This window comes from Pseudophryne corroboree, chromosome 1 (genome assembly GCF_028390025.1).
Source record: "Pseudophryne corroboree isolate aPseCor3 chromosome 1, aPseCor3.hap2, whole genome shotgun sequence".
Classification (NCBI taxonomy): Eukaryota; Metazoa; Chordata; class Amphibia; order Anura; family Myobatrachidae; genus Pseudophryne; species Pseudophryne corroboree.
The window spans coordinates 499,325,401-499,397,489 of NC_086444.1; the positions used below are offsets into that span (position 1 = coordinate 499,325,401).

A 72,089-nucleotide genomic window follows, 5' to 3' on the forward strand; every position below is an offset into this window, starting at 1 on the left:
TGGGAGAGTGAAGAAACAAAACTGTATCTCAAAGTTGGTAGCCAAACTTTAAGCAGATATCCAAAAGTTTTAATTAGAGAGCCAAAAGTGTTAATCAGAGAGTCAAAAGTGTATTAAAATATAGAGTGGGGCAAAAAAGTATTTGGACAGCCACTGATTGTGCAAGTTGACCCACTTAAAAAGATGAGAGAGGTCTGTAATTTCCATCATAGGTACACTTCAACTGTGAGAGACAGAATCTGGAAAAAAAAACTAGGAAATCACATTGTATGATTTTTAGACAATTTATTTGTATGTTCTTGCGGAAAATAAATATTTGGACAATGAAAAAGTTTAACTCAATACTTTGTAATATAACCTCGGTTGGCAATTACAGAGGTCAAACGTTTTCTGTATTTCTTGACCAGGTTTGCACACACTGTAGCAGGTATTTTGGCCCACTCTTCCAATCAGATCTTCTCTAAATCTGTCATGTTTGGGGCTGTCGCCGGGCAACACGGACTTTCAACTCCCTCCACAGATTTTCTATTGGGTTAAGGTCTGGAGACTGGCTAGACCACTCCAGAATATTGAAAAGCTTCTTACGGAGCCACTCCTTAGTTGCCCGGACAGTGTGTTTGGGGTCATTGTCATGCTGGAAGACCCAGCCACGTTCCATCTTCAATGCTCTTACTGAGGGAAGGAGGTTTTTGCCCAAAATCTCATGATACATGGCCCCATTCATCCTCTCCTTAATACGGATCAGTCATCCTGTCCCCTTTGCAGAAAAGCAGCCCCAAAGCATGATGTTTCCACCCCCATGCTTCACAGTGGGTATGGTGTTCTTGGGATGCCATTCATCATTCTTCTCTCTCCAAACAAGGCGAGTAGAGTTTATACCAAACAGTTAGATTTTGCTCTCATCTGACCACATTACATTCTCCCAATCCTCCTCTGGATCATCCAGATGGTCACTGGCAAACTTTAAATGGGCCTGGACATGTGCTGGCTTAAGCAGGGGACCTTTCGGGCGCTGCAGGATTCAATCCATGATGACGTAGTGTGTTACTAATGGTAACCTTTGTGACTGTGGTCCCAGCTTTTTTGAGGTCATTGACCAGGTCCCCCCATGTAGGTCTGGGCTGATTCCTCACCGTTCTCAAGATCATTGATACCCCACGAGGTGAGATCTTGCATGGAGTCCCAGGTCGAGGGAGATTGTCAGTGATCTTGTATTTCTTCCATTTTTTAATAATTGTGCCAACAGCTGATCTCTTCTCACCAAGCTGCTTGCCTATTGTCAAGTAGATCATCCCAGCCTTGTGCAGCTCTACAATTTTGTCTCTGGTGTCCTTAGACAGCTCTCTGGTCTTGGCCATGGTGGAGAGGTAGCAGTCTGACTGTTTGAGGGTGTCTATACTGTCTCTGTTAAGAGCTTCTGTTTATGTACCTGATACTGTGCACAATCTATCGTACTCCAGGCTGTATTTGCTCAACTGGAGCTTCTGTTTGTATCCTGTGTTATTACCTGTGTCCTCTCAGTTTGGTCCCACAGTATGTCTGTGTCACTAGGAGCGTCTATTCCACTGTTACATATGTATTGTCTGTGTCGCTACTAGCGGCTACTCCGCTACCGGAGACTGTCTGTCCACCTGCTTGATTACCAGTGATGTGTCGCTATTGGCGATCGCTTCCATATACCAGCCCTACCTGCCTGTACCTCTGCTCACCAGTGCCGGTTCTGCTCCGCAGTCTGGTCCAGTAGTTCATTCGTTAGTATCGGCATTGCTAGTAATCCAGTCCTGTCCCTTGTCTGCCCGTATTGTATTGTATTTACATGCTACCAGGGACTGCACCACTGACATCTCGGCCATTGCAGTTCAGTACCCAGTGCTAGGTAACTTCATCTCCAGTGCTGTGGCGCTAGTGTGTACCATCTGTCGCAGTGGTTCTGTGCTAGTTGCACATGGTATTGTGCTTTAGTGTCTCATTTGTCCTGTGTGTCTGGTTCTTCCTGCTGTGTCCCAGTCTTACTCCAGTTCTGTACTTGCCTTGCCCAGCCTCCCATGGCAGCCTTGTCTATCATAAAAACCTGGGGGCATCTGAGTACTGGGCGGACCTAATCCTCCCGGGAAAAGAGGCTGCTATAGGCGAAGTCTTTGGCTGCAGGAGGCTAAAAGACTGCTGGGCAAGAGCAACAACGCCACCTAGTTCAACCCTGGTGACGCCCCTAACACAGGGTGGCAACTAGGGCTAAACCTAGCCAGGTGGCGACTAGGGCTAAATTTTGGGGGTTACCCCCCTAATGCCTAACCCTAACCCTTCCCGCCCCTGGGTCCTAACCCTAACGCATCCCGTTCATGAATGTATTTATTTGTTTATTTATTAGCAGTAAATTTGGTTGCACTTTACTAACAACAGTTATAAACCAAAACTGAGTAATTACAGACAGTCATAGAGGCAGGAAGGCCCTGCTCACAAGTTTAAAATCTTTATAGGTTTCTGCAGATTTTTTATACTTATAAAAAGTTTGTAAAACTACCTTTCTAGTCCAGAACTGTGTACTGTCTTTCTAAACAATCAGAACCATTATCTCAATGACCATTCAATATGTCAAACTAGAAATAATAATCTTCTTTATCTTTCAATTTACAATACTGATACATTTTGTCCTTTAGTGAGAAACTTACTGTAAGTCCTCTGCTTAGAATACCACAGGGAAACCGTTTCAGACAAACTCATTGTCATTTTACTGTGCTGCAATAAAAAGTCACCTCTCTAGAAGCCTGAACTTTCAAGTGTTCAGCATGCTACACCACACTATCCAGATCTCAATATTTATATATCTGCCACCTAGGGCAACCTGCTGAAACATAAACCCCAGGGAAATAGTAACTTGGTTGAGGTTTTTTTTTTAAACATCTCTTTATTGTAGATTTTCCATTTCCACAGAAAATATATACAGACACACGATAATGACAGAATGCCATAAAGGAAGACTTATAATAAAAGAAAGGAAATGGCATCTTCAGTCTCGTATACATATACATATATAAGATTACATTTATCAAGGCAAGTGGCCAAGAAAATAACAATGTTATTAAAGCAGAGGCCCTCATTCCGAGTTGATCGCTCGGTAATTTTCATCGCATCGCAGTGAAATTCCGCTTAGTACACATGCGCAATATTCGCACTGCGACTGCGCCAAGTAATTTAACAATGAAGATAGTATTTTTACTCACGGCTTTTTCTTCGCTCCGGCGATCGTAGTGTGATTGACAGGAAATGGGTGTTACTGGGCGGAAACACGGCGTTTTATGGGCGTGTGGATCAAAACGCTACCGTTTCCGGAAAAAACGCAGGAGTGGCCGGAGAAACGGAGGAGTGTCTGGGCGAACGCTGGGTGTGTTTGTGACGTCAAACCAGGAACGACAAGCACTGAACTGATCGCAGATGCCGAGTAAGTCTGAAGCTACTCAGAAACTGCTACGAGGTGTTTAATCGCAATATTGCGAATACATCGTTCGCAATTTTAAGAAGCCAAGATTCACTCCCAGTAGGCGGCGGCTTAGCGTGTGTAACTCTGCTAAAATCGCCTTGCGAGCGATCAACTCGGAATGAGGGCCAGAGTGCAGTAAGTTGAGAAAGGGTCTTCAGTAACATCAAAATACCATATATATATTAGTGATGAGCGGGTTCGGATCCTCGGGATCCGAACCCGCCCGAACTTCACCTTTTTTTTCACGGGTCCGAGCAACTCGGATCCTCCCGCCTTGCTCTGTTAACCTGAGCGTGCCCGAACGTCATCATACCGCTGTCGGATTCTCGCGAGATTCGTATTCTATATCAGGAGCCGCGCGTCGCTGGCATTTTTCACTCGTGCATTGGAGATGATCGTGAGAGGACGTGGCTGGCGTTCTCTCAGTTTCTATGTTCAGTGGGCTGCAAATTGTGCTGCAAATATCTGTGCTCAGTGTGCTGCAAATATCTGTGCTCAGTGTGCTGCAAGTGCAAATATCTACGTTCTCTGCCTGAAAAACGCTCCATATGTGACTGTGCTCAGTGTGATGCAAATATCTGTGCTCAGTGTGCTAATTGCTTTATTGTGGGGACTGGGGACCAGCAGTATTATATAGTAGGAGGACAGTGCAGAGTTTTGCTGACCAGTGACCAGTGACCACCAGTATTATACGTTCTCTGCCTGAAAAACGCTCCATATCTGTGCTTCATTGTAGTATATAGTAGGAGGACAGTGCAGAATTTTTCTGACCACCAGTATAACTATATATATAGCAGTACGGTACAGTAGTCCACTGCTCTACCTACCTCTGTGTCGTCAAGTATACTAACCATCCATACCTGTGGTGCATTTCAGTTTTGCACAGTTTGCTGACCACCAGTATATACTATATAGCAGTACGGTACAGAAGGCCACTGCTCTACCTACCTCTGTGTCGTCAAGTATACTATCCATCCATACCTGTGGTGCATTTCAGTTTTGCACAGTTTGCTGACCACCAGTATATGTTATATAGCAGTACGGTACAGAAGGCCACTGCTCTACCTACCTCTGTGTCGTCGAGTATACTATCCATCCATACCTGTGGTGCATTTCAGTTTTGCACAGTTTGCTGACCACCAGTCTATACTATATAGCAGTATGGTACAGTAGGCCACTGCTCTACCTACCTCTGTGTCGTCAAGTATACTATCCATCCATACCTGTGGTGCATTTCAGTTTTGCACAGTTTGCTGACCACCAGTATATACTATATAGCAGTACGGTACAGTAGGCCACTGCTCTACCTACCTCTGTGTCGTCAAGTATACTATCCATCCATACCTGTGGTGCATTTCAGTTTTGCACAGTTTGCTGACCACCAGTATATACTATATAGCAGTACGGTACAGTAGGCCACTGCTCTACCTACCTCTGTGTCATCAAGTATACTCTCCATCCATACCTGTGGTGCATTTCAGTTTTGCACAGTTTGCTGACCACCAGTATATACTATATAGCAGTACGGTACAGTAGGCCACTGCTCTACCTACCTCTGTGTCGTCAAGTATACTATCCATCCATACCTGTGGTGCATTTCAGTTTTGCACAGTTTGCTGACCACCAGTATATACTATATAGCAGTACGGTACAGTAGGCCACTGCTCTACCTACCTCTGTGTCGTCAAGTATACTATCCATTAATACCTGTGGTGCATTTCAGTTTTGCACAGTTTGCTGACCACCAGTATATACTATATAGCAGTAAGATACAGTAGGCCACTGCTCTACCTACCTCTGTGTCGTCAAGTATACTATCCACCCATACCTATGGTGCATTTCAGTTTTGCACAGTTTGCTGACCACCAGTATATACTATATAGCAGTACGGTACAGTAGGCCACTGCTCTACCTACCTCTGTGTCGTCAAGTATACTATCCATCCATACCTGTGGTGCATTTCAGTTTTGCACAGTTTGCTGACCACCAGTATATACTATATAGCAGTACGGTACAGAAGGCCACTGCTCTACCTACCTCTGTGTCGTCAAGTATACTATCCATACATACCTGTGTTGCATTTCAGTTTTGCACAGTTTGCTATCCACCAGTATATAATATATAGCAGTACGGTACAGTAGGCCATTGCTCTACCTACCTCTGTGTCATCAAGTATACTATCCATCCATACCTGTGGTGCATTTCAGTTGTGCACAGTTTGCTGACCACCAGTATATACTATATAGCAGTACGGTACAGTAGGCCACTGCTCTACCTACTTCTGTGTCGTCAAGTATACTATCCATCCATACCTGTGGTGCATTTCAGTTTTGCACAGTTTGCTGACCACCAGTATATACTATATAGCAGTACGGTACAGTAGGCCACTGCTCTACCTACCTCTGTGTCGTCAAGTATACTATCCATCCATACCTGTGGTGCATTTCAGTTTTGCACAGTTTGCTGACCACCAGTATATACTATAGAGCAGTACGGTACAGTAGGCCACTGCTCTACCTACCTCTGTGTCGTCAAGTATACTATCCATCCATACCTGTGGTGCATTTTAGTTGTGCGCAGTATATATAGTAGTAGGCCATTGCTATTGATATATTACTGGCATATAATTCCACACATTAAAAAATGGAGAACAAAAATGTGGAGGGTAAAATAGCGAAAGAACAAGATCCACTTCCACCTCGTGCTGAAGCTGCTGCCACTAGTCATGGCCGAGACGATGATATGCCATCAACGTCGTCTGCCAAGGCCGATGCCCAATGTCATAGTAGAGAGCATGTAAAATAAAAAGTTCAGTAAAATGACCCAAAAATCTAAATCAAAATCGTCTGAGGAGAAGCGTAAACTTGCCAATGTGCCATTTACGACACGGAGTGGCAAGGAACGGCTGAGGCCCTGGCCTATGTTCAAGGCTAGTGGTTCAGCTTCACCTGAGGATGGAAGCACTCATCCTCCTGCTAGAAAACTTAAAAGAGTTAAGATGGCAAAAGCACAGAAAAGAACTGTGCGTTCTTCTAAATCACAAATCCCCAAGGAGAGTCCAATTGTGACGGTTGCGTTGCCTGACCTTCCCAACACTGGACGGGAAGAGGTTGCGCCTTCCACCATTTGCACGCCCCCTGCAAGTGCTGGAAGGAGCACCCGCAGTCCAGTTCCTGATAGTCAAATTGAAGATGTCACTGTTGAAGTACACCAGGATGAGGATATGGGTGTTGCTGGCGCTGGGGAGGAAATTGACAAGGAGGATTCTGATGGTGAGGTGGTTTGTTTAAGTCAGGCACCCGGGAAGACACCTGTTGTCCGTGGGACGAATATGGCCATTGACATGCCTGGTAAAAATACAAAAAAAATCACCTCTTCGGTGTGGAATTATTTCAACAGAAATGCGGACAACTGGTGTCAAGCCGTGTGTTGCCTTTGTCAAGCTGTAATAAGTAGGGGTAAGGACGTTAACCACCTAGGAACATCCTCCCTTATACGTCACCTGGACCGCATTCATCAGAAGTCAGTGACAAGTTCAAAAACTTTGGATGACAGCGGAAGCAGTCCACTGACCACTAAATCCCTTCCTCTTGTAACCAAGCTCCTGCAAACCACACCACCAACTCCCTCAGTGTCAATTTCCTCCTTAGACAGGAAAGCCAATAGTCCTGCAGGCTATGTCACTGTCAAGTCTGACGAGTCCTCTCCTGCCTGGAATTCCTCTGATGCATCCTTGAGTGTAACGCCTACTGCTGCTGGTGCTGCTGTTGTTGCTGCTGGGAGTCGATCATCATCCCAGAGGGGAAGTCGGAAGACCACTTGTACTACTTCCAGTAAGCAATTGACTGTCCAACAGTCCTTTGCGAGGAAGATGAAATATCACAGCAGTCATCCTGCTGCAAAGCAGATAACTCAGGCCTTGGCAGCCTGGGCGGTGAGAAACGTGGTTCCGGTATCCACCGTTAATTCAGAGGCAACTAGAGACTTGATTGAGGTACTGTGTCCCCGGTACCAAATACCATCTAGGTTCCATTTCTCTAGGCAGGCGATACCGAAAATGTACACAGACCTCAGAAAAGAGTCACCAGTGTCCTAAAAAATGCAGTTGTACCCACTGTCCACTTAACCACGGACATGTGGACAAGTGGAGCAGGGCAGACTCAGGACTATATGACTGTGACAGCCCACTGGGTAGATGTATTGCCTCCCGCAGCAAGAACAGCAGCGGCGGCACCAGTAGCAGCATCTCGCAAACGCCAACTCGTTCCTAGGCAGGCTACGCTTTGTATCACCGCTTTCCAGAAGAGGCACACAGCTGACAACCTCTTACGGAAACTGAGAAACATCATCGCAGAATGGCTTACCCCAATTGGACTCTCCTGGGGATTTGTGACATCGGACAACGCCAGCAATATTGTGCGTGCATTACATCTGGGCAAATTCCAGCACGTCCCATGTTTTGCACATACATTGAATTTGGTGGTGCAGAATTATTTAAAAAACGACAAGGGCGTGCAAGAGACGCTGTCGGTGGCCCGAAGAATTGCGAGCCACTTTCGGCATTCAGCCACCGCGTGCCGAATACTGGAGCACCAGCAAACACTCCTGAACCTGCCCTGCCATCATCTGAAGCAAGAGGTGGTAACGAGGTGGAATTCAACCCTCTATTTGCTTCAGAGGATGGAGGAGCAGCAAAAGGCCATTCAAGCCTATACATCTGCCTACGATATAGGCAAAGGAGGGGGAATGCACCTGACTCAAGCGCAGTGGAGAATGATTTCAACGTTGTGCAAGGTTCTGCAACCCTTTGAACTTGCCACACGTGAAGTCAGTTCAGACACTGCCAGCCTGAGTCAGGTCATTCCCCTCATCAGGCTTTTGCAGAAGAAGCTGGAGACATTGAAGGAGGAGCTAAAACAGAGTGATTCCGCTAGGCATGTGGGACTTGTGGATGGAGCCCTTAATTCGCTTAACCAGGATTCACAGGTGGTCAATCTGTTGAAATCAGAGCACTACATTTTGGCCACCGTGCTCGATCCTAGATTTAAAGCTTACATTGTATCTCTCTTTCCGGCAGACACAAGTCTGCAGAGGTTCAAAGACCTGCTGGTGAGAAAATTGTCAAGTCAAGCGGAACGTGACCCGTCAACAGCTCCTCCTTCAGATTCTCCTGCAACTGGGGCTGCGAGGAAAAGGCTAAGAATTCCGAGCCCACCCGCTGGCGGTGATGCAGGGCAGTCTGGAGCGAGTGCTGACATCTGGTCCGGACTGAAGGACCTGCCAACGATTACTGACATGTCGTCTACTGTCACTGCATATGATTCTCTCACCATTGAAAGAATGGTGGAGGATTATATGAGTGCCCGCATCCAAGTAGGCACGTCAGACAGTCCGTACGTAGACTGGCAGGAAAAAGAGGCAATTTGGAGGCCCTTGCACAAACTGGCTTTATTTTACCTAAGTTGCCCCCCCCTCTAGTGTGTACTCCGAAAGAGTGTTTAGTGCAGCCACTCACCTTGTCAGCAATCGGCATACGAGGTTACTTCCAGAAAATGTGGAGAAGATGATGTTCATCAAAATGAATTATAATCAATTCCTCCGTGGAGACATTCACCAGCAATTGCCTCCAGAAAGTACACAGGGACCTGAGATGGTGGATTCCAGTGGGGACGCATTAATAATCTGTGAGGAGGGGGATGTACACAGTGAAAGGGGTGAGGAATCGGACGATGAGGAGGAGGTGGACATCTTGCCTCTGTAGAGCCAGTTTGTGCAAGGAGAGATTGATTGCTTCTTTTTTGGTGGGGGCCCAAACCAACCAGTCATTTCAGTCACAATCGTGTGGCAGACCCTGTCACTGAAATGATGGGTTCGTTAAAGTGTGCATGTCCTGTTTATACAACATAAGGGTGGGTGGGAGGGCCCAAGGACAATTCCATCTTGCACCTCTTTTTTCTTTCATTTTTCTTTGCATCATGTGCTGTTTGGGGACTATTTTTTTGAAGTGCCATCCTGCCTGACACTGCAGTGCCACTCCTAGATGGGCCAGGTGTTTCTGTCGGCCACTTGTGTCGCTTAGCTTAGCCATCCAGCGACCTTGGTGCACCTCTTTTTTTCTTTGCATCATGTGCTGTTTGGGGACTATTTTTTAAATCTGACATCCTGTCTGACACTGCAGTGCCACTCCTAGATGGGCCAGGTGTTTGTGTCGGCCACTTGGGTCGCTTAGCTTAGTCACACAGCTACCTCATTGCGCCTCTTTTTTTCTTTGCATCATGTGCTGTTTGGGGACTATTTTTTTGAAGTTCCATCCTGTCTGACACTGCAGTGCCACTCCTAGATGGGCCAGGTGTTTGTGTCGGCCACTAGTGTCGCTTAGCTTAGCCATCCATCGACCTTGGTGCACCTCTTTTTTTCTTTGCATCATGTGCTGTTTGGGGACTATTTTTTAAATCTGACATCCTGTCTGACACTGCAGTGCCACTCCTAGATGGGAAAGGTGTTTGTGTCGGCCACTTGGGTCGCTCAGCTTAGTCACACAGCTACCTCATTGCGCCTCTTTTTTCCTTTGCATCATGTGCTGTTTGGGGACTATTTTTTTGAAGTGCCATCCTGCCTGACACTGCAGTGCCACTCCTAGATGGGCCAGGTGTTTGTGTCGGCCACTTGTGTCGCTTAGCTTAGCCATCCAGCGACCTTGGTGCACCTCTTTTTTTCTTTGCATCATGTGCTGTTTGGGGACTATTTTTTAAATCTGACATCCTGTCTGACACTGCAGTGCCACTCCTAGATGGGCCAGGTGTTTGTGTCGGCCACTTGGGTTGCTTAGCTTAGTCACACAGCTACCTCATTGCGCCTCTTTTTTTCTTTGCATCATGTGCTGTTTGGGGACTATTTTTTAAATCTGACATCCTGTCTGACACTGCAGTGCCACTCCTAGATGGGCCAGGTGTTTGTGTCGGCCACTTGGGTCGCTTAGCTTAGTCACACAGCTACCTCATTGCGCCTTTTTTTTTCTTTGCATCATGTGCTGTTTGGGGACTATTTTTTAAATCTGCCATCCTGTTTGACACTGCAGTGCCACTCCTAGATGGGCCAGGTGTTTGTGTCGGCCACTTGTGTTGCTTAGCTTAGCCATCCAGCGTCCTTAATGCACCTCTTTTTTTCTTTGCATCATGTGCTGTTTGGGGACTATTTTTTTAAATCTGACATCCTGTCTGACACTGCAGTGCCACTCCTAGATGGGCCAGGTGTTTGTGTCGGCCACTTGGGTCGCTTAGCTTAGTCACACAGCTACCTCATTGCGCCTTTTTTATCTTTGCATCATGTGCTGTTTGGGGACTATTTTTTTGAAGTGCCATCCTGTCTGACACTGCAGAGCAACTCCTAGATGGGCCAGGTGTTTGTGTCGGCCACTTGTGTCGCTTAGCTTAGCCATCCAGTGACCTTGGTGCACCTCTTTTTTTCTTTGCACCATGTGCTGTTTGGGGAATATTTTTTAAATCTGACAACCTGTCTGACACTGCAGTGCCACTCCTAGATGGGCCAGGTGTTTGTGTCGGCCACTTGGGTCGCTAAGCTTAGTCACACAGCTACCGCATTGCGCCTCTTTTTTTCTTTGCATCATGTGCTGTTTGGGGACTATTTTTTTGTAGTGCCATCCTGCCTGACACTGCAGTGCCACTCCTAGATGGGCCAGGTGTTTGTGTCGGCTACTTGTGTCGCTTAGCTTAGCCATCCAGCGACCTTGGTGCACCTCTTTTTTTCTTTGCATCATGTGCTGTTTGGGGACTATTTTTTAAATCTGACATCCTGTCTGTCACTGCAGTGCCACTCCTAGATGGGCCAGGTGTTTGTGTCGGCCACTTGGGTCGCTTAGCTTAGTCACACAGCTACCTCATTGCGCCTCTTTTTTCCTTTGCATCATGTGCTGTTTGGGGACTATTTTTTTGAAGTGCCATCCTGTCTGACACTGCAGTGCCACTCCTAGATGGGCCAGGTGTTTGTGTCGGCCACTTGGGTCGCTTAGCTTAGCCATCCAGCGACCTTGGTGCACCTCTTTTTTTCTTTGCATCATGTGCTGTTTGGGGACTATTTTTTAAATCTGACATCCTGTCTGACACTGCAGTGCCACTCCTAGATGGGCCAGGTGTTTGTGTCGGCCACTTGGGTCGCTAAGCTTAGTCACGCAGCTACCGCATTGCGCCTCTTTTTTTCTTTGCTTCATGTGCTGTTTGGGGACTATTTTTTTGAAGTGCCATCCTGCCTGACACTGCAGTGCCACTCCTAGATGGGCCAGGTGTTTGTGTCGGCCACTTGTGTCGCTTAGCTTAGCCATCCAGCGACCTTGGTGCACCTCTTTTTTTCTTTGCATCATGTGCTGTTTGGGGACTATTTTTTAAATCTGACATCCTGTCTGACACTGCAGTGCCACTCCTAGATGGGCCAGGTGTTTGTGTCGGCCACTTGGGTCGCTTAGCTTAGTCACACAGCTACCTCATTGCGCCTCTTTTTTCCTTTGCATCATGTGCTGTTTGGGGACTATTTTTTTGAAGTGCCATCCTGTCTGACACTGCAGTGCCACTCCTAGATGGGCCAGGTGTTTGTGTCGGCCACTTGTGTCGCTTAGCTTAGCCATCCAGCGACCTTGGTGCACCTCTTTTTTTCTTTGCATCATGTGCTGTTTGGGGACTATTTTTTAAATCTGACATCCTGTCTGACACTGCAGTGCCACTCCTAGATGGGCCAGGTGTTTGTGTCGGCCACTTGGGTCGCTTAGCTTAGTCACACAGCTACCTCATTGCGCCTCTTTTTTCCTTTGCATCATGTGCTGTTTGGGGACTGTTTTTTTGAAGTGCCATCCTGTCTGACACTGCAGTGCCACTCCTAGATGGGCCAGGTGTTTGTGTCGGCCACTAGGGTCGCTTAGCTTAGCCATCCAGCGACCTTGGTGCACCTCTTTTTTTCTTTGCATCATGTGCTGTTTGGGGACTATTTTTTAAATCTGACATCCTGTCTGACACTGCAGTGCCACTCCTAGATGGGCCAGGTGTTTGTGTCGGCCACTTGGGTCGCTAAGCTTAGTCACGCAGCTACCGCATTGCGCCTCTTTTTTTCTTTGCTTCATGTGCTGTTTGGGGGTTATTTTTTTGAAGTGCCATCCTGCCTGACACTGCAGTGCCACTCCTAGATGGGCCAGGTGTTTGTGTCGGCCACTTGTGTCGCTTAGCTTAGCCATCCAGCGACCTTGGTGCACCTCTTTTTTTCTTTGCATCATGTGCTGTTTAGGGACTATTTTTTAAATCTGACATCCTGTCTGACACTGCAGTGCCACTCCTAGATGGGCCAGGTGTTTGTGTCGGCCACTTGGGTCGCTTAGCTTAGTCACACAGCTACCTCATTGCGCCTCTTTTTTCCTTTGCATCATGTGCTGTTTGGGGACTATTTTTTTGAAGTGCCATCCTGTCTGACACTGCAGTGCCACTCCTAGATGGGCCAGGTGTTTGTGTCGGCCACTTGGGTCGCTTAGCTTAGCCATCCAGCGACCTTGGTGCACTTCTTTTTTTCTTTGCATCATGTGCTGTTTGGGGACTATTTTTTAAATCTGACATCCTGTGTGACACTGCAGTGCCACTCCTAGATGGGCCACGTGTTTGTGTCGGCCACTTGGGTCGCTTAGCTTAGTCACACAGCTACCTCATTGCGCCTCTTTTTTCCTTTGCATCATGTGCTGTTTGGGGACTGTTTTTTTGAAGTGCCATCCTGTCTGACACTGCAGTGCCACTCCTAGATGGGCCAGGTGTTTGTGTCGGCCACTTGGGTCACTTAGCTTAGTCATCCAGCGACCTCGGTGCAAATTTTAGGACTAAAAATAATATTGTGAGGTGTGAGGTGTTCAGAATAGTGATGTGCACCGGACATTTTTCGGGTTTTGTGTTTTGGCTTTGGATTCGGTTCCGTGGCCGTGTTTTGGATTCGGACGCGTTTTGGCAAAACCTCACCGAAAATTTTTTGTCGGATTCGGGTGTGTTTTGGATTCGGGTGTTTTTTTCAAAAATCCCTAAAAAACAGCTTAAATCATAGAATTTGGGGGTCATTTTGATCCCATAGTATTATTAACCTTAATAACCATAATTTCCACTCATTTCCAGTCTATTCTGAACACCTCACACCTCACAATATTATTTTTAGTCCTAAAATTTGCACCGAGTTCGCTGGATGGCTAAGCTAAGCGACACAAGTGGCCAACACAAACACCTGGCCCATCTAGGAGTGGCACTGCAGTGTCAGGCCAGGATGGCACTTCAAAAAAATAGTCCCCAAACAGCACATGATGCAAAGAAAAAAAGAGGCGCACCAAGGTCGCTGTGTGACTAAGATAAGCGACACAAGTGGCCGACACAAACACCTGGCCAATCTAGAAGTGGAATATTTTATTAATTCTCTTTAAAATTAATTATTGAGGAGTTCAATGGGTGCCGATGTTTATTAAATGGTGACATTGCGAAAATATAAAAAGAAATATATAAATTGTAAGGTACAAATACCTAATTCAGGCCGAAGTGGGTATGTCTATAATGTTGTTAATAATCACACTCCAACTGTAGGACAACCTGTGATAATAAATTGCTCACTTATTGAAAATATGACCATCATTTATAAGCTGCTATGTATCCCAAAATGGGAATTTTAATCCTAGCAGATAGTTGAATCATAGGTCATAACCGAGGTGTAATACAATGCTCTGTATTGGTGACAGATGGGTGGCAAATATTTGCAGTACCAGGGTGTTCCTTGGTAGTCTCCTATCCAAGTACTTAACCCGGCCCTCCACTGCTTGGCTTCCAAGATCAGATGAGATTGGGCATCTCCAGCGGGGTATGACCGCAGACCTTATGCTCACCCTTGTCACACTGTGTCCACAAATGGGCACAGACAGGAGCCAATTTACGTTGTTATATGAGCCACAGGTATCGATACAGCTGAAAAGAAATCAAAATTTTTTATCATAAATGATAAAGTATAACAAAAGATTAAGTACCCATCTGGATTTTCACGGCTTAGTTAGTCGCAGTATCAGTAGGAATAAAACCTCTCAAATGCACAGTTTATCATATACATGAAAATAAAACATTAGATCAAAATGATGGTATTTTTAACTGTGCAGGAAAGGGAAACCTCCAAATTTGGTCTCCAGAACAGTAATGAAAGTATATTACACTTTGAATTTATCAAAGAAGCAGGGAAACACAAACAATGAAATCTTCAGCTCTCAGAAATTATTCTCAAGTAATAGAAAAATAATGAAAAAATGACACAGAGTGTTTTCTATATGATATGTGTCTTCAGGTAACTACTGAGATAATTATGGTTTTCTGCAGTGTAAAAGAGAGAGAGAGAAGGCGTTTATGTGCTAAATAAGGTCAAAAAAATGGCAGACGTATCCACATCCGCTTTTTTTATATATAAATATAGACCTCAAAAGGGTTGCATTGATTCCCTTGCTGGCAATAGCTGACTGTCAATAGTATAGTCTATGCACCATGTGGGTAGGGTATTTGTAAATACTGGTCCGTGCAATGAAAATGCACTGGTGCACAGAGACACATGTATTGAAAATGCACTGGTGCACAGAGACGCATGTATAAACCAAACCTGGTGTATGTTAGTAAAATTCTAGTCCTACTTGTATAATGGGGGAGATCCTGGTATGAGGAAGGTGCCGGCCGCGTCTGCCCGCGTCCTGTCTGCTGCCGAGCTCCGGCCGCACTGTACTTCCTGTTTGGCTGGTTCCCTTGGCGACGGACTTTGCCGAGAACGGCTCGTTGCGGTCACGTGTGCGCACCACGTGACCGTGAGGATACTGTCTCCTTTAGGAAGGAGACAGTATCCTCACGGTCACGTGGTGCGCACACGTGACCGCAACGAGCCGTTCTCGGCAAAGTCCGTCGCCAAGGGAACCAGCCAAACAGGAAGTACAGTGCGGCCGGAGCTCGGCAGCAGACAGGATGCGGGCAGACGCGGCCGGCACCTTCCTCATACCAGGATCTCCCCCATTATACAAGTAGGACTAGAATTTTACTAACATACACCAGGTTTGGTTTATACATGCGTCTCTGTGCACCAGTGCATTTTCAATACATGTGTCTCTGTGCACCAGTGCATTTTCATTGCACGGACCAGTATTTACAAATACCCTACCCACATGGTGCATAGACTATACTATTGACAGTCAGCTATTGCCAGCAAGGGAATCAATGCAACCCTTTTGAGGTCTATATTTATATATAAAAAAAGCGGATGTGGATACGTCTGCCATTTTTTTGACCTTATTTAGCACATAAACGCCTTCTCTCTCTCTCTTTTACACTGCAGAAAACCATAATTATCTCAGTAGTTACCTGAAGACACATATCATATAGAAAACACTCTGTGTCATTTTTTCATTATTTTTCTATTACTTGAGAATAATTTCTGAGAGCTGAAGATTTCATTGTTTGTGTTTCCCTGCTTCTTTGATAAATTCAAAGTGTAATATACTTTCATTACTGTTCTGGAGACCAAATTTGGAGGTTTCCCTTTCCTGCACAGTTAAAAATACCATCATTTTGATCTAATGTTTTATTTTCATGTATATGATAAACTGTGCATTTGAGAGGTTTTATTCCTACTGATACTGCGACTAACTAAGCCGTGAAAATCCAGATGGGTACTTAATCTTTTGTTATACTTTATCATTTATGATAAAAAATTTTGATTTCTTTTCAGCTGTATCGATACCTGTGGCTCATATAACAACGTAAATTGGCTCCTGTCTGTGCCCATTTGTGGACACAGTGTGACAAGGGTGAGCATAAGGTCTGCGGTCATACCCCGCTGGAGATGCCCAATCTCATCTGATCTTGGAAGCCAAGCAGTGGAGGGCCGGGTTAAGTACTTGGATAGGAGACTACCAAGGAACACCCTGGTACTGCAAATATTTGCCACCCATCTGTCACCAATACAGAGCATTGTATTACACCTCGGTTATGACCTATGATTCAACTATCTGCTAGGATTAAAATTCCCATTTTGGGATACATAGCAGCTTATAAATGATGGTCATATTTTCAATAAGTGAGCAATTTATTATCACAGGTTGTCCTACAGTTGGAGTGTGATTATTAACAACATTATAGACATACCCACTTCGGCCTGAATTAGGTATTTGTACCTTACAATTTATATATTTCTTTTTATATTTTCGCAATGTCACCATTTAATAAACATCGGCACCCATTGAACTCCTCAATAATTAATTTTAAAGAGAATTAATAAAATATTGCATTTTAGTTAGTTTTTGTGACATTTAGTCGTACTACGTTATCTGCATTTTGAGTGCTTCCCAACAAGAGTCTTCTTTCTTCTTTTTTTCATGTTCTCACTATGAATAACTGACTCGGGGGAGCACCACTGATGGGTAGCTTTTTTGATACATAAAAATAAGGAATGTGTTACCTTAAGTATCTGCTCCCTAAAGTAAGGATTTGAACCTTAAATTTATTTATCAGTTTATACAGATAACCATCATTATACATATACATCAATTATACCAGTGCGGTTTCCAATTTTTCTGTTTCTCAATCCAATCTAGAAGTGGCACTGCAGTGTCAGACAGGATGGCACTTCAAAAAAATAGTCCCCAAACAGCACATGATGCAAAGAAAAAAAGAGGCGCACCAAGGTTGCTGTGTGACTAAGATAAGCGTCACAAGTGGCCGACACAAACACCTGGCCCATCTAGGAGTGGCACTGCAGTGTCAGACAGGATGGCACTTCAAAATAATTGTCCCCAAACAGCACATGATGCAAAGAAAAAAAGAGGCGCACCAAGGTCGCTGTGTGACTAAGCTAAGCGACACAAGTGGCCGACACAAACACCTGGCCCATCTAGGAGTGACACTGCAGTGTCAGACAGGATGGCACTTCAAAAAAATTGTCCCCAAACAGCACATGATGCAAAGAAAAAAAGAGGCGCACCAAGGTCGCTGTGTGACTTAGCTAAGCGACACAAGTGGCCGACACAAACACCTGGCCCATCTAGGAGTGGCACTGCAGTGTCAGACAGGATGGCACTTCAAAAAAATAGTCCCCAAACAGCACACGATGCAAAGAAAAATGACAGAAAAAAGAGGTGCAAGATGGAATTGTCCTTGAGCCCTCCCACCCACCCTTATGTTGTATAAACAGGACATGCACACTTTAACGAACCCATCATTTCAGCGACAGGGTCTGCCACACTGTGACTGAAATGACTGGTTGGTTTGGGCCCCCACCAAAAAAGAAGCAATCAATCTTTCCTTGCACAAACTGGCTCTACAGAGGCAAGATGTCCTCCTCATCATCATCCTCCGATTCCTCACCCCTTTCACTGTGTACATCCCCCTCCTCACAGATTACTAATTCGTCCTCACTGGAATCCACCATCTCAGATCCCTGTGTACTTTCTGGAGGCAATTGCTGGTGAATGTCTCCACGGAGGAATTGATTATAATTCATTTTGATGAACATCATCTTCTCCACATTTTCTGGAAGTAACCTCGTACGCCGATTGCTGACAAGGGGAGCGGCTGCACTAAACACTCTTTCGGAGTACACACTGGAGGGAGGGCAACTTAGGTAGAATAAAGCCAGTTTGTGCAAGGGCCTCCAAATCGCCTCTTTTTCCTGCCAGTATACGTACGGACTGTCTGACGTGCTTACTTGGATGCGGTCACTCATATAATCCTCCACCATTCTTTCAATGGTGAGAGAATCATATGCAGTGACAGTAGACGACATGTCAGTAATCGTTGGCAGGTCCTTCAGTCCGGACAAGATGTCAGCACTCGCTCCAGACTGCCCTGCATCACCGCCAGCGGGTGGGCTCGGAATTCTTAGCCTTTTCCTCGCACCCCCAGTTGCGGGAGAATGTGAAGAAGGAGATGTTGACGGGTCACGTTCCGCTTGACTTGACAATTTTCTCACCAGCAGGTCTTTGAACCTCTGCAGACTTGTGTCTGCCGGAAAGAGAGATCCAACGTAGGTTTTAAAACTAGGATCGAGCACGGTGGCCAAAATGTAGTGCTCTGATTTCAACAGATTGACCACCCGTGAATCCTGGTTAAGCGAATTAAGGGCTCCATCCACAAGTCCCACATGCCTAGCGGAATCGCTCTGTTTTAGCTCCTCCTTCAATGTCTCCAGCTTCTTCTGCAAAAGCCTGATGAGGGGAATGACCTGACTCAGGCTGGCAGTGTCTGAACTGACTTCACGTGTGGCAAGTTCAAAGGTTTGCAGAACCTTGCACAACGTTGAAATCATTCTCCACTACGCTTGAGTCAGGTGCATTCCCCCTCCTTTGCCTATATCGTGGGCAGATGTATAGGCTTGAATGGCCTTTTGCTGCTCCTCCATCCTCTGAAGCATATAGAGGGTTGAATTCCACCTCGTTACCACCTCTTGCTTCAGATGATGGCAGGGCAGGTTCAGGACTGTTTGGTGGTGCTCCAGTCTTCTGTACGCGGTGGCTCAATGCCGAAAGTGGCCCGCAATTCTTCGGGCCACCGACAGCATCTCTTGCACGCCCCTGTCGTTTTTTAAATAATTCTGCACCACCAAATTCAATGTATGTGCAAGACATGGGATGTGCTGGAATTTGCCCAGATGTAATGCACGCACAATATTGCTGGTGTTGTCCGATGTCACAAATCCCCAGGAGAGTCCAATTGGGGTAAGCCATTCTGCGATGATGTTCCTCAGTTTCCGTAAGAGGTTGTCAGCTGTGTGCCTCTTCTGGAAAGCGGTGATACAAAGCGTAGCCTGCCTAGGAACGAGTTGGCGTTTGCGAGATGCTGCTACTGGTGCCGCCGCTGCTGTTCTTGCTGCGGGAGGCAATACATCTACCCAGTGGGCTGTCACAGTCATATAGTCCTGAGTCTGCCCTGCTCCACTTGTCCACATGTCCGTGGTTAAGTGGACATTGGGTACAACTGCATTTTTTAGGACACTGGTGACTCTTTTTCTGAGGTCTGTGTACATTTTCGGTATCGCCTGCCTAGAGAAATGGAACCTAGATGGTATTTGGTACTGGGGACACAGTACCTCAATCAAGTCTCTAGTTGCCTCTGAATTAACGGTGGATACCGGAACCACGTTTCTCACCGCCCAGGCTGCCAAGGCCTGAGTTATCTGCTTTGCAGCAGGATGACTGCTGTGATATTTCATCTTCCTCGCAAAGGACTGTTGGACAGTCAATTGCTTACTGGAAGTAGTACAAGTGGTCTTCCGACTTCCCCTCTGGGATGACGATCGACTCCCAGCAGCTACAACAGCAGCACCAGCAGCAGTAGGCGTTACACTCAAGGATGCATCGGAGGACTCCCAGGCAGGAGAGGACTCATCAGACTTGCCAGTGACATGGCCTGCAGGACTATTGGCTTTCCTGGGTAAGGAGGAAATTGACACTGAGGGAGTTGGTGGTGTGGTTTGCAGGAGCTTGATTACAAGAGGAAGGGATTTAGTGGTCAGTGGACTGCTTCCGCTGTCACCCAAAGTTCTTGAACTTGTCACTGACTTATGATGAATGCGCTGCAGGTGACGTATAAGGGAGGATGTTCTGAGGTGGTTAACGTCCTTACCCCTACTTATTACAGTTTGACAAAGGCAACACACGGCTTGACACCTGTTGTCCGCATATGTGTTGAAATAATTCCACACCGAAGAGCTGATTTTTTTTGTATTTTGACCAGGCATGTCAATGGCCATATTCGTCCCACGGACAACAGTTGTCTCCCCGGGTGCCTGACTTAAACAAACCACCTCACCATCAGAATCCTCCTTGTCAATTTCCTCCCCAGCGCCAGCAACATCCATATCCTCATCCTGGTGTACTTCAACAGTGACATCTTCAATTTGACTATCAGGAACTGGACTGCGAGTGCTCCTTCCAGCACATGCAGGGGGCGTGCAAATGGTGGAAGGCGCAAGCTCTTCTCGTCCAGTGTTGGGAAGGTCAGGCATCGCAACCGACACAATTGGACTCTCCTTGGGGATTTGTGATTTAGAAGAACGCACAGTTCTTTGCTGTGCTTTTGCCAGCTTAAGTCTTTTCATGTTTCTAGCGAGAGGATGAGTGCTTCCATCCTCATGTGAATCTGAACCACTAGCCATGAACATAGGCCAGGGCCTCAGCCGTTCCTTGCCACTCCGTGTCATAAATGGCATATTGGCAAGTTTACGCTTCTCATCAGATGCTTTCAATTTTGATTTTTGGGTCATTTTACTGAACTTTTTTTGGGGGATTTTACATGCTCTCTACTATGACATTGGGCATCGGCCTTGGCAGACGACGTTGATGGCATTTAATCGTCTCGGCCATGACTAGTGGCAGCACCTTCAGCACGAGGTGGAAGTGGATCTTGATCTTTCCCTATTTTAACCTCCACATTTTTGTTCTCCATTTTTTAATGTGTGGAATTATATGCCAGTATCAATAGCAATGGCCTACTACTATATATACTGCGCACAACTGAAATGCACCACAGGTATGGATGGATAGTATACTTGACGACACAGAGGTAGGTAGAGCAGTGGCCTTCCGTACCGTACTGCTATATATACTGGTGGTCACTGTCAGCAAACTGCAAAACTAAAATGCACCACAGGTATAGAATCTAGATGGATAGTATACTTGACGACACAGAGGTAGGTAGAGCAGTGGCCTTCCGTACCGTACTGCTATATATAGTATACTGGTGGTCACTGTGTCAGCAAACTGCAAAACTAAAATGCACCACAGGTATAGAATGTAGATGGATAGTATACTTAATGACGACACAGAGATAGGTACAGCAGTGGCCTTCCGTACCGTACTGCTATATATAGTTTACTGGTGGTCACTCTGTCAGCAAACTGCAAAACTAAAATGCACCACAGGTATAGAATGTAGATGGATAGTATACTTAATGACGACACAGAGGTAGGTACAGCAGTGGCCTTCCGTACCGTACTGCTATATATAGTATACTGGTGGTCACTGTGACAGCAAACTGCAAAACTAAAATGCACCACAGGTATAGAATGTAGATGGATAGTACACTTAATGACGACACAGAGGTAGGTACAGCAGTGGCCTTCCGTACCGTACTGCTATATATAGTATACTGGTGGTCACTGTGTCAGCAAACTGCAAAACTAAAATGCACCACAGGTATAGAATGTAGATGGATAGTATACTTAATGACGACACAGAAATAGGTACAGCAGTGGCCTTCCGTACCGTACTGCTATATATAGTTTACTGGTGGTCACTGTGTCAGCAAACTGCAAAACTAAAATTCACCACAGGTATAGAATGTAGATGGATAGTATACTTAATGACGACACACAGGTAGGTACAGCAGTGGCCTTCCGTACCGTACTGCTATATATAGTATACTGGTGGTCACTGTGTCAGCAAACTGCAAAACTAAAATGCACCACAGGTATAGAATGTAGATGGATAGTATACTTAATGACAACACAGAGGTAGGTATAGCAGTGGCCTTCCGTACCGTACTGCTATATATAGTATACTGGTGGTCACTGTGTCAGCAAACTGCAAAACTAAAATGCACCACAGGTATAGAATGTAGATGGATAGTATACTTAATGACGACACAGAGGTAGGTACAGCAGTGGCCTTCCGTACCGTACTGCTATATATAGTATACTGATGGTCACTCTGTCAGCAAACTGCAAAACTAAAATGCACCACAGGTATAGAATGTAGATGGATAGTATACTTAATGACGACACAGAGGTAGGTACAGCAGTGGCCTTCCGTACCGTACTGCTATATATACTGGTGGTCACTGTGTCAGCAAACTGCACAACTGAAATGCACCACAGGTATAGAATGTAGATGGATAGTACACTTAATGACGACACAGAGGTAGGTACAGCAGTGGCCTACTGTACCGTAATGCTATATATTATATACTGGTGGTCACTGGTCAGCAAAACTCTGCACTGTACTCCTCCTATATAATATTATACTGGTGGTCCCCAGTCCCCACAATAAAGCAGCACACTGAGCACAGATATGGAGTGTTTTTCAGGCAGACAACGTATACTGGTGGTCACTGTCAGCAAAACTCTGCACTGTACTCCTGCTATATAATAAAGCTGCTCTCCAGTCCCCACAATTAAGCAGTGTGAGCACAGATATATGCAGCACACTGAGCACAGATATGGAGTGTTTTTCAGGCAGACAACGTATTACTGGTGGTCACTGTCAGCAAAACTCTGCACTGTACTCCTCCTATATACAGCTGCTCCCCAGTCCCCACAATTAAGTAATAAGCAAGCACAAAATATTTGCAATTCATCAACATAAACGGAGAGGACGCCAGCCACGTCCTCTCCCTAACATTTCCAATGCACGAGTGAAAATGGCGGCGACGCGCGGCTGCTTATATAGAATCCGAATCTCGCGAGAATCCGACAGCTGGATGATGAGTGACGTTCGGGCGCGCTCGGGTTAACCGAGCCATCCGCTCGGACCCGTGTAAAAAGGGTGAAGTTCGAGGGGGTTCGGTTTCCGAGAAACCGAACCCGCTCATCACTAGTTCAGAATAGACTGAAAATGAGTGGAAACTATGGTTATTGAGGTTAATAATACTATGGGATCAAAATGACCCCCCAAATTCTATGATTTAAGCTGTTTTTGAGGGTTTTTTGTAAAAAAACACCCGAATCCAAAACACACCCGAATCCGACAAAAAATTTTCAGGGAGGTTTTGCCAAACCGCGTCCGAATCCAAAACACGGCCTCGGAACCGAATCCAAAACCAAAACACAAAACCCGAAAAATTTCCGGTGCACATCACTAATATATATATATATATATATATATATGGGTGGTCTTCTGTATGCCGACTGACGGGATCCCGGCGCACAGTATACCGGCGCCGGGATCCCGACAGCCGGCATACCGACACTTATTCTCCCTCGTGGGGGTCCACGACCCCCCTGGAGGGAGAATAAAATAGTGTGGCACGCGCAGGGCGCCACCATGCCCGTAGCGTGGCGAGTGCAGCGAGCCCGCAAGGGGCTCATTTGCGCTCGCTACACTGTCGGTAAGCCAGCGGTCGGGCTCCCGGCGCCGGTATGCTGGTCGCCGGGAGCCCGACCGCCGGCATATCGTAGTGAACCCATATATATATATAAATATATATATATATATATATATACAGTAAGTCTACATAAGCAAATCAACAACATGACAGATACAGTATAAGAATACAAAGACAAAAGGCAGAGGAAAACACATAAGGGTAAGTGGGGAGGAATGAGGGGGGAGTAATAGATATCCATATTATGGAGATCTGCCAATACCAGAAAACAAGAAGAAACATTGGGCGTCATTCCGAGTTGTTCGCTCGTTATTTTTTTTCCGCAACGGAGCGTTTAGTCGCTAATGCGCATGCGCAAAGTCCGCAGTGCGACTGCGCCAAGTAAATTTGCTATGCAGTTAGGAATTTTACTCACGGCATTACGAGGTTTTTTCTTCGTTCTGGTGATCGTAATGTGATTGACAGGAAGTGGGTGTTTCTGGGCGGAAACTGGCCGTTTTATGGGTGTGTATGAAAAAACGCTACCGTTTCTGGGAAAAACGCGGGAGTGGCTGGAGAAACGGAGGAGTGTCTGGCCGAACGCTGGGTGTGTTTGTGACGTCAAACCAGGAACGACAAGCACTGAACTGATCGCACTGGCAGAGTAAGTTTCGAGCTACTCAGAAACTGCACAGAGATGTCTTTTCGCAATATTGCGAATCTTTCGTTCGCAATTTTGCTAAGCTAGGATTCACTCCCAGTAGGTGGCGGCTTAGCGTGTGCAAAGCTGCTAAAAGCAGCTTGCGAGCGAACAACTCGGAATGACCCCCATTGTGTAAATTTGCACAGAATGGAACAACAAATCAGTAGAAATGGATTACATTAAGCCTTGTCCTTCTAGGTTAGGAGTAAAAGAACTCATTACTATAAAAAATACAACAAAGTATAAGTATGCTGTCAGTTAGAATCCTGCAGTCTCTGCAATAAGTACCATCTATATGCAAAGGAAGGGATTTTCAAGTATTAAGCAATTGAGTGATCATGGTAAGGAGCGATATAACATTATTCAAATAAAGATCTGTCACTTTAGAGGACATAAATCCCCAAGTACTTTATTCAGAATGAGGAGAGTGAGGGTGTTGACTGCAGAGCTGGGTACACATCTGACGACGGTGCAACCCAGCAACTCGATATAATGATATATCGCACCACTGTTCACACTGCAAGATCTGCCGTACAATGGCGCTATGCATTGTTACATGATGCATGTAACAACACCGGCTGTGGACGTTCAGCATCCAATGGGACAATGTAACCACACTGTTCATCAAACCATGAATTGAGTGGATTTGAGGGTACACACTATACGATGGTTGTTGCGATCCGTTGCAGATCGCAACATTGTCTGATATATTGTATAATGTGTACCCAGGTTTAGAAGTGTATAGGATCTGAGGTAGGTGGCATCTCTGATTTATCTATATTAAAAAGGTAGCCCCCCAAAATAACTAAACTAATCTATAATGTGCAGAAATACCAAGACTGAGCAGGCTGAATCAAAAAGAAATAATAGTATATCATCACCAAAAGGTGCAATTTCAAAATAAAGCCAACCCATTCAAAGCCTCCAGAATATAGGAGATCAATGTAAATGTATTGCCAGCGGCCCCTACGCAGTTTCAAATAACAGTGTGCAGCCCTGTCTGGTTCCTCTTTGTATGGCAAACAGAAAGGAGGGATACATTGCAACTTTGCAAGAAACTTGAGAGTTAGGGTTAGAATGCAAAGTTTGAAGTACAGTTGTGAAATTTTGTGGAACACCCAATCAAGTAAGTGTTTTAAAAAGATGAACTCAGGAGACCATATCAAATGTACTTGAACCTTGATCCCCTGAAGATCGAAACCACTAAATCGCTGAGTAGACTCTTCTAATGTCCACAATAGAATGATGACCCCAGATAAATCCAGTTTGGTAACACTAGTTTCGATCACTCAGTCAGGATCTCCGTCAAGAGTTTGTAATACCAGGCCATTTTACTGTCTCTACCCACCTTTGGTAAAGTTTTAATAACAATTTATTCTGGATAATATGAATAATTGAATACATTGGAAAGAGTATCAGAGACCCTAGCTTACAAAAACTTATATTAATCATTGATTAGACCACCTGGGCCAGGTGTCTTACCTGGTTTGAAGGATTTCAAATATCTAATGGACTTCCAAAATTCCTGGACAGTTAGGGGGAACAGCAGGGTGTCAGCAGATGAGGCAGATAAATGAAGGATAGGAAACCCATTCCAAAAAGGGAATTTATTAAATCAACCAGTGGGCTTCTGCAAATACAAGGTTTCATAGAAAGTTTTAGATCTGCATACCATTAGTCGTAAATGATCAGTCAGGTTTACCGAAGGTGTTTAATGAGAGTGGGAGTACAAGCTCCCTTAATTAAACTGGAAAATAGACAGTCTATTTGTTCCCAGATTTGCAAAACTGATAATGTCATTGGAATGAAAAATGATTTGACCCTCTGTGTTAAAATCTCTGTGACTTTTATAGTGATATAATCTGATAAGACTATGTTGTGGAGGTCTTAAAAACTTGATTCTGTAAAACCAAAGAAAAGGGGGAAAAAGAGGGCAACCTAAAAACTGGTAATCTGATAAATTATAGTATGCATATAGGATATTTGTACATAACCAGAATATGAAGCCAAATGGTGAGTATAACAATCAAATAGTAGAGGTGCAATTGAGAGAGCCACTTCCAGCGAAATTGTGCACGTCTTGGCAAACACAGGGGTCTTTCCAGTGCACGGGACTGACCCATCCACTAGAGCTACAGTATGAACTACACATTTAGTACAACACAGGCAGCTTCTGCTTCTGGGATACCCACACATTTATACACTCTTGCTCATTAATCCTCTAGTCTGTTATTGCATAGCAGGAGACACATTAGCATAGGGGATTACCGACTACCATCTTTTTAAAGGGAATATCAAAAAGAAGATTGCTCACCTGTTGTTCTATGTGATTATAAACACACAGCAGGCAGCAGCAATGACTTTGTAATTGCTACAGTACCTTCACTTATTTTTCTAACCACCTTTTTCTGACACTCATTCATATTTCTGAGTGCTGTGCAAATCTGCGCTACTCGTAACAGGACCAACACACTTAGGGGGTCATTCTGAGTTGATCGCTCGCTAGCAACTTTTTGCAGCGCTGCGATCAGTTAGTCGCTGCCATTGGGGAAGTGTATTTTCACTTTGCAAGTGTGCAAACGCCTTTGCAGCTGAGTGGTACAAAAACAGTTTGTGCAGTTTCTGAGTTGCTCTGGACTTACTCATCCGCTGCGATCACTCCAGTCTTTTTGGTCCCGGAATTGACGTCAGACACCTGCCCTGCAAACGCTTGGACACGCCTGCGTATTCCCAAACACTCCCAGAAAACAGTCAGTTGACACCCATAAACACCCTCTTTCTGTCAATCGCCTTGCGATCGACGGTGCGAATGGATTCTTCGTTAAATCCATCGCCCAGCACCGATCCTCTTTGCACCTGTACGATGCACCTGCGCATTGTGGTGCATATGCATGCGCAGTTTTGTCGAGTTTTAACCTGACTGCAGCGCTGCAAAAAGTTGCTAGTGAGCAATCAACTTGGAATGACTGTTTTAAACAGTTTCTTATATAGCACAGCATATTCCATTGCACTTTACAATTGGAACAACAGTAATAGAACAAAACTGGATATGAACAGACAGACATAGAGGTAGGAAGCTTACAATATATAGGGAAATTGGCATTAATACACAAGGATAGTTGCTACCTATTGTATAATGAGCTGGCCAGATTGCAAAGGTTCTTATTGGGATGTATAATATGGTCACCCAGCAATGTTGGCCGAGGAACAGGAGGATGCGAAAATGAAGAAAGACAAAATATGTGAGGTTATGTGTAGACTGTAATTAGAGGATGTAACTAGTTAAGGAGGCATTTAAGGTTATGTGGGTAAGTTCGGAATTTGCTAAGTTTGTCTGAACAGTTGAGTTTTCAGGGAACGCTTGAAGGTTTGTAGACAAAATGTGAGTCTTATTGTGCGTGGGAGGCCATTCCGCAGAGTAGGTGCAGCACGGAAAAAGTCCTGTAATTTTGAGAGGGAGTAATGCATGTGGATGAGAGACGTAGATCTTGTGCAGAGCGGAGAGGTTGGATAGGGAGATATTTTGAGATGAGCGAAGAGATGTATGTTGTGCAGTTTGGTTAGTAGCCTTGTATGCAGGGGTATCGGATTGGGGGGTTAAGGGGGCAGCTCACTCCCCCCCAAACATGAGAGAGGCACCAACACTGGGGCAGAGGAGCAGCGGGCAGCCAGGTGAAATACCGCTGATGCAAATGTATACTAACACCTCTGCTACTGCTCACGCCGACACTGGGAGCGCTGCGGTTGGATACCGCCATGCAACAGCGGAACTACTGCAGGTGCAAGTAGTACAATGCACTGGGCCCAAAGCAACAAAGGGGCCCACAGCAGTAGTAGGAGCAGTACTAATAATGAGTCAAACTGACTCATTACAGTACTCTGAGTATGCAGCCAGCTGCAGAACAGGACTAAAGAGGAAGGAGGCGATCCAGGGGCTTCCGTTTCCTTCCATCCCCTCTCTGACCTCCTCCGCTGACACACTGCTGCTTCTGGCTGGGATCTGACGTCTGATCTCATGACATCCCCAGTGCAAAAATTGAGGAAAGGATGGAGCAAGGGCTGCCTCTTCCATTGGCCATAATCCCCCCCCCCCCCCCCACTGGAGAGTGGAGGCTGCAGCTCGGAAGATAAACCACCCCCTCCCACCCGCTAAACAGAACTGCTGCCGCCTCTACCGACGATAGCAAGCAACCCTCCCCGACCACTAGTGGGGAACGTATAGTGAAGCATGCTGTTCCCGAATCAAGCAGGCGCCATCGGAAACATAGAAATGGAGCCATCTTTATTTTGGCCTTTAATAGGATTAACTGAGCCAGGGCAATCGGACTTAATCCCCTGCAGTAATGACTTAATACCCTGCTGTATTGTTCTTTCTGTATTGTATTGCAGCTGAGAACAATAGATTAAAGGCTTATGCTAATAAACCATGGTGTGCCTAGGTGCAGCAGAGAAGCCAAGATGATCGTGGCTCAATCTGTAGCAGGGTTCAAACACACACGGACCCCACAAACCAATCCACCCACCGCAAGGTACCTGCTTCTGCAAGTTTGGCAATATACCAAAAACCAGCCAGTGCTTACCTAAGCACCATGAGATATTAACTTGTGTATGTGGGGCTGAACTGTCAAGCTGACACAGAGATCAGCCAGGGTACAGCATATATAGGGTCTGCACACTGTCAATTCTGTGAGAAATGAGGAACAAGCTGCTTTTTACAAAAATGTATTATTATTTTACTCATAGTAGCATATGTTTTATATAGGATGGTACAGGGATGCCGGTGGTAAGAACACCTAAAGCTGCATCCTCATGCGCAGAATCCCATCACCTGGGTTACAGGTAGGGACAGATAGATAGGATCCTAACCTCTACACACCACCTATATACGGTCCTGACCGCCGGCAACACACGGAACCCTTAACAGAGACGGAGCATTTATGGACTCAAACACCTGCACCTAAAAGGGCTGTCAAACATTGTTTTATTAACCCCTTTTTTTACTTCACAGGTATTAGCGCTTTTATTTCCATTTAGTGCTTCCTTTAATATTTAATTATTGCTTTTAATTTATCGGAGCTGCTTATACATTTAAAAGCGTGGGTATCATCTATTAATGCAATAATATAGTAATGTGACAGGACGGTCCCGTACGAAAGCACTCGCCGCTTTCGCGTCCCGTCTCCTGTGCACAGAATGGAGGGTTAGGTCACACGAGGCCTGACCACATAGGGGATTCCCGCTTACCGTCAGTAACCGCCTGTTACTGACTCCACCCACTGCATTGTGGGCGGGTTTATACTGCCACCACCAAACTCCTAACCTGCCGTGGCGTTTGGAACCACGGTTCTGCTCTGTATGTGCCGACGCACTGCCTTACCACACCTGTGTGGTGTTGACGAATCCCCACTAGCCACTTGCTAGGCCTCTGCCGGTAGCTGGTGGAAGGCGGAACTTGGAGACGTTAGGTGCTTCCCTGGACAGCCGGAGGACGGGGCTATGTTTGGCATAACCCTGTAGGTCACAAGATGACGCGGTCTTCTTGAGGCAAATGGTATTTATTTGCAATAGTTCTAAAGAGAACTCTTTCCTATTGCTAGGGGCAACAGCATACAGCAAGATGTTCCAGCAGAATAAAGATGGTACAAATACAATACTTGGAGGCTCACAGGGATCCTCTTTTTATCTCAGTTCTACACACAGTACCACAGGGGGGTAAGCCCTCCCTGTCTTCTCCAACCAATCAGGTTATCGCAGAAAATATAAATAAATACAAGTTACATTTCAAAAGTTAAGAATTAGATAAAGCACATTCCTGCTCCTCTTCATATATAACCAAATCAGTGTGCTTTCCCAAACACAATCTGATTATCATGTTCCTGTCTCTTTCACAAATGTAAATGTAACTTGCATTTCAATTGCATTCACCCTCTCACACATAGACAACGTTCTTATACTGTAAATTAAACATAATCTGCATCACACATAATGCAGCCTAAGAAATCTTACATCAAACTGTTGTTGAATGAAACCCACTAGTTTGCATTTGTAAAACACAATCTGATTAACATGTTCCTGTCTTCTCTAACATCTCCATGCAAACCCAGTTCACACAATATTCAGAGAAGACAGCAAACAAATCCTTTCACCTGCATGTGTCTATAAAGTTACACAGAGACACATCTCAATCTCAAAGAAATGGCTTGTCTATACACCCCTTTCCAGGTGCCAGGGTCATCAGCATCTCAATTCCTAGGTGAGAAGCTTCCAAGGCCATTTGTCCACAAACGTAAATGCATTTTAAAACCAACACAGCTTACACATTCCTTCTAAGTGCTGGCATTTGCATGCAATGTAAATGTGCAATCCTACAACTGTGCCTATTGCATTAAATATAACATTGGTGAAAACACAGTAATAAATATATTTTTAAATACCCGGTGCCTAGCACCCACACTATATTTAAAGATGGCGCTTAGCACCAGTGCACAGTTTAAAAGTGGTGCCAAGCGCCCATTGTCCTTGAATATGGCGCCGGTCACTGAGGGTTAACCCCTTCAGTGCCGCGCCGCCATTGTCCACATGGGCTGGGGGTCTCTCCGGCCACAAGTAACATAGTAACATAGTATCTGAGGTTGAAAAAAGACAATTGTCCATCGAGTTCAACCTATTTGTGGTGTCCTATGCATGATGATTTGACTAAAATTTCTGACTGATGCTGCTGTCAGCCGTTGCATTTTATCCCTATTTATAGTAACTATAATGCATGACTATGCACCATACCCCTGGATATCCTTATCCATTAGGAATTTATCTAACCCATTCTTAAAGGTGTTGACAGATTCCGCCATTACAACTCCCTCAGGCAGGGAATTCCAAACACGTATTGTCCTTACCGTGAAAAAGCCTTTACGCCATATTGTGCGGAATCTCCTCTCCTCTAACCTGAGCGAGTGTCCACGAGTCCTCTGTGTTGATCTAACCAAAAACAGGTCCCGAGCAAGCTCTGTGTATTGCCCCCTTATATATTTGTAGATGTTGATCATATCCCCTCTTAGTCTCCGCTTTTCCAATGTAAACATGCCTAGTCTTTCAAGCCTTTCCTTGTATTCCATTGTCTCCATGCCCTTAATTAGTTTGGTCGCCCTCCTCTGAACCTTTTCTAGCTCCAGGATATCCTTTTTGTAGTACGGTGCCCAGAATTGCACACAGTATTCAAGGTGTGGCCTCACTAGTGATTTATATAACGGTAGTATATTACTCTCGTCCCTAGCATCAATACCCCGTTTTATGCATGCTGATATCTTATTAGCCTTCTTTGCTGCAGTCCTACTTTGGGTACTACTGCTTAGTTTGCTATCTATGAGGACACCTAAGTCCTTTTCCAGTACAGAATCCCCTAATTTTACCCCATTTAGTAGGTAGGTGTAATTTTTGTTCTTGTTACCACAGTGCATTACCTTACACTTGTCTGTGTTGAAGCGCATTCTCCATTTGGCTGCCCATGCTTCTAATTTAACTAAGTCGTTCTGAAGAGACTCGGTATCCTCCTCTGTATTTATAGCCTTACACAATTTGGTAACATCTGCAAAAATGTACACCATGCTCTCTAGACCTTCTGTTAGGTTGTTAATGAAAATATTGAACAATAGCGGTCCTAATACTGAGCCTTGCATCACACCACTTAGCACTTCAGTCCAAGTTGAAAAAGATCCATTAACCACAACGCGCTGCTCCCTATTATCTAACCAGTTTTTGACCCAAGTGCATATTGTGCTTCCTAGCCCTGATTCTTGTAGCTTGTAGATAAGTCTCATGTGTGGTACAGTATCGAACGCTTTGGCAAAGTCTAAAAAGATTACATCCACGTCTTTACCCTGATCTAATTTTGCGCTTACTGTTTCATAAAATCCAAGTAAGTTGGTTTGACAGGATCTGTCCTTCATAAACCCATGTTGATTCCTTTTAATGACCTTATTGACTTCAAGGAACTTCTGAATACTATCTCTTAGAATACCTTCCAATACTTTCCCCCCTATAGATGTAAGACTAACTGGTCTAGAATTACCTGGTTCAGCTTTATTTCCCTTTTTGAATATAGGCACTACTTCCGCTATACACCAGTCTTTGGGAACCATACCTGATATAACTGAATCCTTAAAGATCAAAGATAGCGGTTTTGCCAGTTCAGAGTGAAGCTCCATTAGAACCCTTGGGTGAATACTAGTGATGAGCGGGTTCGGTTTCTCGGGAACCGAACCCCCCCGAACTTCACCCTTTTTACACGGGTCCGAGCCATACTCGGATTCTCCCGTATGGCTCGGTTAACCCGAGTGCGCCCGAACGTCATCATCCCGCTGTCGGATTCTCGCGAGATTCGGATTCTATATAAGCAGCCGCGCGTCGCCGCCATTTTCACTCGTGCATTGAAATGTTAGGGAGAGGACGTGGCTGGCGTCCTCTTCGTTATTGTTGAACTTGATTGTGCATTATTGCTTAATTGTGGGGAGGGCTGGGGAGCAGCTGTATAATATAGGAGGAGTACAGTGCAGAGTTTTGCTGATCAGTGACCACCAGTTATCCGTTCTCTGCCTGAAAAAAATGCTCCATATCTGTGCTCAGTGAGCTGCATATATCTGTGCTCACACTACTTAATTGTGGGGACTGGGGAGCAGCTGTATTATATAGCAGGAGTACAGTGCAGAGTTTTGCTGACAGTGACCACCAGTATACGTTGTCTGCCTGAAAAACACTCCATATCTGTGCTCAGTGTGCTGCTTTATTGTGGGGACTGGGGACCACCAGTATAATATTATATAGGAGGAGTACAGTGCAGAGTTTTGCTGACCAGTGACCACCAGCATATAATATATAGCATTACGGTACAGTAGGCCACTGCTGTACCTACCTCTGTGTCATCATTAAGTATACTATCCATCTAGATTCTATACCTGTGGTGCATTTTAGTTTTGCAGTTTGCTGACACAGTGACCACCAGTATACTATATATAGCAGTACGGTACGGAAGGCCACTGCTGTACCTACCTCTGTGTCGTCATTAAGTATACTATCCATCTACATTCTATACCTGTGGTGCATTTTAGATTTGCAGTTTGCTGACACAGTGACCACCAGTATACTATATATAGCAGTACGGTACAGTAGGCCACTGCTGTACCTACCTCTGTGTCGTCATTAAGTATACTATCCATCTAGATTCCATACCTGTGGTGCATTTCAGTTGTGCAGTTTGCTGACACAGTGACCACCAGTATACTATATATAGCAGTACGGTACGGAAGGCCACTGCTGTACCTACCTCTGTGTCGTCATTAAGTATACTATCCATCTACATTCTATACCTGTGGTGCATTTTAGTTTTGCAGTTTGCTGACACAGTGACCACCAGTATACTATATATAGCAGTACGGTACGGAAGGCCACTGCTGTACCTACCTCTGTGTCGTCATTAAGTATACTATCCATCTACATTCTATACCTGTGGTGCATTTTAGTTTTGCAGTTTGCTGACACAGTGACCACCAGTATACTATATATAGCAGTACGGTACGGAAGGCCACTGCTGTACCTACCTCTGTGTCGTCATTAAGTATACTATCCATCTACATTCTATACCTGTGGTGCATTTTAGTTTTGCAGTTTGCTGACACAGTGACCACCAGTATACTATATATAGCAGTACAGTACAGAAGGCCACTGCTGTACCTACCTCTGTGTCGTCATTAAGTATACTATCCATCTACATTCTATACCTGTGGTGCATTTTAGTTTTGCAGTTTGCTGACACAGTGACCACCAGTATACTATATATAGCAGTACGGTACGGAAGGCCACTGCTGTACCTACCTCTGTGTCGTCATTAAGTATACTATCCATCTACATTCTATACCTGTGGTGCATTTTAGATTTGCAGTTTGCTGACACAGTGACCACCAGTATACTATATATAGCAGTACGGTACGGAAGGCCACTGCTGTACCTACCTCTGTGTCGTCATTAAGTATACTATCCATCTACATTCTATACCTGTGGTGCATTTTAGTTTTGCAGTTTGCTGACACAGTGACCACCAGTATACTATATATAGCAGTACGGTACGGAAGGCCACTGCTGTACCTACCTCTGTGTCGTTATTAAGTATACTATCCATCTACATTCTATACCTTTGGTGCGCCTCTTTTTTTCTTTGCATCATGTGCTGTTTGGGGACAATTTTTTTGAAGTGCCATCCTGTCTGACACTGCAGTGCCACTCCTAGATGGGCCAGGTGTTTGTGTCGGCCACTTGTGTTGCTTACCTTAGTCACACAGCGACCTTGGTGCGCCTCTCTTTTTTTCTTTGCATCATGTGCTGTTTGGGGACAATTTTTTTGAAGTGCCATCCTGACTGACACTGCAGTGCCACTCCTAGATGGGCCAGGTGTTTGTGTCGGCCACTTGTGTTGCTTAGCTTAGTCACACAGCGACCTTGGTGCGCCTCTTTTTTTCTTTGCATCATGTGCTGTTTGGGGACTATTTTTTTGAAGTGCCATCCTGCCTGACACTGCAGTGCCACTCCTAGATGGGCCAGGTGTTTGTGTCGGCCACTTGTGTCACTTAGCTTAGCCATCCAGCGACCTCGGTGCAAATTTTAGGACTAAAAATAATATTGTGAGGTGTGAGGTGTTCAGAATAGACTGGAAATGAATGGAAATTATGGTTATTGAGGTTAATAATACTATGGGATCAAAATGACCCCAAATTCTATGATTTAAGCTGTTTTTTAGGGTTTTTTGAAAAAAAACACCCAAATCCAAAACACACCCGTATCCGACAAAAAATTTTCAGGGAGGTTTTGCCAAAACGCGTCCGAATCCAAAACCAAAACACAAAACCCGAAAAATGTCCTGTGCACATCACTAGTGAATACCATCGGGCCCTGGTGATTTATATATCTTTAAATGTTTTAATCAGTCACAGACTACTTCCTCGCTTAAATAAGTACCTATCAGTGGGATATTCTCATTATTGAGATTGTGTGTCAGTCCCTGAATTGGGTCCTCTCTAGTGAATACTGTTGAAAAAAACTCATTTAGTGTGTCCGCTATGTCATTATCATTTTGCTTAAAGGGGGGTACTCACGGAGCGATATTCTAAGCAATCTGACTAGATTGCTTAGAATATCGGCATAATCGCTCCGTGTGTATCCCCCTCAGCGATAGCGATGCGCGGCCCCGCACATCGCTATCGCTGCTGCTAGATTGGCCTGCATGCAGGCCAATCTAGCGGGTCGCTCACTTCACCTGCTGGGTGAAGTGAGCGGCCCCCCGTCTCCCCTTGCACGCTCAGCACAGATCGCGCTGTGCTGAGCGGCAGGAGAGATGTGTGCTGAGCGGTTCGCTCAGCACACATCTCTCCTGCATCGGCCCGTGGGTACTGGGCTTTAGACTCCCAACTTGTCTTTTAAAGGGCCTATACTCTCCTTCTTTAATCTCTTGCTATTAATGTATTTAAAGAATTTTTTGGGATTCGCTTTGCTTTCCTTTGCTACTAGTTTTTCAGTATCTACTTTAGCCGCTCTTATTTCCTTTTTGCAAATTTTTTTACATTCCTTATAGTGCTGAAATGACTCTGCTTCCCCGTCAGATTTGTATTTTTTAAATGCTCGCCTTTTCTTGCCCATAAGTTCCTTAATCTTTTTGTTAAGCCACATCGGTTTATGATTTTTATTCCTTTTTTTGCTGCTCATAGGAATAAATTTGAGTGTATTTTTAGCTAGCAGGAATTTTAGTACCTCCCATTTCTCCGTAGTATTTTTTCCTAAAAACAAACTTTCCCATTCAATATCCCTGAAAAATACCCTCATCTTATCAAAATTTGCTTTGCTAAAGTTGAGTCCTAGTTGAGCCAGTATAGGGCTGTTTATGGAAACTGATATTGAATGTGACCATATTGTGGTCGCTGTTTCCTATGGGTTCCCCTACTATAATACCTGATACCAAATCCCCATTGTTTGTTAATACCAGGTCTAAGATTGCATTGTACCTAGTTGGTTACTCAATTAGTTGGACTAAGTAGTTATCATTAAGTGTGTTTAAAAACATATTGCCCCTAGCAGTATCACATGAATCGTTTTTCCAGCTTATCTCTGGATAGTTAAAATCTCCCATCACTACTATGTCTCCTACTCCTGCTGCTCTTTCAATTTGCTTAAGGAACAATTCCTCATCAGATGCGTTGATAGCAGGCGGCCTATAGCATACACCTAATACTAACTTTTTTATTCCTTTTTCCCCGCATGCAATTTCTACCCATAATGTCTCGACAGTGTCTACAGTCCCCTCCTGAATATCTTCCCGTATATCAGGTTTTAAAAACGGCTTTACGTAAAGACACACCCCTCCACCCTTTTTATTTAGTCTGTCTCTCCTAAACAGTGTATAGCCCTCTAGATTGACTGTCCAATCATGAGATTCATCCCACCAAGTTTCAGTAATGCCTATAATATCATACTGTTTGCTTGCTGCAAGTATTTCTAGTTCACCCTTTTTACCAGTAATGCTTCTGGCGTTTACATACATACAACTAAGATAAGTATTTTCCCTTGCGTTAGGGACATCTTTCACCTTATGTAGTAATGATGACCTGTAATCGTCATTGGTTAGTGCTTTGGTAAAATCTCTTTTAGTACCCATGTTAGTAATCTTACTGCCTGTCTTACCCTCCCCCCAACTTCTCCCCCATTTCGTTTACTACCGCCATCCCCATTATTCTCACTGCATGACCCGTAGTTTCTAGCTAAACCCTCCCCCCAGGCTCCTAGTTTAAAATCTCCTCCAACCTTCTAACCATCCTTCCCCCCAGCACCGCTGCCCCCTCCTCAGTCAGGTGCAATCCGTCACGACAAAAGAGATGGCGCCTGACTGAGAAGTCCGCCCAGTGTTCCAGGAACACAAACCCCTCTTTCCTGCACCAATCCCTAAGCCACACATTTACCTCCCTAATCTCCCTCTGCCTCCCTGGACTAGCGCGTGGCACGGGTAATAATTCCGAGAATATTACCTTAGATGTCCTTGCCTTCAGTTTCTTTCCTAAGTCCCTATAGTCTTTCTTAAGGACATCCCACCTTCCGCTAACTTTGTAATTGGTGCCAACGTGCACCCAGACCGCCGGGTCTTTCCCAGCCCCTCCCAACAATCTATCTACCCGGTCCGCGATGTGCCGTACCCGAGCACCCGGGAGACAACAGACTGTACGGCGATCACGGTCCCGGTAGCAGATTGCCCTATCTGCCTTCCTGATGATAGAATCCCCTACCACCACCATCTGACTAGGTACCTCACTATCTTTTATCCCAACCGCGCCAGAGGGACTGCTCCTCTGGATGCTAGAGGGAGCAGTCTCCTCCGGCACCGTCATTTCTTCACTATCATCCTCCGATTCCTCGTCCAATCGGGCAAATTTGTTCGGGATTGATAGTTCGGAGATGTCGAGCCTCCCCCTCTTTTTCTTCCTTCTAACTGTGACCAAACTGGCTACCTGATCATCATCCTCTTCTACCAGTGACCCCTCCCGCAACTCCTCCACCGTTCTGTCTAAACTACGCTCGAGATTGTGAATCTCCCTCAGTCGCGTAACGGTTTGCTCTAGATCAGTTACCTGGGCTTCCAGGGCAACCGTTCGCACACACCTCGTGCAGATGTAATCACACTGGGCCGGTAGCTCCAGGTGTGCATACATCTTGCACGACATGCACTGAGTGAGGTCCCCAATCACAGCCCCTCCCATATTGTTTGTAAGGTCTAACTCCCTGTTACTCTCAAAGAAAAAGCAGCAAAAATAAAATGTAGAAGACAAGCAATCTCACTTATACAATAATTAAGCTGGCTTATACTTATCTATCTTTGTGCGGTTCTTGGTCCTTCACTTTTATGCAGCCGTAGTACTCTCTCCTGCGGCACCTATACTCCACTTAGCAGTTGCAGTTGTTCCAGCTCACTGCACCTCCTTTTCACTCGGCTTCCAGCTCCTGCTAAAAAAAAAAATGCCCCTCACACACGCACAATCACAGCCCCTCTGCTACTCCAAGTAAGAGACCCTCTCACTCACTCACAAGGTCAGCCCCTTGCAGCCTCACCAGAAGTTTAATGGTACTGCAAATGTGTGTTTCGGATTGTGTATTATAAAACTCACCTTTTTCTGTATTCTAACTCACCTTTTTGCTGTTTACAACTCACACTTACAAATCCAAGCAGCACTTAAACAATACAAGCCCTTACACAGAGCAAGCTCCAAAGAGTCTAATCACTGCTTATCAGTGAGGAAGATAATGAGAGCATGGATGCAAGGGTGGGCAACAAGCAGCCCTCCAGCTGTTGTAGAACTACACATCCCAGCATGCCATGCAAGTTTTTTTTACCATGGCCAAATAGTAAAACTATGGCAGGGCATACTGGGATGTGTAGTTCTTCAACAGCTGGAGGGCCGCTTGTTGCCCACCCCTGGATTAGAGTTTTTGCAGTGTCTTATATAAGATATGGTTGTATTTTGGATATGTTTCTTAGATGTGTGTAACATGATTTTGAGACAGATTGAATGTGGGGAATAAAGGACAGTTCAGAGTCAAGAATGATACCTAGGCAGCGAGCTTGTGTGATAGGGTTGATTGTTGAGTTATCTACAGTATAGAGATATCAGGTTGGTAACTATTATTGGCCGTTGGAAATACAATTAATTCTGTTTTAGAAATGTTAAGCTTGAGGTGTCGAGATGACATCCAAGATGAAAAAATGGCAGAAGGACATTCAGTGACACAGACCAATACAGTTGGGGACACATCTGGGGAGGATAGGTAGATCTGAGTATCATCCGAGAGCTGCATGGTGGATCCTACCAGTACCATATGCTTGTCTCAAAGATGAAACCATGCACGTGTAAGTAATACATGGCCGATACAGTGAAACTGTGAATTGCTCATTAAATCAGTTATAGATTGAGAAAAGCAGAGGACCTAAAACTGAGCCTTGCAGTTCTCCAACTGATAGAGGTAGCAAAGAGGAGATGGATTCACAATAATGAACACTGAAAGAGCAATTAGATAGGTAGGATGAGAACCCAGAAAGGGTTGCTATTTAGAGATGTAGGATTTGTAATGTTTGTATGATAAGAGGGCGGTCAACAGTGTCAAAAGCAACATAGAGATCAAGGAGAATAAGTAGTGAGTAATGGCCTTTAGATTTAGCAGTGATCAAATCATTTACTACCTAGTCAGTGCTGTCTCTGTGGATTGTTGAGAACGGAAGCCTGACTGAAGTGGGTACAATAAGTTGTGTGATTTAATAACGTGTGTGAGGCAAGTGTAGGCAAGTCTCTCAAGTAGCTTGGAGGGGCATGGGAGAGGAAAGATGGGATAGTAGTTATAGAAAGAGTTAGGGTAAAAAATTTTTTTTTTTTTTCAGAATGGGAGTAATCACTGCATGCTTGAACAGTGAAGGAAAGATACCAGTAGATAGAGATTACTGATTTTAGTGAAGGTTGGGATGAGTCCAGGAGATGGAGTTTTACATATGTGTGAAGGTATAGGATCAAGAGGAGAGTAAGTAGAGTAGGCAGATGAGAAGAGTGTAGATACTTCATCTTCATTTGTGGGATCAAATGAGGAGAAGGTGCAAGAGGGTTCAGGAAGGGAATTGAGCAGGTCACTGGCTGTGGAAGAGCATAACATTTCATTTGGATCTTATCAATCTTATCCTTGAAACAGGAAGCGAGATCTTGTGCACGGATAGAAGCTGGTGGGATTGGTAAAAGAGGGATAAGAAGTTATTTAAATGTATTAAAAAGCTGCTTGGGGTTATAGGCTTGAACAGAGATGAGATATTGGAAATATGTTTGTTTGGCAGTGTCCAGAGCATTACGATAAGAGTGGTAAATGGTATTATATGAGAAGAAGTCACTTGAAGTATGAGACTTACGCCACTGACATTCTTCTTTACGTCAAAGTTTTTGTAGGTGTCTTGTAACTTTAGAGTGGCACGGATGACATCTAAGTCTATGTGGAGTGTGATGGGTAGCTGGAGGTACTTCATTGCCATCACAAAGTCACTGATCCACAGTAATTCTGATAAAGTAGAATGGCTAAATTAACATAATGCCAGCCCTTTAAGAAATTCCGGAGGCTCGGGAGATTGTTATGCTTGGACTATTTTCCAGGTCGTCTAGCTTGTTCCAAATTTGGTTGCATATTTTACTAAAATCAGAAGAGTCCGACTGTTAGGCAGAAATATCTTGAAAGTCTCCCTAATTTTATGTTCAGCATCAGAGAGTCGATGTGTTACTGCTGCACTTGATTCTTTACTTGCTTAATATCCTGGGCAAATGTACTGTATGTTCCTGCTCCCGTAATACTGGTCTCATGGTTTCGGTAATGGCTTTTACCATATGAAATAGGGGTACTCACAGGCTCTTGTACTACCAGAGATGGGGTAGAGGAGAGAAGTAGTTTGAGAGAGACTGCATCTACGGTAGATGTCGGAGAGTCAGCCACGACCTCCATATTGGAATCAGCATGCTTCCCTGGCATGCGTGGCACCAGGAATTTCTCGATGCATGGACAGAGAAGTGTAGACATTTGGGGCAGTCAAGAGGTGTGGTGACAAGGCCACAGGATGGCTTTTAGAGAGTTGATAGCTGGGTTGAGAGCACTTAGTGGCAACTCACAGCACAGTCACCAAAACCAGATTTTTTAAGTTTTATAAATCTGTGCCTTTTTTTTTATTTAAACAGCAAGTGCCTATATAGAAGATCTTTGTGCCCTCTAAACATTCTCCACCACTTACAGATACATCCTCTACTAAATTTGTCAAGTGGGACTCCATAAGTGCCACAAGTGGGCATTAAGATCTTGAATGAAAGATATCTTTCCTTGGTACTTTGAGGTATGTGATAAATGTTAAAAGAAAAAAATATGATAAAATAACATTATTTTCTTGTGCTAAAATAGAATTCTTTTTCACATGAAAATCTGGCCTAAAATTTACAAAGAATCAATTTTTCCTTTCATGTAAAGACCACATCTGCCCTTCCAATCTCCTTAGATTTATGCTTTCCAGTTCAGTGCACACCAAATGAATCTGCTGAAACCAAAATATTCTTTGCCCATTGCTCCAGCCAAGCTTGTGTCCTTCTCTGTGCATTGCCCATCTGAGGGGGTGGTTCACACCTGATCGCTGCTGTGCGTTTTCACACAGCAGGCGATCAGGTCATAACTGCGCATGCGTATGCACCGCAATGCACATGTGCTTCAGACTACAACAATGGGCATCGCCGGTCAGCAACAAGATGGTGCGAAAATTCCATTTGCACGGGTGTTTTCGCAAGGTGATTGACAGGAAGAGGCCGTTTGTGGGTGGTAACTGACTGTTTACTGGGAGTGTCCGGAAAAATGCAGAAGTGCCAAAGTGTTTTCAGGGAGGGTGTCTGACGTCAGCTCCAGCCCCGATCAGCTGTTCTCATCGCACTGTAGGTGAAAGTCCAGGGCTGCGCAGAGACTGCACACAGTGTATTTTTGTATCTCACCGAACCAGACGGTTCGGTGAGACCCATTCTAAAATTGAAAGCCTTGAACACTTATATACGAAGGTTCAAGTTCAAAATGTAATCGCTCAGGGCGATTATTGCAAGCCTGGAGAATTTCATGGTATCACTGGACATCAAGGATGATTACCTGCATGTCCCTATTTACCCTCTTCACCAGGAGTACCTCAATATTGTGGTACAGGATTGTCATTACCAATTCCAGACGTTGCCGTTGGTCTGTCCCCGCCACCGAGGTATTTACCAAGGTAATGGCCGAAATAATTATCCCGTACTTGGACGATCTCCTTATAAAGGCGAGGTCCAGGGAGCAGTTGTTCGTCGGAGTAGCACTATCTCGGGAAGTGCTACAACAGCACGGCTGGATTCTGAATATTCCAAAGTCGCAGCTGGTTCCTACGACGCGTCTACTGTTCCTGGGTATGGTTCTGGACACAGAACAGGATAAAAAGGGTTTCTCCCGGAGGAGAAGTCCAAGGAGTTGTTGTCTCTAGACAGAGACCTCCTAATACGTATACAGGTGTCGGTGCATCAATGCACGCGAGCCCTGTGAAAGATGGTAGCTTCTTACGAAGAAATTCCATTCGCCAGGTCCCATGCAAGGATTTTCCAGTGGGATCTGTTGGACAAGTGGTCCGGGTCGCATCTTCAGATGCATCGGCGGATAACCCTGTCTCCAAGGGTCAGGGTGTCGCTGTTGTGGTGGCTGCAGAGTGCTCATCTTCTAGGGGGCCGCAGATTCGGCATACAGGACTGGGTCCTGGTGACCACGGATGCCAGCCTTCGAGGCTGGGGAGCAGTCACACAGGGAAGGAACTTCCAAGGCTATGGAAAAGTCAGGAGACTTCCCTACACATAAATATTCTGGAACTGAGGGCCATTTACAATGCCCTAAGTCAGGCTAGACCCCTGCTTCAACACCGGCCAGTGCTGATCCAGTCAGACAACATCACGGCGGTCGCTCATGTAAACCGACAGGGTGGCACAAGAAGCAGGATGGCGATGGCAGAAGCCACAAGGATTCTCCGATGGGCGGAAAATCATGTGTTAGCACTGTCAGCAGTGTTCATTCCCGGAGTGGACAACTAAGAAACCTCCACCCGGGAGAGTGGGGACTTCATCCAGAAGTCTTCCAAATGATTGTACACCGTTGGGAAAGGCCACAGGTGGACATGATGGCGTCCCGCCTCAACTAAAAGTTACAAAGATATTGCGCCAGGTCAAGGACCCTCAGGCGATAGCTGTGGACGCTCTGGTAACACCGTGGGTGTACCAGTCGGTGTATGTGTTCCCTTCTCTGCCTCTCTTACCCAGGGTAATGAGAATAATAAGAAGGAGAGGAGTAAGAACTATACTCATTGTTCCGGGTTGGCCAAGAAGAGCTTGGTAACCAGAACTCCAAGAAATGATCTCAGAGGACCCATGGAATCTGCCGCTCAGACAGGACCTGCTGCAGCAGGGGGCCTGTCTGTTCCAAGACGTACCGCGGCTGCGTTGACGGCATGGCGGTTGAACGCCAGATCCTGAAGGAAAAGGGAATTCCGGAGGAAGTTATCCCTACGCTATTTGAAGCTAGGAAAGAAGTGAACGCAAACCATTATCACCGCATATGGCGGAAATATGTTGCGTACTGTGAGGCCAGGAAGGCCCCAAAGGAGAAATTTCAGCTAGGTCGATTTCTGCACTTCCTACAGTCAGAGGTGACTATGGGCCTAAAATTGGGTTCCATTAAAGTCCAGATTTCGGCTCTATCGATTTTCTTCCAAAATTGAACTGGCTTCACTGCCTGAAGTTCAGACTTTTGTTAAGGGAGTGCTGCATAGTCAGCCCCCGTTTGTGCCTCCAGTGGCACCGTGGGATCTCAACGTGGTGTTGGATTTCCTGAAGTCGCATTGGGTTGAGCCACTTAAATCCGTGGAGCTATAATACCTCACGTGGAAAGTGGTCATTCTGTGGGCCTTGGCGTCGGCCAGGCGTGTATCAGAATTGGTGGCTTTGTCATACAAAAGCCCTTATCTGTATTTTATATGGATAAGGCGGAATTGAGGACTCGTTCCCAATTCCTTCCTAAGGTGGTATCATTTTTTAATGTGAACCAACCTATTGTGGTGCCTGCGGCTACTTGGGACTTGGAGGATTCCAAGTTACTGGATGTAGTCAGGGCCCTGAAAAGTATATGTTTCCAGGACAGCTGGAGTCAGGAAAACTGACTCGCTATTTCTCCTGTATGCACCCAACAAGCTAGGTGCTCCTGCTTCTAAGCAGACGATTGCTCGCTGGATCTGTAGCACGATTCAACTTGCACATTCTGCGGCTGGACTGCCGCACCCTAATTCTGTAAAAGCCCATTCCACGAGAAAAGTGGGCTCTTCTTGGGCGGCTGCCCGAGGGGTCTCGGCTTTACAACTTTGGCGAGCTGATACTTGGTCGGGTTAAAACATTTTTGTAAGAGTCTACAAGTTTGATACCCTGGCTGAGGAGGACCTAGAGTTTGCTCATTCGGTGCTGCAGAGTCATCCGCACTCTCCCGCCCGTTTGGGAGCTTTGGTATAATCCCCATGGTCCTTACGGAGTCCCAGCATCCACTTAGGACGTCAGAGAAAATAAGATTTTACTCACCGGTAAATCTATTTCTCGTAGTCCGTAGTGGATGCTGGGCACCCATCCCAAGTGCGGATTGTCTGCAATACTTGTTTATAGTTATTGCCTAACTAAAGGGTTATTGTTGAGCCATCTGTTGAGAGGCTCAGTTATATTTCATACTGTTAACTGGGTATAGTATCACGAGTTATACGGTGTTATTGGTGTGGCTGGTATGAGTCTTACCCGGGATTCAAAATCCTTCCTTATTGTGTCAGCTCTTCCGGGCACAGTATCCTAACTGAGGTCTGGAGGAGGGTCTTAGTGGGAGGGGCCAGTGCACACCAGGTAGTCCTAAAGCTTTCTTTAGTTGTGCCCAGTCTCCTGCGGAGCCGCTAATCCCCATGGTCCTTACGGAGTCCCAGCATCCACTACGGACTACGAGAAATAGATTTACCGGTGAGTAAAATCTTATTTTAGCAACCATGCTTAATCCTAGGTTTAAGTCGCACACTGTGTCTTTCTTTCCAACTGATCCAGATATTAAGAGATGTACAGAGCTTCTGGTGAGCAAGTTGGCAGCTCAAGTGACACATGGCATTACGACGTCTCCTCATTCAGTTTCTTCAAAAGCAGCCAGAAATAACTCAGCTTTCACATAAGTCCCAGTGGTGATACAGATAAGTCAACCCAACATTTTGACATCTGGTTGGGTTTAAAAGAATTGGCAACATTAGTGACACTTCTACCGTCACTCCATCTGATATGGTCACTATCCAAAGAATGGTGGAGGATTATTTTCATGGCACCGTACAAATAGGCATATCAGCGAGACCCTTCAAGTACTAAAAAAAAGGCAATTTGGAGACCAAAACAAACCAAGCACTTCAGCCACAAATGTGTTAGTCTCTGTCGCTGAAGTGATTGGTTTGTTAAAGTGTGCATGTCCTTTTTAATATCCAACTTAAGGGTGGGTGAGAGGGCCCAAGGTCAATTCCATCTTATACCACCTTTCATTTCTGCCACTGCTGTGTGACAAAGTTTCATAAATGTTCTATAAATTGCTGTGTGTGTTAGTGCCACTACTCTGTCGCTTAGTAACCAGCCAGCTCACTGCAGCCTTTGGCCAATAATGGTGAAAACAATATTGTGAGCTGTGAGGTGGCCAGAACTGTCTGGAAATGACTGGAAATTAATGTTATTGAGGTTACTAATAGTCTAGGAACAAAAAAGTGGTCAATTTTTGAAAAAAAATCCAAATACAAGCCAGTCATGGCGGTTTGGCAAATCCAAATCCAAAGACAGACAACGAAACACAGCAAAATCCAAATCCAGCAAAAATGGTCTGCTGCACACTTCTAATATAGATATCTATATGCTTTTAACATGAAACAAAATTAAAGCATTAGACATATACAAACAAGAGAATAGGTGACAAGATGGAAACAGCTATGTTACATGAGCTCATTTAATTAAAATGATTATTTTCTCCAAAATATTGTATCTAATTTTTTTTTGTTGCAAAAAACACCCTAATAATGCTGCATAGAGGTATCGCAAGCTCTGTCCCTGCATGCGATAATTGATACATCCGTGCAATATTATCAATTATCGCAGTGCAGACTGGGTCGATTTTATCAAATCCCATCCACATTGTCAGATGGGAATGGTGATAAATCGTATCCTAAAAAACTTGTAAACAGCTATTTATTGGTTATTAACAATTTAAAACAATGCATATAACAATACTCTTCACTGGCATCTCACTTTCCTTTATGTAAAATATGATAAATTTACAGGGATTATACTAATATTAAATGCAGCAATAACTGTGACACTGACTATGTCACTCAACACCCTAGAAACAGCTCTCAACTGAATAATCGGAAATTACTCTAGACGAGCTACAGAGTGAGAGTCATTTTCTTAGGTCAATATCTTCCCAGATTTATATAAAGCAGAAATGTTCTTTCCTGACTTTCAAACTTGAATAGTTGTGCAGTATCTGCAAGACACAGAGGTCACTTCTAACCAAAGAAAATTCTTTACTAGTTTTTCAACTTCCATTGGTTTGGGTATATAACTATCATTTCCCCACATATAAAGATTATTACAATTTATTTGAATATAAAAATCTCAATTTGCATCTAACAAGAGTCCCGCTAAACTCACAAGAAGACATTTTGCAAGAAGGATTAAAGCTGTAAAAAGACGACGCCGACGACGCCTACGGTGGAAAAGATAGACAAGAAAAAAATAAAAGTTTGAAAAATGGACGCATAATGCTTAATGAACATCATTAATGGTTTATTGAAGTTATTACACCATAAGTGCCCTCTTCGTGTTTGTTTGTATATGGGATTTAGTGTAGGTCCAAACTGACAGAGGCCTAAAGTAGCATAAACAAGGACAATTTTTTATTTTAGCGCAGGATAAAGGTTTACTTTTGTGTGATATATAATTGACAGTATATGTATCCATATATATGGTAGTTTCTGTGTAGGTCATCTACCTTTATCAAGGGCACTGAAACGGGCATTGACCGAAATACGTTTCATGTACATGATGTTCAGTATTGCACCTTCACATCATTGTTGTATTGATAAGTATCATGTTGTATTTTTGCAGCAAAATAACCTCTTATTCTGCTTTTTGACTACATTGCTTTTTCTTTTTGTAATTAGTTTAAAAAAACAAAACCTTTTTCAATACTGAAAATGATCAAGAGCCTATACTGAGAAGCAAAGGAGCTATGATCATTGCTGATTGGGATTAGCCAGACCCATGAGGGCACATACACCACATACACTACCAGCCCCAGTGTCTTCCTAAATATATAGAACTAGAAAATTGCATCATTTTGTCAGGATAATAGCAAAACAAATTTATGTCAGATCAAGTAGTAAGCTGGTCCTCATCTTGCCATCATGATGATGGGACTATTTTTATGTGCAGGCCTGAAGCTGTAGTTCCACCCACGATATTTTTAATCTGGCCCTGGATAGATAGATTATAAATAGATACATAACTGTGGTAAAAGGTATACAGGATATTTTTCACCTTACTGCTTAATATACTGCCGATCATGTGACTTGGCCACATCATGAACAGCCTTTGTGATGTCACTTAGTTTTGGTAGAAAGGTCAACTCTGAGTAGAGAACTGTCAGTTATCAACTGTATCTGCTGATATGACATCTCACAATGTAAGGTACACTGTGACCAGTGCTGTGTGGACAATGGGGGTCATTCCGAGTTGATCGTAGCTGTGCTAAATTTAGCACAGCCACGATCATTCACACTGACATGCGGGGGGACACCCAGCACTGGGCTAGTCCGCCCTGCATGTCAGTGCTGCCCCCCCCCCCGCAGAAGTCCAAAGGCATCGCACAGCGGCGATTCCTTTGCACTTCAAGAGTAGCCCCCGACCAGCGCAGCTTTAGCGTGCTGGCCGGGAGCTACTCATCGCTCCCCAGCCCGCAGCGGCTGCGTGTGACATCAGCCCCCTCCTGCCCAGCATCCGCCTCTGTCTCAGAGGCGATCTATAGGCAACGACGGCTGGCATGCGCCAGCGCACTGCGGCGCCAGCGCATGCTTAGTTCCGACCCGATCGCTGCGCTGCAAGAAACTGCAGCGAGCGATCAGGTTGGAATGACTCCCATTGTCAGAGCCATGTGTGCTTGTACATTCACTACACTATCATCCCCAATGTCTCCCTAAATATGTAAAAGCAGAAAAATTGCATAATTTTGTCAGGAAAATAGAAAATATGTTTAATATTATGATTTATGGGCCTTCGGTTATCATCATACCATCATGACGATGGGACAATTTTTATGTGCAGGCTGGTAGCTGCAGTCCCATTGCCCTTATTTTTAATATGGCCCTAGCTTGATAGGTTATAAATAGGTAACATACAGTAGCAATGGTAAAATTCATACAGGATGTAATTTTTTACTTCAGTATACTGCTGATCATGTGACTTGCTCACATCATAAACAGCCTTCGTGATGTCACTCAGCTCTGGTATAAAGATCAACTCTGTGTAGAAAACTGTCAATTATCAACTGTATCTGCTGATATGACATCTCACAATGTAAGGTTTAGCCTAAATATCATATGAAAATAATGTTAGCGATAGATAGATAGATAGATAGATAGATAGATAGATAGATAGATAGATAGATAGATAGAAAGATCGATAGATAGCTATTATGATTTATGGCCAACCGCATGGCAAGCTGGGCAGCTGGTCATTTTCTTGTTAGCATGACAATGAGTCTATTTTTACAGTATGTGCAGGCAAGGAGTTGTAATTTATTTATTTATTAAGTTTCTTATATGGCGTAACATATTCTGTTGCGCTTAATCCATTTGCCCCATTTTTAATCTGATTTCTCTTTTTTGTCTCTGCTGAAAATTGCTGCTATATAAATGTATTCTATAGGGCTATATGTGCTTTCTACTATAATGTGTCAACACTGTAAAATAATTCCCTAAATCATGTTTCTGATACACCAGCGCACATTACAAACAATATATTAAACTGCCACCAACAATTTCCAGGACAAACGATGACTGAAATGTTTGTAGGGTGAGGGCAAAATCCATTACATTAATGTGTACAGCAAGTGCCTGCTGCATGTTCTCTGCTGCATTTATACTGGGGTTCTGTGGTGTCTTCACTGTTAAATGGAGCATGCAGGCTCCACTGTTTAAAAACTCTGCCCTGCCTCCTCAACTGACCATGCTGCATCTCCACTCTGCGCTTCTCCCAGAGAGGAGCGGTGGCAAACGCAGGATTTTCATGGGCGGGTTTCCATATGTGTGTGTGTGTAACTATATATATATATATATTAGTGATGAGCGGGTTCGGTTTCTCGGAAGCCGAACCCCCCCCCGAACTTCACCCTTTTTACACGGGTTCGAGGCATACTCGGATTCTCCCGTATGGCTCGGTTAACCCGAGCGCGCCTGAACGTCATCATCCCGCTGTCGGATTCTCGCGAGATTCGGATTCTATATAAGCAGCCGCGTGTCGCCGCCATTTTCACTCGTGCATTGGAAATGTTAGGGAGAGGACGTGGCTGGCGTCCTCTCCGTTTATTGTTGAACTTGATTGTGCTTTATTGCTTAATTGTGGGGACTGGGGAGCAGCTGTATAATATAGGAGGAGTACAGTGCAGAGTTTTGCTGACCAGTTACCACCAGTTTTATCCGTTCTCTTTTGAAAAAAAACGCTCCTTATCTGTGCTCAGTGTGCTGCATATATCTGTGCTCACACTGCTTAATTGTGGGGACTGGGGAGCAGCTGTATTATATAGCAGGAGTACAGTGCAGAGTTTTACTGACAGTGACCACCAGTATACGTTGTCTGCCTGAAAAACACTCCATATCTGTGCTCAGTGTGCTGCTTTATTGTGGGGACTGGGGACCACCAGTATAATATTATATAGGAGGAGTACAATGCAGAGTTTTGCTGACCAGTGACCACCAGTATACGTTGTCTGCCTGAAAAACCCTCCATATCTGTGCTGCATTGTAGACACTATATAGTAGGAGTACAGTGCATAATTTTGCTGACCACCAGTATATAATATATAGGAGTACGGTACAGAAGGCCACTGCTGTACCTACCTCTGTGTCGTCAAGTATACTATCCATCCATACCTGTGGTGCATTTCAGTTTTGCACAGTTTGCTGACCCCCAGTATATAATATATAGCATTACGGTACAGTAGGCCACTGCTGTACCTACCTTTGTGTCGTCAAGTATACTATCCATCCATACCTGTGGTGCATTTCAGTTTTGCACAGTTTGCTGACCACCAGTATATAATATATAGCATTACGGTACAGTAGGCCACTGCTGTACCTACCTCTGTGTCGTCAAGTATACTATCCATCCATACCTGTGGTGCATTTCAGTTTTGCACAGATTGCTGACCACCAGTATATAATATATAGCAGTACGGTACAGTAGGCCACTGCTGTACCTACCTCTGTGTCGTCAAGTATACTATCCATCCCAGGGCCGAAACTAGGGGGGGGCTAGGGGGGCAGGCGACCTGGGCGCCAGATTGGAGGGGGCGCCGAGACCCCCTAACACCCGCCGCGGCACTTACTTTTAAACCCCCTTCTCCCGAGTGCCCAGCTCGGGGGGCGGGGTTTCGCGGAATGACGCGATTGCGTCGTGACGTCACGGCGCAAACGCGTCATTCCACGAAACCCCGCCGGAGGAGGGAGAAGGGGGAGCCCGGAGCCGCGCAGACGAGGAGGGAGAGGCGGCTGAAGAGCGGCGAGAACCGCTTCAAATGTAAGTCAGCCCCTCTCCCTTCCTCTCTTTCTCTCTCCCTCCACCACCTGCCGCAATGTGTAAAATGGGGACCTGTGCCTGCCGCTATGTGTAAAATGGGGACCTGTGCCTGCCGCTATGTGTAAAATGGGGACCTGTGCCTGCCGCTATGTGTAAAATGGGGACACTTGCCAGCGTACTGTGTAAAATGGGGACCTGTGCCTGCCGCAATGTGTAAAATGGGGACCTGTGCCTGCCGCAATGTGTAAAATGGGGACACTTGCCAGCGTACTGTGTAAAATGGGGACCTGTGCCTGCCGCTATGTGTAAAATGGGGACACTTGCCAGCGTACTGTGTAAAATGGGGACCTGTGCCTGCCGCAATGTGTAAAATGGGGACACTTGCCAGCGTACTGTGTAAAATGGGGACCTGTGCCTGCCGCTATGTGTAAAATGGGGACACTTGCCAGCGTACTGTGTAAAATGGGGACCTGTGCCTGCCGCAATGTGTAAAATGGGGACCTGTGCCTGCCGCAATGTGTAAAATGGGGACACTTGCCAGCGTACTGTGTAAAATGGGGACCTGTGCCTGCCGCTATGTGTAAAATGGGGACACTTGCCAGCGTACTGTGTAAAATGGGGACCTGTGCCTGCCGCAATGTGTAAAATGGGGACACTTGCCAGCGTACTGTGTAAAATGGGGACCTGTGCCTGCCGCAATGTGTAAAATGGGGACCTGTGCCTGCCGCAATGTGTAAAATGGGGACACTTGCCAGCGTACTGTGTAAAATGGGGACCTGTGCCTGCCGCAATGTGTAAAATGGGGACACTTGCCAGCGTACTGTGTAAAATGGGGACCTGTGCCTGCCGCAATGTGTAAAATGGGGACCTGTGCCTGCCGCAATGTGTAAAATGGGGACACTTGCCAGCGTACTGTGTAAAATGGGGACCTGTGCCTGCCGCTATGTGTAAAATGGGGACACTTGCCAGCGTACTGTGTAAAATGGGGACCTGTGCCTGCCGCAATGTGTAAAATGGGGACACTTGCCAGCGTACTGTGTAAAATGGGGACCTGTGCCTGCCGCAATGTGTAAAATGGGGACCTGTGCCTGCCGCAATGTGTAAAATGGGGACACTTGCCAGCGTACTGTGTAAAATGGGGACCTGTGCCTGCCGCAATGTGTAAAATGGGGACACTTGCCAGCGTACTGTGTAAAATGGGGACCTGTGCCTGCCGCAATGTGTAAAATGGGGACACTTGCCAGCGTACTGTGTAAAATGGGGACCTGTGCCTGCCGCTATGTGTAAAATGGGGACACTTGCCAGCGTACTGTGTAAAATGGGGACCTGTGCCTGCCGCAATGTGTAAAATGGGGACACCTGTCTGCCGCAATGTGTAAAATGGGAAATGGGGACACTTGCCTGTCGTACTGTGTAAAATGGGGACACTTTTTCCTGGATATGAAATTTATGTTAGAAAAGGCAGTTTTTCAGGTAAAAAAGTTCTGAAAGAGATATATATATATATATATATATATATATAATATTTTTATTCATTTATTTTTTATTTATTTTTTTTTATTTTATTATTTTTATTTATTTATTGTAAAATATTATTTTTTTTTTTTTTGCGGGGGGGGGGGGGGGGGTGTCAAATGACTACCTTGCCCCGGGTGACAAAAATCCTAGTTTCGGCCCTGATCCATCCATACCTGTGGTGCATTTAATCTTTGCACAGTTTGCTGACCACCAGTATATAATATATAGCATTACGGTACAGTAGGCCACTGCTGTACCTACCTCTGTGTCGTCAAGTATACTATCCATCCATACCTGTGGTGCATTTCAGTTTTGCACAGTTTGCTGACCACCAGTATATAATATATAGCAGTACGGTACAGTAGGCCACTGCTGTACCTGAAGGAAGGAGAAAGGGTTCGAAATGCCCTATAGTGGTGCACAATTTTATATTAAAATGTAACTTTTATTATGATATATAGTAAAACCAGCGAATATTAAGAAAAAAGTAGAATAGTGTAAATAGAAAGAAAATCGTGATTAAAAAATAGAGATGTCACCGGATTGACTCATATCTTATTATCAAAATTGATCAATTTATAGTCAGAAGTGTATTAGGAATATATAATTCCTGTATATCTGTAGTTTACGTTTATACTACTGAAGGGAATCCTAGAGTAAATTTCCAAAATGTTTCCAATCCCTCCCAGGATTTAAGAAATACAATCATTCAGGCAGGGTTTACCAGATGTCATTATGTATGATAATGATATAACTGTAATAACTTATTATGTGTGCTGTTGAAATGATTCAAAATAAAGTGATCAAACAAAAATGTGTGTTGTATTTTCACTATTTCTCAGAGTGAATGTACAGACTCTATCATGAGATCTCAATAGCACCTGTGTGTCTTCCTAGGTTTCATAAGCCGTATTGTATCCACTGCAATAGAAACATGAGGGCAAAGGGATACAAAAGTATCCACTTAGAGCAGTGATTTTCAACCTTTTTTAACTCACGGCACATCGAACAATATTTGAAAATTCCCAAGGCACATCATCAGTTCCCCAGAGAAAAAAAAAACAAAAAACACACATTGGCCCTTACAGTAAAAAAAAAATTCCACACATACATTGGCCTACACAATCACATTGCTCACCACATGAATCCTATTGCTCCCCACATGAATTATTCACATTGTTCCCCCCATAAATCCATAAATCCTTATTCTCCCCACATAAATCCTATTGAAATCTTATTGTTCCCCACAGGAGAAATAAAATAACAAATATTAGCCCCTAACGGTCAGCTGTCCTCCTTCCTGTCCCTCAGTGGCGGGAGTGGTTCATAGTGGAGTGCTGCGAATACTGAGCAGCGGGCGGTCGGGCAGGTGTGGATGTGGGTGGGCAAGGAAAGCTGTGTATGCACGCGGGAACTGGAAGATGTGTATGCAGGTGGGTGGGCAAGGAAAGCTGTGTATGCACGCGGGAACTGGAAGATGGGTATGCAAGTGGGTGGGCTGGCTGGGTGGTGAGACATGGCGGCCAGAGCACGACTGATCCTCTAAGAAGAGCCCGGGCCAACAGTTCACTCTGAAGGTGCAGGAAGCTGCTCTGGCTCCGCGGCACACCTTGCAACTGGTTGCGGCACACTAGTGTGCCACGGCACACTGGTTGAAAAACTCTGACTGAGGGCCAGATGTACTAAGCTTGAAAAGTGATAAATATCACTGTGATAAAGCACCAGCCAATCGGCTCCTAACTGTCATTTTTCAAACACAGCCTGTGACATGGCAGTTAGGAGCCGATTGGCTGGTGCTTTATCACAGTGATATTTATCACTTTTCAGGCTTAGTACATCTCCCCCTTAGAGAGAAACGGCTGTTGTTAGTTTAGAGACTAGGCTCTGACAATATCAAGCCTTTGAATTGCCACAAATTATAAACACCATTATCCCAATTTCAGTGTAGCGTCATTTAGGCTCATTTAAAGCTAAAGTGATTGCTGGCAATGGAGTAATCAGTAATCCCTTGTCAGGGAATATAGTATGGTATGTCAATGATTTACTACATATCACAATGCTTACACTCAGAGTTCCTATATACCAATATATGTTTAATGATCCATATGAGATCATGCAGATTATTTATTCCTCTGTATTATTGACAGAGATAATTAAGGCTCACCCCGTTCTTATCTGGGTGTGAGTTGAAAAGTTCATGCATTATTCATTTCAACACTTTGCTGAGCCATTGGGGTATGTGTATAGTGACAATTACACCTGGGACCTAAGGATATTGGACAGTCTGTGGTTCCTTATTGCTCAGAAAGATTTCACACATTCAGTGTTGTTTAATGATTTCTGATATAGACTCATACAAATACTACGTGTCTAATAGTATGTGTGTTTAGGCTTTATTATACAGCCTTATAGACACTATTGGATACAATTCACTAATGCAGGCTCATACACCTATTAAGTGTCCAATAATACACGTTTTTTTAGGCTTTATTATGCAGCCTTATGGACACTAGTTTGATACAGTTTTCATAGACCCAGTACGTTTTTTGCGCAGTGAGATGGTTAATCAGCATCTCATTTTGCTGCTTCATTCCTATAGTCCCCACGGTTTGCAGGGGTTAAGGCGCTCAGCTAGATAACTCCTAGTCTAGACACACACATATATATATTAAATTATCAGGTACTATACACATTAAGGCTTTGCTATATAGCCTTGTGAACACTGTTAGATATAGTTCACCACTCTCAGAACTTTCACATGCACAGTAAATTATTTCATGAACAACTGGTAATGCTGCTTCCCTCCTATGTTTCCAGCAACTAGCAGGGATTATAACACTTTCGACTATGATAGCCTTCTGATTCTATCTAATTAGGCATATTCCGGTGACTACGTAACGTGCACAGCTAGCCTGACGCACGCTTCGCTGTTCGCTTCATCAGAGGCAGAACCAGATTGTTTCCTGGTTCACCCTTAAATACCGGCGCTTGCCGCAGTCCGCCAATAGGGTTTGCTTTTTCCAAATTGAGTATCCTATAGCATTTTGTCACCTCACCCGATGACGTACTAATCACATGATTAGTCTTCACTGAGTTTCCCTATGCCGTCATCTCAGATGGGCTCGATCGATCTCAATTTAGATAGACTTCATTCAGACTGGACTACTCGAATGCCTATTCAGACTAGACTACTCGAATGTCTATCTATACTACAAAGCCTCCGTCTCAGTACTGACATGTATTCAGACTCATATAGCTATTGGGCACTATAGATCTCATCAGACACATGATATTTATTTTTGATCTCATATTGTGGACAAAGTTAATTGATGAATCGGTAATTGGATATTTTTCTTATAGATATTAGGTCTCATGTTAATAAAACATGTATACACCAAATTTATTGATGGACCAATGACCAGACATTTCTCAAATCAGAATTCAGACTATTATCTATGTTTTTATGATGTAACCAATAATACACCGAATTATTGGAAATACCATGATTAGGTCACGGTCTGTTCAAGGGCAATCTCATCAAGTAGATATATGTATATATTTAAATTAATTATTAGATGTGAAGATATAAATGTGCCAAGGATATTCAGCGGATATTCCTGTTTGTGAATAAATAATCATTCCCTAATAAATAAATAAATAATAATTCCCTAATGACATCAGTAAAATCAGAAGGTAACCTTCCATATCCATGGATCTAAATTCTAGATCCATGGACTGAATTGTGATTGCAATAATTATGTAATTATTTTTATGGTTATGTAACTACATAGGGAATAATATCCTAAGTCTGGGGGAGATTAAGAAAATGAGTATCCAAAACAAAAAAAGTGCAAGTGTAAAGTGATAGACAAAAAGTGATCATTAAATCATCTAAATCTCTAAAAATAACCATGTATATCTTCATATCCACGAATAACCATATATGTCTTCATATGATTTATTTCTTCCCATCAGGATATTTGGTCTCGTATTTCCCAGATATAATAAGGCCAAATTCATAAATAAATATGTGATTCATAAAGTGAAATAGGAGTGTGAGATGAATGCTCCCTAATGAGGGGCAACTAGTGAATCCTGAAGAATGTGAGTGGTGTACAAGAATAATCTCTCATATCTCTGGAGAGATTAATTCCCTTGTAATAAGAATAATAGTGAAAAATATAATCGTATGTAACAATCTCATCGATCAAAAATCGTGTATATGGTCACAAGTGGAATAAAACATAAAAATAGTGAAAAATACAAAATACAGAAGTGGTGTGAGAAGCAAAAAATGATGAATGATGAATGAAATAGATTACAAATGCTATTGGTCTATTTTTATAATATATGGAATCCCTCCAATTATGTTTAATTGGCATATATCAATTATATACAAAATAGGAGAAACATACCCTGAATACAGATTACAGACATGCATTCAGGTCCATTTCCAATAATATATAGCTCCTCAGATCTGAGTACATATAGTTAGAATCATCTCAAGTGTATATTGGTAACATATAAGCTACTAAACAATCCCTGAATCATAGGAAAGATGTATAACTGTTCTCTTCATTTAGTTCCTTTGGTGTCAGGGTGTCCATTAGGAAAATCAACCTAGTTTCCTGTTTGAGGAGCTCCCGATCTATGTCTCCTCCTCTAATATTCAAGGTGATTCTCTTCATGCCGAAAGCTGTCAGGCCTCTAGAGATGCCTTGATGGTATCTTAAGAAATGTCGGGCCACTGGTGAGAATGTCTTCATCAATTCTTTGTCCATTTTCGCATTTCTTATGCTTCCCAGATGTTCAAGTAGTCTTTTTTTCAGAGGTCTTTTGGTTTTCCCTATATAATTCTTGTTGCATGGGCATCTTAGATTGTAGATCACCGCAGAGGTTACACAATTGATGTATTCTTCAATTGGCCAGACCCTATTAAATTTATCAGTATATTCCGTTGTATTAACCATAGTAGAGCAGGCTTTACATGAGCCGCATTTACTGGATCCTTTCTTATTGTACAATGGTCTTTTAACGGTTTCCAGATGGCTTTGGACTAACATGTCCCTAAGGTTTTTGGATCTTCTCCAATTAACCGTGATGTCCTCCCCCAGGATTGTTTCCAAATCCGGGTCAGTGCGGAGAATTTCATAACGCTTCTGTAAAATCCCCCGGACATCCTGCCACTCCTGGCAGAATGTGCCAAAGAATCTGACTTTCTCCTCTTCCTTCTTTCTAATCTTGGGTATAAGTAGCTGATCCCTGGTGTATGTTTTAGTTTCCTGATAAGCTTGTTTAGTTGATCTCCTACTATAACCACGGGACCTGAGTCTGTTACCCAACTGCTGAGCCCTCAGTTGAAAGGTGTCCTTTTCAGAACAATTCCTCTTCATACCTCTGTGTCGTCAAGTATACTATCCATCCATACCTGTGGTGCATTTCAGTTGTGCACAGTATATATAGTAGTAGGCCATTGCTATTGATACTGGCATATAATTCCACACATTAAAAAATGGAGGACAAAAATGTGGAGGTTAAAATAGGGAAAGATCAAGATCCACTTCCACCTCGTGCTGAAGCTGCTGCCACTAGTCATGGCCGAGACGATGAAATGCCATCAACGTCGTCTGCCAAGGCCGATGCCCAATGTCATAGTAGAGAGCATGTAAAATCCAAAAAACAAAAGTTCAGTAAAATGACCCAAAAATCAAAATTGAAAGCGTCTCATGAGAAGCGTAAACTTGCCAATATGCCATTTACGACACGGAGTGGCAAGGAGCGGCTGAGGCCCTGGCCTATGTTCATGGCTAGTGGTTCAGATTCACATGAGGATGGAAGCACTCATCCTCTCGCTAGAAAACTGCAGTGCCACTCCTAGATGGGCCAGGTGTTTGTGTCGGCCACTTGTGTCGCTTAGCTTAGTCACACAGCGACCTTGGTGCGCCTCTTTTTTTCTTTGCATCATGTGCTGTTTGGGGACAATTTTTTTGAAGTGCCATCCTGCCTGACACTGCAGTGCCACTCCTAGATGGGCCAGGTGTTGTGTCGGCCACTTGTGTCGCTTAGCTTAGTCATCCAGCGACCTTGGTGCGCCTCTTTTTTTCTTTGCATCATGTGCTGTTTGGGGACAATTTTTTTGAAGTGCCATCCTGCCTGACACTGCAGTGCCACTCCTAGATGGGCCTGGTGTTTGTGCCGGCCACTTGTGTCGCTTAGCTTAGTCACACAGCGACCTTGGTGCGCCTCTTTTTTTCTTTGCATCATGTGCTGTGTGGGGACAATTTTTTTGAAGTGCCATCCTGTCTGACACTGCAGTGCCACTCCTAGATGGGCCAGGTGGTTGTGTCGGCCACTTGTGTCGCTTAGCTTAGTCACACAGCGACCTTGGTGCGCCTCTTTTTTTCTTTGCATCATGTGCTGTTTGGGGACAATTTTTTTGAAGTGCCATCCTGCCTGACACTGCAGTGCCACTCCTAGATGGGCCAGGTGTTTGTGTCGGCCACTTGTGTCGCTTAGCTTAGTCACACAGCGACCTTGGTGCGCCTCTTTTTTTCTTTGCATCATGTGCTGTTTGGGGACTATTTTTTTGAAGTGCCATCCTGCCTGACACTGCAGTGCCACTCCTAGATGGGCCAGGTGTTTGTGTCGGCCACTTGTGTCGCTTAGCTTAGCCATCCAGCGACCTTGGTGCACCTCTTTTTTTCTTTGCATCATGTGCTGTTTGGGGAATATTTTTTGAAGTGCCATCCTGTCTGACACTGCAGTGCCACTCCTAGAAGGGCCAGGTGTTTGTGTCGGCCACTTGTGTCGCTTAGCTTAGCCATCCAGCGACCTCGGTGCAAATTTTAGGACTAAAAATAATATTGTGAGGTGTGAGGTGTTCAGAATAGACTGAAAATGAGTGGAAATTATGGTTATTGAGGTTAATAATACTATGGGATCAAAATGACCCCCAAATTCTATGATTTAAGCTGTTTTTGAGGGTTTTTTGTAAAAAAAACACCCGAATCCAAAACACACCCGAATCCGACAAAAAAATTTCAGGGAGGTTTTGCCAAAACGCGTCCGAATCCAAAACACGGCCGCGGAACCGAATCCAAAACCAAAACACAAAACCCAAAATATTTCCGGTGCACATCACTATATATACTTCCAATGTCAAGCCGTGCCCCACCATCAGGATAAACATACAAAGGTTCTGCAGCGCCTAACAATGGGGGTAATTCCAAGTTGATCGCAGCAGGATTTTTGATAGCAACTGGGCAAAACCATGTGCACTGCAGGGGAGGCAGATATAACATGTGCAGAAAGAGTTAGATTTGGGTGTGTTATTTTATTTCTGTGCAGAGTAAATACTGGCTGCTTTATTTTTACACTGCAAATTAGATTGCAGATTGAACACACCACACCCAAATCTAACTCTCTCTGCACATGTTATATCTACCTCCCATGCAGTGCACATGGTTTTGCCCAGTTGCTATCAAAAATCCTGCTGCGATCAACTTGGAATTACCCCCAATATATGTAAGCAAATGGGCAAGACAGCAGTGACTTACAGGACAAGACAAAGATAGAACAAGTACAGGGAATATAAACATTGTTGCATCAGGGGACACTTAAGGTGGCAGAAACGGAGGGTTAAGTGCTGATAAAGGGAGTATGGAGCAAAAAATAGAGGGATACGCACATGAGGGGAGAGGGCCCTGCTTGTGAGACCTTACATTATATATGAGACTTGTTTGATGGTGAAAAAGCTTTGGTTTAATATATCAATGATTTGGGATATGTGCTCCCCTTCTTCAGTGTACAGTGCAGAAAACAAACCTTAAAAATATCTTACCTTCTTGACACCCTGCAGCTTTCTCCACATGTACGCTGTCCTCGGTTCCAGCCTGACCACTTCCGGTTGCATTGCTGGGCTGGTCAACTGGAAATGGTTGGACTGCGTACACGTGAAGACAGTTGCAGGGGACTAGAAGGTAAGATATTTAAGATTTGTTTTTTGCACTGTAAACAGATTTTCACCATTAAACAAGTCATCAAGTGCCGCCCTCCATTACTTGTTGTCTATCAGGGGTGTCGTCCTCGTAGGGAAGGCACCGAAGCAGGATTTGTCCCCTTGAGGATTGCTAGAGTGCCAGATCCTTAGCATGGTGTATGTTTAATATATATATATATATATATATATATATATATATATATATATATATACATACATACAGTTTACAAACACATAACACATACACACACATATAGCAGACACACACAAAACACCACAATGACAGCAAAGCTCTCCCCACCCACCCTTAACATCCTGCACCCATCCACAAGCTACTCAAACAAATAACTGCCGCAGTAATCGGCAAAATATGTGCCTCCTCCGGATTTATTATAAACTACCGCTCTGCAGCCCCCTGCCTACCTAACAGATGTGACAAGCACTGAGCTCCAGGGTAACTGGGATTGCCGGACACACTCGCTGGCTCAACCCATCTTCCCTTCACTGTGTCTCACCTGGCTCCGTTTCACAGCAGGAATTTAAGAAGAACTGATTGGGATGGTAGGAGGAGGAGCTGCGTGCTGCTGCTGCAGCTCCCTGTACATGCGGCCAGCCTCCTCTCCATGTCAGTGTGTGAGGACTCGGAGGCAGCTGCCGCAGTCACGTCAGATACAGCCTGCCTGAGCGCCTCCATTTAAAAACTAAAAATTGTCCAGCAGAGCTGATGCATCGGCATCCAGGGGGTGTTTCTAGGTACTCAGAACACCCCCCCCCCCCCTCCACGTGCGCAGATGAGGAGATCTTAAAACTGGCAAGTATGCAGTGGCTTCCATATAATGCAGAGAACATCAGCGGCTGCAATATAATGCAGAGAACATCACAATGACTGTATGCAGAGAACATCAGTGATTATAAACCAGAGAACATCAGTGACTTCCATACAATACAGGGAACATCAGTTACTGCACTATAATGTAAAGAACATCACACTGATACCTCTTTCACATCTCCAATGCCGGATCCCACCCGGGAATTGGAAACGGGTCCTTTCCGGGTGGGATCCGGCATTGGAGCCTCAGTGCTGGCTTCTTGACCCGGCAATATGCTGGGCTGGTTGCCATAGCAGCAGTGGGCGGAGCCCGCAGTGGGGGCAGGGGTGGAGGTGGTGCTGGGAGATGAGCTCATCTCCGCGCCACCTCTCCCTGTGTAGTAAATGGGTCCCGGGTCGCATCGACCCGATAACCCGTTTACACTGCCACTGACCTGGTATTTAACCCGGGAATAAAACTTCTTATTATGCCGGGTCGATACCGGGGCTTTTTTGCGATGTGAAAGGGGTTTGACTGTATGCAGTGATTACTATATAAACCAGAGAACATCAGTGACTTCCATACAATACAGGGAACATCAGTGACTGCACTACAATACAAAGAACATCACACTGACTGTATATAAACCAGAGAACATCAGTGACTTCCATACAATACAGGGAACATCAGTGACTGCACTACAATACAAAGAACATCACACTGACTGTATATAAACCAGAGAACATCAGTGACTTCCATACAATACAGGGAACATCAGTGACTGCACTACAATACAAAGAACATCACACTGACTGTATATAAACCAGAGAACATCAGTGACTTCCATACAATACAGGGAACATCAGTGACTGCACTACAATACAATACAAAGAACATCACACTGACTGTATATAAACCAGAGAACATCAGTGACTTCCATACAATACAGGGAACATCAGTGACTGCACTACAATACAAAGAACATCACACTGACTGTATATAAACCAGAGAACATCAGTGACTTCCATACAATACATGGAACATCAGTGACTGCACTACAATACAAAGAACATCACACTGACTGTATATAAACCAGAGAACATCAGTGACTTCCATACAATACAGGGAACATCACCAATGCAGAGATAGTGATGAGTTCCGTGCGCACTAAAGAGCTGCTTGTCAGTATTACCTCTTTAGAAGGTTTCCTTCACCCTTCACCCGAGTGTATAAATATCAATAAAAATAGAGGAATTACTTAACTAGCGCTCTCTGATATTCTGTTCTTTGCTGAACTCCAACAATTACTTCCTCATTACGAAGTAGTTGAACCAGATATGCAAAATGAAAAAGGTTCATATAGTGTAATACAGTTTAATACATAAATGACATGATAGGTTAAAAATGACAATTCTAAAAGGATTAGTACAGTAGCCCCTTTAACAATGGGCAATTGGTCAGATATCCAATCAGGAGAACAATTACCGGAGGTGTTGGAACTGCAAACAGTTCAATATCAGCATGAGAGTCCGTGGGAAAAAGATTCCCGGGATAGTCCCCACAGGCAAGCAGCTGTCCAGGTAATCGTCACCGTTTTCGGATAAGCTGAAAGTGTCAGGTGTCCACCGACGCGTTTCTACCCTTAGCTAGGGTCTTTTTCAGGGTGCAAGTAACCTTTTTCAAAATCTGCGTTCAAGCCATCTGGTTTAAGGGTACCCAACTCATATATGGCTTTCATTTCCGCTATTGCTAATTGTTTGTCTAGATCTTTCCTTCTCCATGATCCTTTAATATGTCTTAGCCCATAGAAACACTTAATACCCGATGTACAGCTATTGTGTTGAACCCGAAAGTGCTCAGAAAGTGCATGAGTGGTCAATCCTTTCCTTATATTACGTAGGTGCTCGCCTATTCTTATTTTTAGCGATCTAGACGTGCGACCTATGTACCACATTCCACAATTGCATTCCAGCGCATACACCACATTGGAAGTATTACATGTAATAAAATCATTTATTTTAAAACACTTTTTATTAATTTTTACTTCCAGGGTTTTGCTTCCTTCTCCTTTTATTCCCCTACACCCTAAGCATAACCCACACCGAAAAAAACCTTTCGACTTAATTGTGCCCATAGGTCTTTTTGGAGGTTGTGAGCTTTTCACTAAGCGTGTTTTAATAGTGGGCGCTCTTCTGAAGATACATCTGGGGTTTTTTGGTAGTAATGTCCCTATAACTGGGTCTTTTTTTTAAATTCCCCAGTGTTTTTTTAGGGTTTTTCCCACAACCTTATACTGGCTGTTAAACGTGGTCACGAATGCCCAATCGTATTTTGAGGAGGATTGCTTGTCATTCTTTTTCTTTGGTTCTAAAAGTGCTTCTCTATCTATACCTGCTACCCGATTTCTTGTGTGTTCTAGTTTTTCGGTAGCATTCCCAGAAGCTTCAAATTTGGATTTGAGTTCTTCTGCCTGTACCTGATAAAGTTCCAAATTTGTACAGTTACGTTTCAAACGCCTGAATTGTCCATCTGGGATTGAGCCTAGCCAATCTGGGTGATGACAGCTTGATGCTTGAATAAAAGCCCCAGAATCTGTCGGTTTATTAAAATTCATAGTATGTAGCTGTCCCTGATCTATAAATACCATTACATCTAAAAAAAATTCATCTTTTCTTTACTGATATCAAAAGTAAAACTAATATTAAGATCATTACTGTTTAGATAGCTGCAAAATTCATTAAGACTCTCTTCACCTCCTTTCCAGATAAAAAAGACGTCGTCTATATATCTTCTCCAGGACACCAGGCTCGCTCCGAAGGGGCAGTGGTTCCAGATAGTGATATCTTCCCACTGTCCCATGAAGATGTTGGCATAACTCGGAGCGAATCTGGTGCCCATGGCTGTACCGACCTCTTGCTGATAAAAAGTCCCATTAAAAGAAAAATAATTATTTTCTAAAATAAAACAGACTCCTTTTTTAATAAAATCTTGTAGAGAGTTCTTCAGTCCACTTAGAGACAATGCTTTTGATATAGCCTGTAGACCATCTTGATGTGAAATGATGGTATACAGAGAGCGGACATCTGCCGCTACCATAATATATCCTTCTTCCCAACTAATTTTTTCAATCACATTAAGGAAGTCCCTGGTATCCTTCAAGTGCGAGGGGTAGATGGTTACCAAAGGTTGTAGGTAATGGTCAATAAACTCGGATAAATTTGATGTTACCGACCCAATCCCAGATACTATAGGTCTGCCCGGTGGATTCACCGGATCCTTATGGATTTTGGGCAGAATATAGAGAACTGGGATTACTGGTTCCTTATTAGACAAAAACTTAACTTCCCTTTCTTCCAAAGTACCATTCTGCTCGTATTCACTCAACAAGATGCCTAGCTGGTCAACTATTCTGTTGGTGGGATCCGCTCTTAATTTCTTATAAGTTCTTCCGTCATTTAATTGGCGCATTACCTCTGTGTCATAGGCTTCCTTGGACATGATAACTATTCCTCCCCCTTTATCTGTCGGTTTTATGACTAACTCTTCATTCCCTTGCAGATTTTTTAATGCCCTCCTCTCCTTAAAGGTTAGATTGTTTTTTGGTACTTTCGTATTTATTTCTCTCAAGTCATCTGAAACCAGTTTGAGGAATGTCTCTAGAAAATTTCCCCTCATTTGGATAGGATTAAAAATTGACTTGGGCCTAAAAGGGGTTGTTTCCACTTCCTTTGGTTCTGTGTGGTCCTTATTTAAGAAGAATTTCTTCAAACTTAATTTTCTTATGAATTTTTGAAGGTCCACAAATGTGCTAAATTGATTCAATGCGACCGAGGGGGCAAATTTCAGCCCCTTTTCCAAGAGGGAGATCTCCTCTTTTTCTAATAAGTGACTGGTAAGGTTAAATATCTTAATTTTCCCCTTATTTTTCTCCTTATTCTATACTGGGGATTCCGATGTGGGGGAGGACCGGTCTTTTTTCTTTCTCTTTTTCCTATCTACCTTTTTCTTTCTTTTTTTATTAGGTTTACCCCCTCTACAGCCCCTTCTTATCTTATAAAACCTCGTCTCCTCTCCCTGAATAAAAAAGGGGATGGTTCTCTGTCATCCTCAATTGCCTCAAATCTATTTCTCATCTTAAAGTCTCTATATGGTCTCCCTTCTTCTCTCACCTGATAATGGGGTTGATAGTTTCTTCTTTCCCTTTGACCATATCTACCCTCATTGTGTTCCTTTTTTCTCCAATCTTTATTAACATTTCTTTGCTGATATCCATTATCTCTTCGATTATATGATAATGGTCTATAGTAGGGGTCTATACGTCTATCTCTACTGGGACTCCTTCCTCTCCTTTGTCGTACATATTCCCTACTATTCCTTCTTCTGCGGAAATTCTGAGCTTTCTGTTGGGTTTTAAATTCAACGGGACTGAAATCATTCGGTGGTATATAATCTTCGTCTATTTTATCATTCTCCTCCCCATTTTCCTCTTCAATTTCTGTTTCTACTTCCTCCCTTTTTTCTCCTTTTTTATCCCTATTGAATTTTCTTACTTTTCTTTCTATTAACAGTTTCTTATTTTTCTTTAAACTTATTTCTATCCGTTTTTCAAAGTCTTTAAACTCTTGTAGATCTTTAAATGGATGAATAAGTGTTTTGAAGTTGGTTATTTCCAACTCCAGTCTAATCAATACCTGTTTTCTATCATGAATTATTAGTTCCATTAGGGATATTGAACACGTATTTAAAATTCTGCCCCATTCTGATTTGAATTCTTCACCAGCAGTGGAAAAGGAAGGGATCTTCTGAATAAGTAAACCCTTAGGAACCATCTGGTGCGAAAGATATTTCTCTAAGGTTACCATTTCCCACCAGATCCGGTTTTCTCTTAATAATACTGCTTCCAGTTTTTTCATCAGGCTTTCTAAATTTTCATCTACAAGAACTGTAGAATCTCCCTCCTCCCTAAACACATATTCAAACTTTGATTTTCGATTTTCCCTCAGTTTGAACATGTTTGCGGCACAGTGTCAACACTTAAAGGAATAGAAAAAATACCAATGCAGAGATAGTGATGAGTTCCGTGCGCACTAAAGAGCTGCTTGTCAGTATTACCTCTTTAGAAGGTTTCCTTCACCCTTCACCCGAGTGTATAAATATCAATAAAAATAGAGGAATTACTTAACTAGCGCTCTCTGATATTCTGTTCTCCAACAATTATTTCCTCATTACGAAGTAGTTGAACCAGATATGCAAAATGAAAAAGGTTCATATAGTGTAATACAGTTTAATACATAAATAACATGATAGGTTAAAAATGACAATTCTAAAAGGATTAGTACAGTAGCCCCTTTAACAATGGGCAATTGGTCAGATATCCAATCAGGAGAACAATTACCGGAGGTGTTGGAACTGCAAACAGTTCAATATCAGCATGAAAGTCCGTGGGAAAAAGATTCCCGGGATAGGCAAGCAGCTGTCCAGGTAATCATCACCGTTTTCGGATAAGCTGAAAGTGTCAGGTGTCCACCGACGCCTTTCTACCCTTAGCTAGGGTCTTTTTCAGGGTGCAAGTAACCGTTACTTGCACCCTGAAAAAGACCCTAGCTAAGGGTAGAAACACGTCGGTGGACACCTGACACTTTCAGCTTATCCGAAAAAACGGTGACGATTACCTGGACAGCTGCTTGCCTGTGGGGACTATCCCGGGAATCTTTTTCCCACGGACTCTCATGCTGATATTGAACTGTTTGCAGTTCCAACACCTCCGGTAATTGTTCTCCTGATTGGATATCTGACCAATTGCCCATTGTTAAAGGGGCAACTGTACTAATCCTTTTAGAATTGTCATGTTTAACCTATCATGTCATTTATGTATTAAACTGTATTACACTATATGAACCTTTTTCATTTTGCATATCTGGTTCAACTACTTCGTAATGAGGAAATAATTGTTGGAGTTCAGCAAAGAACAGAATATCAGAGAGCGCTAGTTGAGTAATTCCTCTATTTTTATTGATATTAATACAGGGAACATCAGTGACTGCACTACAATACAAAGAACATCACACTGACTGTATATAAACCAGAGAACATCAGTGACTTCCATACAATACAGGGAACATCAGTGACTGCACTACAATACAAAGAACATCACACTGACTGTATGTAAACCAGAGAACATCAGTGACTTCCATACAATACAGGGGACATCAGTGACTGCACTACAATACAAAGAACATCACACTGATTGTATATAAACCAGAGAACATCAGTGACTTCCATACAATACAGGGAACATCAGTGACTGCACTACAATACAAAGAACATCACACTGACTGTATATAAACCAGAGAACATCAGTGACTTCCATACAATACAGGGAACATCAGTGACTGCACTACAATACAAAGAACATCACACTGACTGTATATAAACCAGAGAACATCAGTGATTTCCATACAATACAGGGAACATCAGTGACTGCACTACAATACAAAGAACATCACACTGACTGTATATAAACCAGAGAACATCAGTGACTTCCATACAATACAGGGAACATCAGTGACTGCACTACAATACAAAAAACATCACACTGACTGTATATAAACCAGAGAACATCAGTGACTTCCATACAATACAGTGAAAAACAGTGACTGCACTACAATACAAAGAACATCACACTGACTGTATATAAACCAGAGAACATCAGTGACTTCCATAAAATACAGGGAACATCAGTGACTGCACTACAATACAAAGAACATCACACTGACTGTATATAAACCAGAGAACATCGGTGACTTCCATACAATACAGGGAACATCAGTGACTGCACTACAATACAAAGAACATCACACTGACTGTTTGTAAACCAGAGAACATCAGTGACTTCCATACAATACAGGGAACATCAGTGACTGCACTACAATACAAAGAACATCACACTGACTGTATATAAACCAGAGAACATCAGTGACTTCCATACAATACAGGGAACATCAGTGACTGCACTACAATACAAAGAACATCACACTGACTGTATATAAACCAGAGAACATCAGTGACTTCCATACAATACAGGGAACATCAGTGACTGCACTACAATACAAAGAACATCACACTGACTGTATATAAACCAGAGAACATAAGTGATTTCCATATAATGCAGAGCGTTTTTATTGCCTTACAATATCATTCCCTTATCAATAATTAACACTTTCTAAAAATAAACATTAACTACTTCAGCATAATCATATCAACCCCATACAATATTATCAATATAGTTATCCTCATTGTAATCACTAACTCCATAATCCTCACTGTTAATTATCTCCAACATCATCAAATAAATAATTCCATTCATGTACAGTACATTAAATCCCCAATTTACCTCCCAAATTCAAAAAGAAAAAACCTTCATCTTACTTAACCCTAATAAAGCATTAACCTATTACCCCTTATATTGCTATTACTACCATAAACTATACCCACCCCATGTATGCCCTTCCTCTTGCAGCCACAGCAGCCAGCAATCAGGAAGCAGGCTCTGCAGGTCCCGCTGAGGCTATGAGGGGGAGAGAGGAGATGGACCATGCAGCCTATTGCACACAGCACCAGTCTAGGAGGGGATAACTTAATTCTTCATCCTTCCTACTCAGAAGCTGGATCACAAATCCAGCTCCACTAATGGTGCCTTCCCCCCCTCCCCCTTATCCAACACCCAGGGCATGTGCTTATTTAAAAAAAAATGAAGGTGTCAGAAGGCAGGCAGACGGAACCCTCCTGGAGCCATAGGCAGGAGCCTAGTTCACATAATGGATGTTGGGCAGTGATTGCTACTCTCTAGATCAGGTCTTGCCAACCTGTGGCCCTCTCTTGTGAAACTACACATCCCAACATGCCCTGCTACAATTTAAGCATTCTCTAATAGTAAATCTGTTGTAGGGCGTGCTGGGACTTGTAGTATCACAACAGCTGGCGAGCCACAGGCTGGCCTACTCTAGATTCTGAGTAGACTGGGCTGTTAGGGAATGCATAAAATGATTTGGACTACACAGCTTGCTGTTTAGGAGTCTGCATATCGCCTATTCAGCCTCCAAACTGTATGATTCAAAATCCTGCTGCTTGGATGTGAAAACTGCATCTGACTTGTACATTTGTAAATTGCACGCTAAACCTCTGTTTAGTAAATTCCCCACAGCCTATACATTTGTTTTGGCACTCTGAACCTATATTGAACCTCTGTTCTCCTATAACTGTATTTTGATCATTAAACTATAAACAGATTAATTGCCAAATGTCTTCAGTGCATAACCATTATTCCTTTCCTGATAGGAGTGTTAGATCCAGAACATTAGTGTAACAATTTCATACCCACAATATGATCTGTAGCACCGCAATAATGCTTTTCATCCCAAGTAATATTTTGTAATTCTAGACAAGATGACAGTTCTGGAGATGAGAGGCATAATGTATTCTTGCAGTGTTTTATTGCCCATAACTCGTCTTGAACATGAGCAAAGGTATTGAACCATATAAGAGGTTCAACAGTTATGCTCAAGTCTCACAAGTCTTATATACAAGAAGACTATCACAATGTCTCTCTGACTATCCTTTTACAAGTTTAAAGACATTTGTCTTACATATCACTGCAACTGCAGAGGTTTATCACAAAAGTCACAAACTTGCAATAAACGGAACAATTTCAACCATAAAACTCCCTTTTTTTCTCTCCCCCTTTCATACTGTGCTTGAGATGCTGGTTTGCTTTATATCCTTGTAATAAAGAATAATATTTGCTGATAATATTTGTTGTTCAAGCAGTTTTGGCAACGCAGAGAACACTTTTTCATCTTTTAGTACAAGTATAAAATGTTATGGAAACTTCCGAGTTTAACTCCAAAGGTCACAAAACAATTCAAAATGCACATATACAATTATCACCTTATTGTAACATTTCTTTGGGAATCAAAATAATCTACAGTATACAGATGTTGGCATCACCAGGCCACAAATAACAATTTACTTGCACTGGTAACATTTTGTAACAGTACATTATTAAACGACACTTATTGTGAAACTTAAAAATGTAAAAATATATAAATAGATTAGTGTCAACAAATTATACTTTTGTTGTTGGCCGTTAGTTATAACATGCTGTTTTTGGAATTCTAATGAGTCAATTACTGTTATGTCAGAGTTTATCAATACACACACTAGCAACTGCCAGGTAATCACTAGTGTGTTATACTACATTATGAGCAATAGAGGTTCCTAGCCAGATTCATATCACTTCTTCAGTGTATGAAAATGAACAGTACCAAAGTGAAAAATGTTTTGCTGTGATGCAGTTACAACTTAGGGGGTAATTCAGACCTTATTGCTAGGTGCGTTTTTTGCATCCCTGCGATCAGGTAGTCGCCGACTACAGGTGGAGGGGTAATTCCCTGTACAAGTGTGCGTTCGGATGTGTTGGGAGAGCTGCACAAACTAATTTTGTGCAGTCTCTGCACAGCCCAGGACTTACTCTTCCAGTGCGATGATCGAGGCCGGGAGCTGATGTCAGAAACCCTCCTGCGTTTTTCTGGAAACTCCCCAGAAACGGTCAGTTGCCACCCTCAAACGCCCTCTTCCTGTCAATCTACTTGCGTTCGCCGGCACGATCGGATTTCTCGCACCATCCCATCACTGACTGGCGCTCTCCATCGCTGCGGACCATCGCACCTGTGCATTGCGGTGCATACGCATGCGCAGTTCAGACCTGATCGCCCGCTGTGCGAAAATGCACAGCTGCGATCAGGTCTGAATTAGTCCCTCAGTAACAGGGATCATTGAGAAACAAGTCACTTATTTGAAGTCATAACTGAAGTTGCCATGTGGTTTCTGAGACCATGGGATTTGACTAATTGCAGTAATACTCTTCAATATGTCTATAGTATAGCATAGGACGCCAGGCCTATTAGGACGCTGCAGTGGCTAGTGTATGAAGTGGCTAGTTATTAAGTGGCAGCTAATATCAATAGCAGTGTTATACCAGTGTTTCATTGGTTGCATCTTCAACTGATATTTGGAATTGACTCCTGTCTCTCCTTTTCACCAACAGGTAACTACAGCAGAGAGCTGATCACTGTTTGTTTCTTGCTAAAAGATATATTTGGGTAACTACAGCAGAGAGCTGATCACTGTTTGTTTCTAGCTAAAAGATTTATTTGGGTAACTACAGCAGAGAGCTGATCACTGTTTGTTTCTTGCTAAAATATATATTTGGGTAACTACAGCAGAGAGCTGATCACTGTTTGTTTCTTGCTAAAAGATATATTTGGGTAACTACAGCAGAGAGCTGATCACTGTTTGTTTCTTGCTAAAAGATATATTTGGGTAACTACAGCAGAGAGCTGATCACTGTTTGTTTCTTGCTAAAAGATATATTTGGGTAACTACAGCAGAGAGCTGATCACTGTTTGTTTCTTGCTAAAAGATATATTTGGGTAACTACAGCAGAGAGCTGATCACTGTTTGTTTCTTGCTAAAATATATATTTGGGTAACTACAGCAGAGAGCTGATCACTGTTTGTTTCTTGCTAAAAGATATATTTGGGTAAATTGTTAAGTGGATTAATATCTGTAGTCAGCAAAAACTCTGTGATTGACTGGGGTTTAGTGATCTCACATTTGGTAGTTGATTAACACCTTTTGGTGGAGGGTTGCTGTGTGGGGGAGGGGGTTGTAATCACAAAGAGCATGTGTCTGTAGACTTACTTAACCAGTATAGCATAGGACGCCAGGCCTATTAGGACGCTGCAGTGGCTAGTGTATGAAGTGGCAGCTAATATCAATAGCAGTGTTATACCTGTGTTAAACCGAAGGAAAACAGAAGGTAAACAAACTAATAAGATAACAAACGGACTGCATTACAACCTAAAAACTCTGGAACTTTATGTGGCCTCTCCTCGCCTCAAACATGAGAACACCAAGACCAGGCT

General features: G+C 43.7%; 2 pseudogenes; one reads left to right on the plus strand and one right to left on the minus strand.

Moving 5' to 3' along the window:
• Positions 1–14,249: 14,249 nt before the first annotated feature.
• On the minus strand, positions 14,250–14,370 carry LOC134942875 (5S ribosomal RNA; annotated as a pseudogene).
• Positions 14,371–16,336: 1,966 nt separating this feature from the next.
• Positions 16,337–16,457, plus strand: LOC134942886 (5S ribosomal RNA; annotated as a pseudogene).
• The last annotated feature ends 55,632 nt before the right edge of the window (positions 16,458–72,089 follow it).